Genomic DNA, 72,089 nt, shown 5'->3' with positions numbered 1-72,089 from the left:
GGACAGGGAGGCCTGTTGTGCTGCGATTCATGGGGTCGCAAAGAGTGGGACACAACTGAGTGACTGAAAAGAACTGATGTTTTCTAGAATTTCTTTTGGATTTATATCTATAGGATCATTTGCCCATTTATTAATAATATGAATTATTTAATAATTAAACTATTAACTTCATACTTTGTTATATTTTCCCCTTAAAAATCATTTCTCTAGGTTGCTCTTTTTATTTTGGCTACATCCTTTTTCATTGCTACAATGCAATAATAAAACAATTATAATTGATATTTTGCAATACTTACTCCATACCAGCCATACTAGATTTGCTGATAAGGAAACTAAGAATGTTATCAAATTAAATCTATAGGTCTGCTTTTTAGTGTTTCTTCTCTCTTCAAATCGGAGAAAGTTAATCTCTTTTTCATAGTTGTAACAAGTATCCAATTCTATTTCCCTTTACCTTTAGATACTTGTCTTTCTAAACTCTGGATTTATCTTGGCCTGTAACATCAAGCATTATGTTGATTTTTTTTTACCCAAAAATCAATAGCTTCTTTTCAAATTACCTATTACAACACTGTGCTAATAGGACCAGGATAAATGCAAAAGCAATGATGATAATAACAAGGAAGAAGAACATATAGCTGTACTCATAATAGAGCCAAAGAAGGGAACATAGCATGATAAAAAAAAATGTAAAACAATAGACTGTATAAATTTGCCTACAGATTTGATGATGTAAATTATGCTATTAATGTCTTCTATTACTGGGTATTAATGTTATTCTATTAATACTTGTGATTTTTGAAGGAATGCATGTGCTTAGAAAATCAATATACCTTTTTTTAAACTTTTTATTGTGTACTGGGGTATAGCTGATTAACTATGTTGTGGTAATTTCAGGTGAATAGCAAGGGAACTCAGCCGTACATATACAAGTATCCAATCTCCCCCAAATGCCCCTCTCATCCAGGCTGCCACATAAGATAGAAAATCAATATACTTTTAAAAATCACAAGATACCTCTCCTAATGGACTAGTTTTCCCAACCAATTATAAGCTCTTTGGGAACTTAATCCATGCTTCTGCTTCTTTTAAATTCTCTTCTTTAAAATTCCCTTTTAAATGGCCCAGAACTCAACACAGAGCTCACTGTCAAACATTCAGTGTGTGCGTGCTAAGTCACTTCAGCCATGTCCAACTCTGTACAACTTTATGGACTATATCCTGCCAGGCTCCTCTGTCCATGGGATTCTCCAGGCAAGAATAGTGGAGTGGGCTGCCATTCCCTTCTCCATAAGCATTAAGTAAATACTCGTTAATAAGTGCAATGCAGCATTTCATTTTCTCCTTCCATAAAAATTTCTGGAGTCTATCCTGTGGCAGACACTGCTGTAGATGCTGAGTTGTTGGTGGCCACAAAACAGGAGCAGTCTCTCTCTGCTCTCATGGAACTTGCATCTTTATGGGGGAGATTGTATTTCTCAAATAAATGGTATATACTAATCATAAGTACTCTGAAGGGAAAATATGAGGTGAAGTGGAAGAGGTGTCAAAGGAGGCTTCCCTAAAGAATTGATATTTGAAATGAGATCCGAAGCACGAGTAAGAGTTGACCAGTGAAGGGGAGAAGGGGTGAGCAGATTAGAGGGAAGAGTTTATACAAAAGCCTTGGTCACTCTAGAAGCACATCTTTCGGATGGTCATCATAGTGCCTCAAAAAAAGAAAAGGTCAGGAAAAAGCAATGGAGAAAGTGTGGGAGAGTTGGGGAATGAGAAGAATACAGCTTATAATATCAAAGAAATTAGCTAAAAAAAAAAAAAAAGCGTTTATAACTAGTTGTTTTATGCAAAAGATACCCAGCATTATCTGAATAACGAGTGGTGCCTCGTCTGTGTTCTTACTCTAAAGAGGCTGCCCCAGCCCCTGTTTCTGGTAGCTTAAGCCATTCTGGAATCACAGACTCCCTGCATGGCTTGCCAATGATTGGCATCCTCCTGTCCCCACGGTGCATGCTAGCAACATGGGTGTGGGCAAAGCAGTGTCTTAAGCTCAGCAGCATCAGATGCATTCTGACATACAGACAACAGAGTACATTCTGAGTTGTAGAAAGTTAAAACTCTTTCCCAAATTTTCTCAATCCCTTGCCTATTCGGCACATCTTACATCCGTCACCATGACAACACATACCCAAAACAAACAGGGAAAGTATGTTTGCTTCTTACACAGGAACAGGAGAGAATTTTTAAACAGTTACCTTCACCCCTTATAGAGGATTCTTATCTTTAGAGGTGATACTGATGTCCCTGTCATTGTCTCACAGGCTCTGGGCATGGTTTGACACAGGATACCTGCCAAGGAGTACCAAAAACAAGTCTCAGTGGATCAGAAGCTCCTGAGAAGCTGATGTCCTTAGATTCCATGTGTTCTTTCCCACATCTGATATCAATCAACAGAAGAATGTAAGTTATTTATTATTTATCACCAGGTGGCTCTCATTATAGATGAGAAAATAGGGGTTTTTAGGGAAAACTCACAGCACTGACCACGGAAGAAAATGGAAAAGGAAATACAGCCCAAGGAAGGCTGAAGCCATATCTCTGCTCCAGTCAGATGTCGTGCTTTTCAGACCTACCCTCAATAATGCTTGGGGCAAAGGGTAGATGTTTCCATTGTAATAAAATAGCAGTTGCTTTGGTTTGTTGAAGTCCCCAGTGAAACGATCTCTCAAAGTTTCTTTTGTACGTAACACTCAGGTTGCATCTCTTGTGAAAATCAAGGCAACTTCCCTGTGCCCTTTTTTCAGCTGTAATATAAGCCTTTTTTCAGTGGGAAGATGGATGGAAATTCCTTCTCACAGAGGCAGCATACCATCAGGCAGGCGCACTCTCATTGGAGTGGCATCTTTAGTTCCCGGCGGGGTGTTCAGTGTCAGAGGCTCCAGGCTTGATCCACACCCTACACATTTTCTTGACAGATGGATGTCTTTGGCACCTCAGCTAGTAAACAACAGCACCAATACCCATGATCACTTCCTTGTCTCTCCTGCCAAGCTATATGAAAGAGGCTTCTTGTGCCTTAAAAAAAAAAAGTAAACACTATTCCCTGTTTTTAATTTTTGTTGTTCTAAAATAGAGTCTAAAGATACCACATTCAAATTTTGATTCTTAATGCATTTGCTTTGATAAACACTGTATAGAGAACATCCATAAAAGACTTGAAATCCATTAAGAAGAAAACAGTGTTGTTTTGGGTTTGCAGGGTGTTCTAAAGATCACTGAGTAGAGTGGGTGCCTACTCCTGGCGAGGCTGGGAAGTGGAGCCAGCAAAGGGCCAGCATCTCTGTTTCCAAGGCAATCAAGGACCCTGCATCAAAGCTCTCATCTAAAGAAAGGCCTGTCATAAGTACTGGGGGCAGTTTTTCAAGCCACACCCATATGCTCCCCAAGATGATCCAGATGTATTCCTCTTCCCAATTAAGAACCACAGAGGCAGACTGGTGGTTTAATAGTAATAGCCAGCATAGTCTGAATAACAATTGAAGCCATTCATTTTCTGTGTAATTTCAGACAAGTTAACAGGCTTTCTTCACCTCAATCCCTCATCTGTAAAATGGGAACGCTGCTTATTTTGTGGGAGTTATTGTTAGATTAAATTAGATGTGCATCATTCCAGGTACATCATAAGTACTCCACAAATGTTCTTCTCTCTACTTATCCCGGTGTAGACTATAAGAAAATATCAGACAATAGTGACTAGTCGTTTTTGCTAGGATGCCAAGTTAATGTTATATTTCTTGTAAAATCTTTTGTCATTTGACACAAAAAAATCTCCATTTTCATATAATCAAGTCAGGCTTTTTTTTTTTAAGGAAAAAAATGAATAGTGAAAAAAAGTGAGAAAGGAAGAGGTCAGGGGAGGAAGAAAAGCAAGAAGACAGAGAACTAAATTATCTTGGGCTAAGCTCCTCCCAGGTGGCACTCGTGGTAAAGAACTTGCCTGCCAATGCAAGAGACTAAAGACTTGGGTTCTATGCCTGGGCGGGGAAAATCCCCTGGAAAAGGAAATGGCAACCCACTCCAGTGTTTTTGCCTGGAGAATCCCATGGATAGAGGGTCCTGGCGGGCTACAGTCCATAGGGTCTCAAAGAGTCAGCCATGGCTGCAGTGACTTAGCACGCATGCAAGCTGTGCTGGGTGCCTTCCACGAATCTGTATCACTTAATTGTTCCCATTCTCTTAAGAGCTAAGTCTTGTTATCCTTGGTTTAGAGATGAAGAAACTGATTCTCAGAGAGATTAAGTGACTGACCAGGTTCAGGACTGGAGAGTATCAGAACTCTTTCACCTTCCCTCTGTATCCTTTTAGGACCTTCAACGCCACCTTTTCCGTCTCCCTCATTTAACTTTTCCCTTCACTGTTGGTTGCTGTTGTTTGTTTCCCACCTGCATTCAACTGCTATCAACATTCTATTTCCAAAAATAATCTGAGAAACATTTGCATTACTTGAGAGAAAAAAATACATCTAAGCCAAAGCAAGGCTTTACCAGTGCCCAATAGATAATGAATATTACAAGTCTGTAATCATAAAATGTTGCTAAGGACTCAAGGGATCTAGGGTACAAAGAGTTAAAGGAAATAAATCAACAAAGAACGTAACAAATGTTGTTTTGCCTGTCAACTATTAATAAGGTATATGGAAATCCATCCTAATAAAGTTGCTTTCCTTGAGCAGATTATTGATGTGATCCAAATATTGAAAATCAATGTTACACATGTCCATACTTTCAAAATATTTGATTCGCTAGCTGATTAGCACATTTAGTACAAGATGTTTGGCAGGATGATTGATCACTTGCAATACACATGAATATATAAAATTATAGTGAAAAAATAAGCCTTGAGACTGAAAAATTTACTCTTTCAGGGAGTTCTTAAAATATTCTTGTCATAGTCTCTAAGAAAAAGCCTATAGCAAAAAACAATCTGATATTTGACTTGTATTAATTTCTTTCTGCTATACAAAGAACTTCAAGAAGTTTCTAGACTAAGGTTACAGCATCAGAGAAGGAGCAAAGAAAATCTCAGGGACAGGGAATATCACAGAGAAAGTCCACATGTCCCCAAGACACCCAGACAATACCTGGGAGCTCAGTCCCCACTCTCTCAACCCTGTTCCTTGGGAATATTATGTTGAAGATGCACCATCCCCAGGGAAAGAGTTCCCCCCACGGCCTCTTTAGAACATCAAATTAACTAGGATACAAACAAAAATGGAGAAATACTTAAAAGAAAAAAGACCAATCCCCAAACACTGTTGGATTCCCACATTAGGCAGCTCTGAGAATTATTCCCCTGTCAGCACTACAACATATGACATGAGTAATTTACAAGTGTTCCCCTTGCTTATTATTCATTTCTTAATCAAACAAGTGGATGGAGAAAAGACATTACAAAGGGGTATGCCCCACCTCTTCAGCATCATCTCCTTTGAGAAATGCAGGCTTATTCCTAAATGTTCTAATGTATTGGGATAGAATCACCCTGAAAAGCCTGAACACAGTGCGTTGAGCTGCAATATTTGAACCATATCAAACCATATTCAAACAAAGTTATGGTATAAAAATAAATTTTCATATTCCAAACCAGTCTATGTAGTTTCATCACAACCTCATTCAAATTGTTCCCCACCTAAAATGTCCTTCACAGGGCTCTCTACATATCGAAATCCCATTCACCCATCAAAGTCCAGCTAAAAATGTCACTTTCTCCACCCTTTCTTTACCACTTAATGAATGTATTCATTTATTAAACAAGTAAGTATTGAGTTTCTACTGTGTTTTGGGATGATCAATTACTCCTATAGGCTTCCATTTGCTATTGCTTTAGTCAACACACATTTAATTCAGAAGTATCATGTATAACCACTGCCATAAGCATAGGAGATACAATATATATAAATTATGTCATGACCTCAAGGTTTTTAATTTTAAGAGGTTCAAATAGATTCTTAATTCTTTATACCATAATGAGTTGAATGAATTTACAGAGAGATATATGCATTTCTACATCACACTATATAACTCATAGGTGGGGCACTAATTTGGCCTCAAGGTGTAGGGCCTAGAGAATCTCAGTTAATTGACAGGCTGCCTCACTTTGCATTTCCATGGTAATTTAAACTGCTAGTTCTATTTTCATACATGGTTGCATATTTCTCAACCAGCTGTATATTTAATGTGTTCAAAACATGCCATTAATTTTTACAGGTTCTCCTAAGTATCCTGAATAATATTTCATACACACAAACAAATTACCCCCAAAATTATTGCTGGTGCATTGATCAGCTTTTTATATCTTGTAACTAAAAGTAAATATCCAGAATTTTTGAAGCCAGAATTTTAAAACTAGCAGGACTTCTGGCAGTCTGCAAGAGTGTTTTGCTTGTTTAAATATTTACTGCACAAAGTTTCCAATTTTTAAAGCCATCACCATTAGTAAAGAGTTGATGCATTTCACATAAAAATCGAGCTTTTTGCACTGTCTTGAAGAATCAGACAACCCAGAATTCATAAAATTCTCTCGTGGCAACAAATGACTGGAGTTCAGAAAGAACTACCATGTCAGCTCTTATTCATTCATTGCCTATATCACCAGACTTTACTCATTTGCATTACATTCAAGGCCTGTGTACATATAAAGTTTGCAACTGGTTTTAACCATCAAGATCTTAGTAAAGATTTGTCATCTTCAAATTTCCATGTGCCCCTAGTTGGACAGATAATTTGCTTTCTGCAAGGCCTCCAACATTCACCCTGAATTTGAAGGCACAAGGATGAGCTTGCCAACTTAACAAAAATGCACAAGTTGAGAGGTGCAATTTAAGTTTTATTTGGAGCAAAATGAGGACTATAGCCGGGGAGACAGCATTTTAGATACCTCTGAGAAATTGCTCCAGAGAGGCAGGAGGGAAGGTCAGTATATGTATGATTTTGGTGAAGAGGGAGTACATGCAATCAAGTACTTATTTTTTGCAGATGGTTTCTGCTTGTCTCATGAGGGTTACTGCTAGTCATGAGGAGCAGACATCACCATGAAGGATTTTAGTGTTTTTCTAGATATGAGGAGATACAAGAACTGGGCTCGTAAAAATCAGCTCCCAAAAATATCTTACTATCTGAAGGTCTGTCATATCAGTTTTTCCCAGAGCACAGAGTGCCTCATTTCTGCTGTCCACCCTGAGCTCCTTTCAGGGGGTGTTGAAAGTCAGCAGCTACAGCAGTATATAATTTGATCCTTGTAGAGGAAGATTGCAAGTGCCCATGACAAGTGCCAATTTGTATTAACAGTTGACAGGCATTACATTTATTTATGCAAGAATAGGAAAAAGAAGGGATGCCATGTAAAGATAGAAGTATGTACTGAGGGTACCCATGACTTTCTTCCTAAAGAAGAAATTGTTTCTTAACTTATTCTCCAACTGAGAACTGATCAGTTGAACCTAGGCTCTCTTCTCAGGAAAGACAAATACATGCCTAATCTAGTTAGCATCTGCTGTTACATTAAATACATATAGCATATTAAAAAGCAAAGACATCACTTTACTGACAAAGGTCCGTATAGTCAAAGCTATGATTTTTCCAGTAGTCATGTATGGATGTGAGATTTGGACCACAAAGAAGGCTGAGCACCAAAGAATTGATGCTTTTAATTGTGTTGCTGGAGAAGACTCTTGAGAGTCCTTTGGACAGAAAAGAGATCAAACCAGTCAATACTAAACGAAGTCATTCTTGAATATTCATTGGAAGGACTGATGCTAAAGCTCCAATCCTTTGGCCACCTGATGTGAAGAGTTGACTCATTGGAAAAGACCCTGATGCTTGGAAGATTGAAGGCAAAGGCATAAGAGAGTGACAAAAGATGAGATGGTTGGATAGTATCACAGTCTCAATGGACATGAACTTGAGCAAACTCTGGGTGATAGTGTAGAACAGGGAAGCCTGGTGTGCTGCAGTCCATGGAGTTGCAAAGAGTCGGACACAACCTAGTGACTGAACAACAACAATTATATTGAATGCATGACCTCATCTTGGGGCTCAAATATTTTAAGGAATTCTGGTATTTCTCATGGACTGGGCTTTGGTTATTTGAAAAAAAAAAAGTGTATTAATAAACACCACTCATCCTTTCATCCTCAAAGAATGGTAGTAGTGGTTTAGTTGCTAAGTCATATCTGACTCTTGCAATGCCATGGACTGTAGCCTGCCAGGCTTCTCTGTCCCTAGGATTTTCCAGGCAAGAATACTGGAGTGGGTTGCCATTTCCTTTTCCTGAGGATCTTCCCAACCAGGGTTTGAACCAGGGTCTCCTGCACTGCAGGCAGATTCTTTACTGATTGAGCTACCAGGGAAGCAGAGAATCATCTCACCCATTAAGCTACAGTAACAGGAAGATGTTTCTCTAATAAAGCCATAACTATCTAATCCATCATCAGCAACCACAAAAATACTCATCATGTTGGATAACTGAAAGGATAATAAACTGGCAGTGAGAGACCTATGAAGGCACCCATCTCCCTGGACCTCAAGTTCTTCATCCACCAAATTAAAAGGATGGGATGGCCCCTGATGTGCCTTCCAGCTGAGACCATGATTTTTTCAAGGCACTGTCTTAGATGCTACAGATTTTAAGAAATATGGATATTTCTCTATCCTTTGAGAGTTTTGTAGGGAAAGAAGATTTAAAAGGAAAAGAAATAAATAGAATTATAGGCTGGATGTATTCTATGTCCAACGAGAGAATAGACAGGAAGTGTAGAAATCTAAAGGAAGATGAAATGTCTGGGAATGATGAAGAGAGGATCCACAAAGGAGGTGGGATTTGGGCTGGGCATTAAAACGTGGTTTTACATCAATTGGCACAAATGGGAGGAGGTTCACACACAAGCCTTCCATTGGAGAGAATCAGGTATGGAGCTCTTCCATGCTGTCACTAATGCCACAGAAGACATAATGCTTCTACTGAAAGTCCTGCTCTCTTTTCCATTTCTTCACATCCATTTCCCACATTGCTGATCCTTCTAAAAGATAAGAGCGTTTGATTTACCATTGTAAATCCTTGATGACTTTTGCCTACAGGATATAGGCCAAACTCCCAGAAATGGCACATGAGAGCTTCGGGGATCAGACCCCTGCCAAGCCCTCTAGCCCATGTCTTGCATCTCCCTGAATTGTTCTCACACTCCAGTGACATATAAACACCAAATTCCCCAAAGGGATCACACATATGTTTGCTGAATAAATTTTCAGCGTAAATTCACTTGCTAAAGCTACCTCCACCCCTTCAAATGCCTCCTCCACCCTCTCTCTGCATGGCTAATTTCCACTTCACCTAGCTAATTTCCATTCATTCATTAAGGCTCAACTCACCCCTTCTCGCTTCCCAACCTCTTCATTTACTGTACTTGTAATTGCTTGCTCAGCGTCTGTTACTCCCACTAGACGGTGAAGATAGGGAATAAATCTACCCTATTTGCCCCCATATCTCCAGCACCTATTAAAATGCCTAGCACACAGCTGCATCTCAAGAAATATTTTGGTGAATGAATAAATGAGCTAGGAAATAGCAAAGGAAATAAGGTTAAGAAAAAACAGTACAAAAAGCACAAATGTACTCAGCCTTGGAGGTCAGGATAAACATGAGATTCTTAAATTATTACCTAACTTTAAAGAGAACACTGGCATAAGGCAACTATACATACCTCCCTTGATGGACCAAGGCACAGAAGTCAGGCAGAATCAAATGCTGCATAATATCACACAGCATACTCACTCTTCCACCATATTAGAGTTACAGTGCTTGGGCAATGAACATGAATGCCTTTCAGTTCAGATTCCACTGTAAAGCCCAAGCATGTTGCTATGGAAAAGCAAGATTTGCTTTTGCTGCCACCATGTAAAACTTGAGTCTGTTATGATGTTTTTAGCAATAATGTAAAAATCAGGCTTAGACAAAAAACTCATAATTATGGCAGGGGCACTGACAGTGAGCTAACAATTCAGTATTTTAAATGCCAATGCATTCTTTATCCTATCATGAATCATTGTCAGTTCTCCTTTTAAAGGAGAATGAAAGCTCATTCCAGGTGATGGCTACATATAGCGAAGATGCAGATGGCCTTAAATATTTTAAGCTGGTTGGCTGAAAATGTTTTTGACTTTTGTTTGCTCCTTTCCTTGGTGGAATTGGAATATAGGCTTAAAATTCCCTTTAATGCCAAACAGCTGCTACTTTGCTTTGTTTCAATTAAAATTGAATGTAGCTGCCCCAGATGCCCTGCCTGTGTGGATCTGTATAAGATGTCACTGAACATCACCACCAAGCCCTGGAAAAATGTGTTGTGCATGTATATTAATGAGCCAGGGGGTATTTGGGGAAGACGAGGAGAAGAGAAAGGATTCTGACATTTATTATACCGCAGCACCAATGCAAAGCTATCTGCACATTAAATTCTTTCCTGTATGACTTGGAATCAAATATTTAGTTATTTTAGAAATCATCTACTCAGATCTCCTTTTATGACTAGAAAACTGAGGCCCAGAGAATCTTAGTGACTTGCCATACATCACACATCTGATCTGTATCGGGGCCTCATGCCTCTCCCCTGACAATGCGCACAGCCCTCCTTGTCATGAAAACCCTTTTTTAACACTATAATTTTTATTCGGTTGTCACTACCGTAGCATGTAGTCAATATCCAGCGAACTCCCCCTTGTTCTTTCTCTCTCTCTTTCTCTGCATTGCTTTTTACCCTCAGCCAGAGATTCTACTTTGATCTTGGTAACTGTCCTTTATGTCCTAAAAAAAAAAAAAAAAAAACAGGCAGAAGCAATCACAATCATGATTTTCACTCATATGAATAATTTGGTTAGTTTCATGCCAAGCACAAAGGGAACAATCTCCATGAACTTGAAAAGAAATTTTAACATTAATATTCACATTCATCTGAGGAAACGTGGCTATGAAATACATTAAATATACTTTCATTGCCTCTTTCTGCCTTTCCTCCATCTTGAAACCCAGTAGAAATCTTGTTACTGGCAAAGGCATAATATTTGGATGGATAAAACTTAGAGGCATTCCTATGAAAATTCCAGTCCATGGTAACAGAATATGTGTAATAATTAAAGTAGTCTAGCTGTTATAACAAATAGGCCCCAAAATATATAGCCTCTAATACAACAGACAGAAATGCATTTCTTACTCAATAGTACTGAGAAATTAAATAAATTAGTAAGATGGACTTCTAAATATTTATTCACAGAGCAGACTGTTGGAGGCAACAGAGGCTTTGCCATCTTCAACGTGTAGCTTCCGAGATGCCCCTAGAGTCACCTGTATTCCAGCCAGCTGGAAGGAGAAAAGGAGGCTGCAGGAACATGTGAGAGGTGTCAGTGAGCCTGGCAGGAAGATGGAGCCTGAGACTCTCATTCACAATCCATGGGCTAGAACTCTGTCCCATGGCCTCAGCTACTGCAAAGCAGGCTGGGAAATGAGTTTGGCTGAGTTTCCAAGAAAAAGAGAATGTGTCACTTGCACAATATAGAATCCCCTGTGATATCTCTTAACTGTGTAAACAATGAGTGCATGCACACTGTCTCTTCAGTCATGTCCCACTCTTTGTGATCCTATGGACCGTAGCCTGCCAGGCTCCTCTGTCCATGGGATTCTCCAGGCAAGAATACTGGAGTGGGTTGCCATGCCGTCCTTCAGGGGATCTTTCCAACCCAGGGATTGAACCTGGGTCTCCTATATCTCCTGCATTGGTAAGTGGCTTCTTTATCACTAGCGCCACCTGGGAAGCACCATATCCCAAGGTTAAATAAATAAATAACAATTCTGACTTAGTCTTATTCAAGCTCAAATTCTTACATGGTTACAAGAGTGGACAATCAGAGAGACAATTAAAGCCAACTCAAAACTTCTACAATTAAAAGTACAACTAATGCCATAAATTAATTAACCAGAAGTCCAGGCAACAAGCCAAGTATTTGTGGTACACCTTATAGCCCATGATGGCAAATTACTGTTTTGAGTGATATTTTTTCACTAAAACTGCATATCCATACCTATCCAATCAGGCTTTTAATCAGACCTTCCTAATTAGTTTAGCTTTAACACAAAACAGATTCAATTAGTCATAAAAACAATCCTATTTGGTTGGATTGACCACTTCCTTAGAAGCTTCCATTTACCAAATATCTGTTCATCAGAACTGACCCATGAGACATGATGTGTGTTTGTGTTAGTCTCTCAGTCATGTCCGACTCTTTGCGACCCCATGAACTGTAGCCCGCCAGGCTCGTCTGTCCATGGGATTATCCAGGCAAGAATACTGGAGTGGGTAGCCATTTTCTTCTCCAGGGGAATCTTCCCTACCCAAGGTTCGAACTCAGGTTTCCTGCACTGCAAGCAGATTCTTTACCATCTGAGCTACCAGGGAAGCCCATGGGACAAGATACTTCCTTCCTTATTATATCTCTCATTTTCAGATGGGAAAACAGAGGCTGAAAGAGAAAATTGTTCGAGGTAAGTTACAGGGGTGGGAGCAAACCCAGGTCCACCTGGGTCCGGTTTTCCACTGCGGTGCAGCGCTCCACGGGCAGTCCCTTCAAATGTTTAGATGAGCTGCAAGTATCTTCTGCCTGAATATGGAGAGATTCTAAAAATCAGCTTAAAAGTATTTGTCCAGACTTAGAGTATAAAGCATGTGTAAATCTGATGGGACACATGACCTCCTTTCGTACCCACCCATTACTTAGCAACTAAAAGAAGGACTAAGGCACAAAGGGAACTCTTTCTTGATGCCTTACTCCCAGCAGTCCACTTTTTCATCCAGTTTTAGTCCTCTCCAGCCTCTGCTTTGGGGAAATGCAGACGAGGAAGGCAGATCAAACCTACTCAGAAATAGAAGCTGAGATATTATCCTAGCAACTCCCTAAAGCAATTGTAAACATTGTTTGCCTAAGCCTTCAGTGCTGCTGCCTGGCAGTGTACAATGCAAAGTTCAAAGGTTTGCTTATTACCATAATGGGCTATAAGCCTTTGCTGTTGGCTGGGGAATAATGAAGATAGTTCTTGTGGATTGTTCCTTCAATCCGCGTGTATTTAGGTTAAAGAAGTTTATTGTGTAGCTGTTTTCTTTTTCTTTCTTTCTTTTGTAATTTCTCTGGAAAACCTCTTCTTTCTGTGATCAGTTCTAAGATCATATTCAACAAGATCCTTCGTAAAGGGCAGAAGATTATAAATTCAGTTGTTGTCCCCATGAAACACCTTATCCTTTAACTTTCCATGGTCAATAAATAACACATTACTTGAGTATTTCTGAAGTTGCCAATACTGAGAGACTTGTTAGCCTGACAAAGGCGGATTTAATTAACACACACACACAAATAAATGTGTTCACAATATTGCAAGAAAATTGGCAAGAAACAAATGAGAACATATTGAACAAAATAGAACATCTCTTTCTCCTACATGATAACTTTAGCTACAACCATGATATCAAACACACAAAGCAAAATAATAATAAATTTCTATCAGCATATTTTAGGGTTAATGTTTGAACATAAATTAGCTTCTTTGGCTTTACATGCCCCTATACATTCAGACTCAAAGCCAGACTCAAAACTTACACAGCATTTAATCTTTTTAATTATTCCTGCCACACACTCATCACAGAGACACACATTCCAAAAGTGGCAAGACCTCTGCTTTGGGAAAAATCATCTAAAGAGAAATTGAGGAATTACAGTGTTCCTGTGTTTTGGAATAGGTAGCCCACCAGGCTCCTCTGTTCATGGACTGTTTATCTAAGATATAAGCACGTGCCAAGGTAAGCACGGATTTTTTCCCTGAGGACAATCAAGTCAATCATTTGGGAAGAAAAGACATCCTTCCTACCAAAATGACTTGGGATGCTCCCTTTGTGAAGCAAGAACCCTGCTATTTCAGGACTAGATGTTTTTTACTCTTTCGGAGCCAAGCTTCCCTTACAGGAGCCACCACAGTAATTGGGACAAACTCCTTCTTTGCAATCCAGGAGGGGTGGTGTCAACTCCAGGAAGATCTTTTTTATTCCAAATCTTCCTCACCAGTACCATAGACCTGAGAGAGGGTTTATCTTTCTGCCCTGATATAAACAGCTTGCTTGATTATGCAGATGAAATACAAACAGGAAAGAGACTTGGTCTTCAAGAAATGTCCAGTCTAGCAGGACCACATTTGTTATAATGATGTATAATAAATTTCTCCAAAACACAGTAGCATGGAACAACAAATATTGATTGGATCACCATTTCCTTGGGTCGGGATCAGGATGCAGCTACCTGGCTACCTCTGCCTCAAAGTCTTTCATCAGGTTGCAGTCCGGCTGTCAGCTGGGGCTGCAGTCTCAACTGAAAGCTCAACTGAAGGGGATCCACTTGCATACACACTCACGTGGACTTGGATCCCCTGCCACATGGACTTCTCTACATGGCAGCTTGTTCTCTCCAGAGCAAGAGATCCACAAGGGACCGAGAGAGTGTTTAGCACAAAAGCCAAAATCCATTTTATCAGCTAGTATCAGAGTGACATCCCAGCACTTCTGCCATATTCTATTCACTGGAGTGCATTCTAAGCTAAATAAAGGCACGAACAAAGATAGAGAAGAGAGTGTGGGATGCTCAGTGGGACAGCCTGGTTTGACTAACACATACATCTAAGGAGATGAGTAATAGACTTGATTTGTTAATTCTATTTTTATGGGTATAAGAGTAGGTCCTTGCAACCAAAAAGCAGCATGATGTAAAAGATGGACTTTGAACCCATGAAATCTGAGTTCAACCCCAGCTCCTCCATTTAACTTCAGCACATTATACAGACTCTCTGAGTTTTCTCATCTGAGGATTTATGAGACTCTGGCCTTGCAAGGTTTATGTGGGAATTAAAGGCGTAGGATCCAACTAGCACAGCCCTGGCACAGAGCGGGCATTCTGTTCTCAGGTTCTCCTTAAAGGAAAGAGTGGTTTTTATTCTTTGTCTCCCTTCTAGCATCTTCTACACCAATAAGGCCTCAAAAACATTTATTAAAATAAGTAATTAATTAATGCAAGCACGCATTAATTGCTTAGTTGTGTCTGACTCTTTGCGACCCCATGGGCTGTAGCCCAGCCCACCAGGCTCCTCTGTCTATAGGATTCTCCACCAAGAATACTGGAGTGGGTTGCCATCCCTTCTCTAGTGGATCTTCTGACCTAGGCATCGAACCCAGCTCTCCTGCATTGCAGGCAAGTTCTTTACTGTCTGAGCTACCAGGGAAGCCCATATTGCAAGCATAAGCTTGCCTTAATGAATAAATCCACCTCTGAGGCAAACGGTGATTACCATCACTATAGTGTTATTCCTTGGACACCCATCTCCTACTGAAATAATGACATATTTTATCTACTTGACCAAAAAAAGAGTGGGGGTTCATTAGATAAATGATGATCTTCAAATAGTAATCTGTACATATCTGTATTATTATTTGCTAAGAATAGCTAATACTGATAAATGGCAAGTAGTAATTAACTAGGTTCCTAGGGCAACTTGATTTTGTTTCTATTTCAATATCCTCACTTCAGACTTCAGGTAGATTACAAAAGTAAAACTACTTCAAGACTGCACAAAAGATAAATAAATCAGAACTAAATACAAATGGGTGTCAATGAAGGCAAGGTGAAAGAGAGTGCAGAGCCACAGGACATATGATCCTATCATTAGGATGGTGTTCCATTACATTAAAATGTGTTGCACTTCTTTATCCTTTCTCATCTCTTGTCACCTTTTCTCTCCATCCATTTTCTGACTTTTCTCCCTCTTTTTCTCACCTACCATTAATTTCTTCTTTCTCAAAGCCCCTCCCCTTCCACATGAAAATCTATTGTGTTATTCTGCTTCTTAGCCTAATTGTATGCTTACCATCATCTTCTCAGGTCAATGCAAGACAGTCAGGATACCGGATAACCTGGATTGAAAGCTTACTGCTTGGCCAGTCTGAATCAGACCTGCTATGCCTACTGCCTCTCAATAAGAGAATAGATAGGCTGGAGTCAATACGTCTGGGACACCCTCCTAAAATGTCTTCCACTCTTCTGACTCCTGGAACCACTTTGGATGACAAAATGTGTGAGACCTAATCTTATCCCCAGAAAAAAGTCCACTTTGTCAAAGTAGACAGAAACCCTGTAAAAATAAGCAGATGCTAAGAGTCTGAAGCAGAGACACCACTATCCATGATTAGCAAGGTTTTAAAAAGTGTCTCCAGTCTCAGGGAAGAGAGTTAGCTCGTCATCATGAGAGCTTCACACCGGCACTACCCCTTGAGGAGCATCACTGCAAGTAGGCTTGGTTATAAACAGAAGACATGTGGCAGGGATTCTATTAATAGCAGCCCACTTAAAGCCTTTTTCTCTTCTACCTGAGTATGACTGGACTACACTTCCAAGCTTCTGTTGGAAACATTATCTTTAAGTTAATGAGCTTAACTGAATGTGAGAGAAGGTAGTATGCACCATTTTTATGTCCAATCCTCAAAAGCCTCTTTCATGCACAGGTACTCTTGCCTCCTGGCTGACTATGATGTCCACCATACAGGTGACACTGAAAGCTTTACAGTGAGGATGGCGGAGACACAGAAGTCCTGGTCCCTCAAAGACTGCCTCTGGCTAGGATTATCATTGCCTTGAATATTTATTTGAATAATAAAGTCTCTATTGTAGATGACATTTATTTGACCCAATATACCTTTTAAAGGTCCATTTGCTACAGCAACTGGTGCTATCCTAACAAAGGAAGTAGTTGTCTGGTGAGGGACCTGAAAATGTTTATGGAGTTTTTATTATAGCAATTGAAAAGCTTTAGCCAATGCTTTGGGGGCCAATTACTCTCTTTGAAACATCTGACAAAAGCAAAAAAAATCCCTCTTCCTTAGAAAATTCACATGAGCCCCTAACCCCACAACTCACTCAAAGACACACACAGACACAACTGGAATGTTTTCCATGGACAGTAAGACCCTTGATTGAAAGTGACTGAAACAGCTTTATCAATCACTTGTTATCCGTATCTGTCTAGTTACTAGGCAGCAGGGTCCCAACAGTGAACTAGGCCAGCAGCACTTGCCCTCATGGAACTCACAGTCTACTGGATTTTGACAACGATGCACTTTTGTCTACCGTCTGTCCAAGGCGGTAGGTCTTAATTTATTTAAGAACTATAAGGAATGTAACCACCTCCCCATCAAGCCCTGTACTGTGCTGTGCTTTGTCCCTCAGTCATGTCCAACTCTTTGCAGCCCCATGGACTGTGGCCCACCAGGCTCCTCTGCCAATGGGGATTCTTCAGGCAACAATACTGGAGTGGGTTGCCATGCCCTCCTCCAGGGGATCTTCCCAACCCAGGGATCAAACACAGGTCTCCCACATTGCAGGCAAATTCTTTACCAGCTGAGCCACAAGAGAAGCCCAAGTATACTGGAATAGGTAGCCTATCCCTTCTCCAGTGGATCTTCCCAACCCAGGAACCAAACTAGGTCTCCTACATTGCAGGCAAATTCTTTACCAATTGAACTACCAGGGAAGCCCCATCAAGCCCTACTGCCCTCTAAATTACCATGAGGATCCTACTTCTCCTCCAGGTCTCCTCTTTCTACCTTCAACACTGGCATACTCTTCCCACTATGACCACGGCCCTCCCTGTTCCCACTACCATTCCAGGCTTCTTTCCTGAATTACTCTCCCAGGAGGACCTTGAGGAGGAAGACACAGAGGCTAGTCTTCTACTTCCCTCTAGTGGTCATATTTGGTATCAGCCTGAAAAGCACACAGTCCTGGAAGCCCTACAACCTCCATACCTACATCACATGAACATTTCAGAGCCCTGTACTGCCCCAGAAGAAGACTGGGGGCATATGAGCAATGCTGCAGAGTAAATCAGTCCTGAATATTCATTGGAAGGACTGATGTTGAAGCTGAAACTCCAATACTTTGGCCACCTGATGAGAAGAATGGACTCATTTGAAAAGACCCTGATGCTGGGAAAGATTGAAGGCAAGAGGAGAAGGGGACAACAGAGGATGAGGTGGGTGGATGGCATCACCAACTCAATGTACATGAGTTTGAGTAAACTCCGGGAGTTGGTGATGGACAGAGAGGCTTGGCGTGCTGCAGTCCATGGGGTCACAAAGATTCGGACTGAGTGGCTGAACTGAACTGATGGACAGCCCAGGAAACACTGTAACATGTTCCTGCTCTGCACAGCTCTGCATCCTTTTCCCATACCCATTCCCACAAACTTTCCTCCCTCTTAACTCCTTCTTTGTCTTTAATTATTTCTGTTCCCTCTTGCCCCTGTCTGTGTCTTGGACCTACCCCTGAGGGTACCAGTATTATTTACAGACACAAATTCAGCTTAATTTGTAATTTAATCTTAATCTGTGTGGTTTTAGGGGTTCTGGGGAACAACACAGCCCTGTTCTGCATTCCTCCACCCCCAAAATTTCTTCCAAACTGTCTTTGCTGTCTGGACAGTGCTTTAATATATTCGGTAAAGATATACTGATTATCTACTATGAAACAGGCACAATTCTAGGCACTGGGAATAGAGCAATGAACAAAACATAAGAATATGAGACAAATAGTTTTATTTCACAATTAGAGCTCCCTTTAAATGCAAATAGTACTGAGAAGTAATGCATAGATTTACATAAACACTGAATTATTCATGCATGCCATCAATTTCTCTGTGAAGGGGCGAGAGTAACTATTTAAGGAGCAAAGGCCCCTTTCTGGTTCTCCTATGATCAAGTCACAAAAGCTATCATGAAAACATAATTTTATAGAAAGAATACATGCTTTAATTTTTTTATAGACATGGATTTAAAGCTTGGCTCCATTACTTAGAAACTGTGTGCTCTTTAGACAGATAATTAACCTCTCTGAATCTCTGTGCTTTTATCTACAGAAATAGAGAAATTGATCTTCATTTACCATGGTCATAGTGTAAGATCATACTGTAATCCCCAGAACAAACTCTGGCACAGAATGGACCTCATAAGCATTAGCTTCCTTGCCATTCCCAAAATAGCTTGCTATATAGTCAGAGACCAGGGAGCTAGAGTGACTCTAATGACAAGGACATATAATGACTGAAATTGCTTTAATGAGGGATCAAGATTTTGATTTCATGATTAGAGTTATTTCTGTAATTAGTAAAATTGCTACCCCTAGTTTGCAGCCTGACAGAACCTACTCCTTTTCTGGGCAGGGCCTGCCCTGACGATTCATGATGCCAAACCCAGGAGCTAAGGCTCTCCAGAAGCCCTACAACCTGTTCAAGGAGTTGGTCTCTTCTTGAATGGGCCAGAATGAAGGCCAACCACGGGGAGTGTGTGACAGGGAAGGGCTGTCAGACCTCGGGGGATGCAGGGATGGGGAGAAGAAAAGTACCCAACAAGAGCCATTTCCCCCTTTAATGTCACTTCATGTCATTTTATTTGCTGTCTCTAGGGAATCAATTAAAACAGTGCTAATTTATGGGTCTTAATGAACAAGGTATTATGCAAACTGTTAGTAAGCATGGAAGGTTTCATGAATGGAGGACATTCAAATGCACAATTGCCTGACATGACATTCCCTTGCAGCCATCCCTTCCAGATTCCAAAATGGCATAGGAATAAACAGAATGTGTGTGTGTGGGGGGGGGGGGGGGGGATGCATATCACATACAGTCTACATCTCCTATGCCCCTGCTTCTCTCCTAAAAACAGCAAGATGAGAATATTTACCCCCAAATATGAGATTATTTTTGTAATCCACGTGGTGATATGCTTTATATAATCACATCATGGACTAACTGATAAACCTACTCCTTAATAGTTAATTCACGTAATAAACATTTTGAAGTCCCTAAGTCCATCCTAAAGGAGATCAGCCCTGGGTGTTCTTTGGAAGGACTGATGCTGAAGCTGAAACTCCAGTACTTTGGCCACCTCATGCAAAGAGTTGACTCATTGGAAAAGACTCTGATGCTGGGAGGGATTGGGGGCAGGAGGAGAAGGGGACGACAGAGGATGAGATGGCTGGATGGCATTGCTGACTTGATAGACATGAGTCTGAGTGAACTCCAGGAGTTGGTGATGGACAGGGAGGCCTGGCGTGCTGCAATTCATGGGGTAGCAAAGAGTCAGACACAACTGAGTGACTGAACTGGACTGGATGCTATACAGACACCATCCCAGGCTCCAGAAATGTGAAAGTGAGTAAAACAGTTACCTGCTTTAGAATCCACAGGCTAGCCGAGGAGACAGACACCTAGATGAACAACTACAGGGTCGTCTTGGCCCACAGAGGACATACTGACTCCGGGGAGTTGGGAGGATGATGAGTCGGGATGAGCTTCCTGGATCCCTGGGAGAGCCTCTTCTGTGCTATCAGCTCGCGGTTTCCAGTTTCCTTAGAGCCCCGCTGGCATACAGTAGACACAGTCAGTCTCTGTGTACTTAATTAACCTAAAGGTAAGGACTTGGCTCTTAGAAGCCCTTGAATGGCCCCCAGGGACAGCTGAGGATGGGACTTTTGTTTCTGATGATGAATCAATGTGCGCTGTGACCCACAATACACACTGAGTATCCTAGAAAGTCATATCAGGCCAACCTTGCTGAAGAGGCAGCTGATAATGCTGGTGCTTATCGCCATCTATAGGGCTTCCCAGGTGGTGCTAGTAGCGAAGAACCCGCCTGCCAATGCAGGAGATGAGCCTGCAGCCTTTACAGGGTGAAGTAAGAAAGAGAAAGACCAGTACTGTGTATTAACACATATATATGGAATTTAGAAAGACAGTACCAACAGTCCTACATGCAGGGCAGCAAAGGAGACACAGATGTAAAGAACAGACTTTTGGACTCTGCAGGAGAAGGCGAGGGTGGGATGATTTGAGAGAATAGCCTTGAAACATGTATATTACCATATGTAAAAAAGATGGCCAATGCAAGTTTGATGCATGAAGCAGGGCACCCAAAAACAGTGCTCTGGGACAACCCAGAGGGATAGGGTGGGGAGGAGGGTGGGAGGGGGTTCAGGATGGGGGACACATGTATACCTGTGGCTGATTCATGCTGATGTACGGCAAAAGCCATCACAATATTGTCATTATCCTCCAATTAAAATAAATAAACATTTTACAAAATGAAGGAATTAGACCCAGGTTCAATTCCTGGGTTGGGAAGGTCCCCTGGTGACGGGAATGGCTACCCACTCCAGTATTCTTGCCTGGAGAATTCTATGGACAGAGGAGCCTAGGGGGCTATAGTACATGGCTCACAAAGAATCAGACACCACTGAAGCAACTTAGCACACACGCACGGACTCTATAGCAGCCAATCCATTTTGCCTCCCAAGACATATCACCTTGGAGAAACTGAGACAGCACAACATTTTAATACTTTCTTAAAGGTAAACTTTCCTCTCTGCTCAGAGAAAGTGAGCTCGCTGGAAATAGCATAGCAGGGTGTTGAGAGGCAGGGAGGAGAGCCACCCTGCCTGGATGAACGCTCAGCCTGGCGCTGCCAAGCACCAGGTCTGTGCCTTGGAGCGAGGTATTTAACCTCTCTTGTGTCACCATTTCCTGATCTGAAAAACAGGTTTGTAATAGTACCTCCATCAAAGGAGTGTTGGGAGATGAGTGAATGAAGTAGTATGGCACGGAGGATGTGTTACATGAGTGTTTGTTTGATAATGGTATTGTCCCGGTATGGTGCTGGATGGGAAAAACACCAGCTGTGAATACCACTCTTGCTGATGAAGAAAATTCTCTGTGCCTCTGGCCATTGTGGGTGAGGCCTGATGGAGAAGCAACGACTGTAGTTAAAAGCAGAGACTGCCGTGGAGCAGAACCACTTGTCAGTTTGTGTCTTGAGAGAAAGCAGTGCCGTTTTAGGCCATGAGACTGCTCTTCCTAAGTAGTCACATGCCTCCAAAGCCTTCCTGGTCCCGGCCACTGCTGGTCATTTGGGAGCCCTTTCACCAGCACCTCTCGGCAGCTGTACCTGTGCCAAGAACAGCTCAGGGGACTGAGAAAGGGATCTAAGTACCAGAGCATAGAACCAGGGCAGAAACGAGGGCAGGGGACAGGGGTGGAGAAGTGGGGGGTGAAGTCAGGGCAGAGCTGAGTGAGATGGAAGAAGGAAAGGCAAATCCGCCCAGGAGTGCACCGATCTTGTTTCAATATCCCTCTGACCCAGGGATAAGAAATAACAGTGGAGAGCTTGTTAATAGCAACAGGACACGAAGCCAGTCCTTTCTTCCCTCTACTTTCTGCAAGACCCAGGTGACACAGAAAGCTGATTTGTGTTCTCTGTGCTCTCTGGTATTTGGCCTACAGGTCTCAGCATTTTCTTTTCAACCTTTTAAAGCATAATAACTGTCCGTGCTCTCCTGCAGCATGTGTTGGAGACAAAGAACACAGGAATATGTCATTTCCTATAAAGGCCAGAAAGGGTGTTGTGACCAGCGAAGTGCTAAAATGACATTTGCACTTAGGTGACAAACAAGCCCATTCCATTCCAGGTAAAGGCCAGGACTTGTTCCAGTAAAGCATGGGAAAGTAAAGGCTGCCCTCTGCAGGCCACTGTGGGCATGACAACCTGTGCTTCAGAAGGCTGCGAGGCACAGTCAGGTTGGAGAAGGGTAAGAGCTGAAAAATCACACCGGCTTTCAGGTAGACACCACCTGAGAGCTTGTCCTTGACCAATATTCTCCCAGGCACCAGCACACTAGGAAATAGGTGGCCAAAGAAGAGGACATCCTTGTGTACCCTGGTCAACTCAGCTGCCTTCTCACATAAATAGGCTTTTTAAAAATAAGATTTGAAACAACTCGAGCTTGATTTGTTTGGCAAGCTTTTTAACACCTAAATGATTTTTTAAATAGATGCAGTAGGCCGATACACAAACTGTGGCTGCTTCCAATGCATTACAGGACTAGGGAGACAAGCAGCTCATCTTTATACTGCTAGAGAAGAAAAATATGAAAGAGATAGTCAAGAAGCATGAACACTCCTGACTCCATCACAGAATCACTGCCTGGAATTCCCCATTCTGGGACTCAGTTTCTTCATCCATAAAATGAGGTGCCTGGGCGAAAGGATGCCTGAGATTCTTCCAGCTGAGACATGTTATGATCCATGACCTTTATTTTGTACTCTCAGCCAGCACTGTAAGTGCTCCAAAAGAAATAAATGGAGCAAAGGAAAAAATAAAATATAATAAGAATGACACGCCAGCCCATCCATTTTCTACAGTCCATGGGCTCACCACACCTGAGGGCCCTGGGAGTTAGGGCAAAAGAGTTTGCAGTCCTGCCTCTCACATCTCCACACCACTGGTTTCAGTTGCTGGCATTATTATCTTTAATCCTTTACCAATACACTTAAGTAATGATACCATTTTGTATTTTCTTAATCAATAGATATCAGAAATGTGGCAGCAGGTAAAGGTTGAAGGGAAGTTTTGGTTTTTAAAAAGTCCTCAACTAAAAAAGTCTGGAATCTCTGTTCTATAGTTCAAGGACTAATCCCAAAATTCCCTACCCATAAAGGTCTCAGATGAAAGCATTACACACACATACCAACTCTTTCTGGAATTCAGTACAAAAGGCAATTAGCAAATAAATGTAGAGCAAAGGACCCCTACAATGGACTACAGTGGCAAGGCAGCTGAATCTTTGGGAGATTTCTAATTGCTGAGGAGGAAAAATCCATAACCATGATAAGCCACTATCCGCGGATAAGCTCCTGAGACAATGAAGTGAGATTTAGAAGCTGTTGTTGTAGAGTCTGCATCTTTGCCTGAACACCACACCAGGGCCTTCCCTCCCTCACACACTCCTCTAATGTGGATGAAGTATATACTTTTAAAAAAAGGAACGCTCTCCGACTTTAATCAGCCCATGGTACAGTTCAGTCAACTCCAAAGCTCGTTTCTTGGCTTCTGCTCTGAGAGTGGTGGGGGAAAGAATCATGGCTTCAGACTAATTCTTGTTTCATGAAAATGTTGGGGCAGCAGGCCTCATTCTGGGCAACTAAAATACCAGGTCAAAAAATCATTAGACGTGAGTTTTGCCAGTTGTGTAAAACTGACTGCAAGCAGGAAAGACCTGCCAAGCAGCTCCTGGGGCCCAGCTCTGCATCAGTCCCTTGGCTTCCCTGCCCACCTGTGCCATGGAGGGTGGGCAGGCACAACCCGCTACTCTGCTCTGGGAGGTGCAAGCAAAAAGAACCCAGAACTGTAGCCTGAAACCCCTCTGAAACCTCTGAAACTGTTGGTCATATGTCTTTGCCAATTCTTTCCTTCACCTTTCCCATGGAGACATGAAGCTATCTTGTCAGTGAGACAGGAACCCCTGCATGCATGCTAAATTGCTTCAGTCATGTCCGACCCTTATGGACTGTAGTCCGCCAGGCTCCTCTGTCCATGGGATTCTCCGGGCAAGAACACTGGAGAGGGTAGCCGTTCCCTTCTCCAGGAGATCTTCCCAACCCAGGGATCAAACCCAAATCTCATATCTCTTGAATTGGCTGGCAGGTTCCTTACCACTAGCGCCACCTGGGAAATCCACAATAACTCCTAAAAGTGTACTAATCTGAAATGTAGGAGTCAGTGTCCCTGTTCTAATCCCATCAGTTCTGGATCTACTCAAATAACTGGGGTGTGTTTGAAGAGTCCTATCTTCTCCCAAAGTCCAGTGTGCTCAGTCCCCAGTACTGAAAGTCATGCCAATATCTCCTTGGCTATACTAAAAAAATTCACAATAGAAGAAAAAGCTCCTGTACATGGATTAACAGAAAGCAATTAGAGCCTAAACCAATGCTCTTTCTGTCAGAATCAGTCAGAAGGGGAAGGGTTGAGAAAGAGAGAGAGGCAGAAAAAGAGAGAGAAGCCGGTGAGTATAAGGAAGAGGTGATGACTCGTACTGTCCACAAAAGTTCCTGTTGGAGGCACAGAGGTATTGTCCATCAAGGACCAGCACTACTGAGATGTGCGAGTTATTTATATATTCTAGATATGTCTTCTATTGGATACATACTTTGCAAATATTTTTTCCCTGTCTGTAGTTTGCCTTTTTATTTTTTGAGCAGAGTTCCTATTTTCTTAATAGTGTCTTTTAAAGAACTTAGAAGCTTTTGTTTGTGGAGTCTGACTTAGGAATTTTTTTTTCTTTTCCAGTCCATGCTTTTTGTGACCTATCTAAGAACATTTCATTTAACTCACAATCACAAACATATTCTCCCATAGTTTCTTCTTTCATAGTTCTTATAGTTTTGGCTTCACATTGAACCATGTTAATTTCTGTGTGTGGTGTTAGGTATGATTCTAAGTTCATTCCTTTGCATGTTGATATCCAATTGTCTCAGCACCACTTGTTGAAAAACCTATTCTTTCTGCATTGAATTACCTTGGCACCTTTGTAGAAAATCAATTGACCATATAATTATGGGCTATTTCTGGATGGGCTCTTTCATTCCACTGATTTATATGCCTATTCCTTCACCAATGCGAGTCACTTCTCCAAAGAAAAAGTATGGATGGAAAATAAGCACATGAAAATATTCTCAACATCATTGCTAACTAAGGAAACCCAAATCTACGATGTGCTACTACTACACGCCTATAAGAATGACTAAAACAAAAAGCATTGATGATAACAGTGCTGGTGAGAACGTGGAGCAGCTGCAACTCTCAAACATAGCAATGCAAAACAGGACTACCACTTTCAAAAAGAGTTTGGAAGTTTCTTTTAAAGTTTAACATACACTTTTCCATATGACCCAGCACTCCCATTTCATCAAGAGAAAGGGATGCACACATCCAGACAAAAAAAAAATCCTGTAGGTGAATTTTTAGAGCAACTTTCTTCATAACCCCCAGATACTGGAAACAACAAAAATATTCGTTAAATAGTAACTGAATAAACAAATTCAAGAACATCCATACAATGTGGAGAACTACTCAGCAATAAAAAGGAACAAAATGATACATTCAATAACATGGAAGAGTCTGGAAAGCAGACTGTGCTCAATGGAAGCTGTTACTCTCCAAAAACATTAAGGAAAAGGAAAAACTGTGGTAATAGGTATGAGTAGTTGCCAGAGGCTGGCGTGAGGGGAGGAGACTGGCTGTAAAAGGGGCACAGGAAATCTGGGGGCAGTGCAAATACTCTCCATCTTTACTGTGGTAATTACAGAACTGTATGCATTACTCAGAGCTCATAGAACAGCACCCCGAAAAGTGGAGATCTTATGCCACATAAATCATACCTCAACAAACACCACTTAAAAAAAAAAAAAAAAAAAACACCTCACTAGCTGGCAGACATCACAAGATTGGCAATTTGGTAGTAGGAGAAGAGGAAAAGCTCTTCAGCCTCAGGTGCCAGCCGTTGGATTAATGTTGTTTTATGTTAATTAAATTTATTAATATAACTCTATGATAAGAGTACCTATCTTCTAGTTTCAATATTCCCAAGAGTGATGAGAGCAAGGGCAATATGCCAACCTAGCGGTATTCTATGAAACTAATTACCTCAGAAATTTGAGTAAGAATGAACCAACACAGGTGTTACACTCCAATACCAAATTGAAAATACCAGCCTACAGAGAGATTTTACAATATACCCACAAGAGTTTGTTGCTTTGCTTGAGCCTCAGAGGTAAATTAAGGTTTGGGGTTATTCGAGGTTTTGCCACGTCTGTTCATTATCCACTATGGAAACTGGAGCTCCTGTTATTGGCTGCATTTCCTTTTTCACTGCACCTTCCCTTGTTTCTTTTGATCCTCTGGCCAACAACTGCCGCAGCCCGGTAGCCTCTGAGTGGAGACTTGGGTGTCGCCTCAGCAGAACTGACAATGTCCAAGAGAGTCAGTCAGTCTAATCCAGTGGAGCCCATCAAAACAGTCACTCGAGCAGTGCAGACCTCAAGAGCCTAGTTTGACATGGCAGGTGCCAGAGACTCACAAGCTCTGAGTCTTTTAATTCTGCCCCAGTCACAGAGACAACAACATCTACCAGATGTAGACAATGTCAGAGCAGGTAAGCTGTGCTGGCCTTTTTTTTAATTTTTTAGTAGAGCTTTCTTTTTTTTTAGTCATATATTTTATTTACTGATTTTGGGGGGCACAGTGTGTGGAATCTTAGCTTCCTGATCAGGAATCGAAACTGTGCCCGCAGCAGGGGAGAACAGGGAAGTTCTGGAGCTGGCCTTATTTTCAAATTTCCTTCACTCCCAGGCTCCAGCCTTATTTTCTAACATTATCTCCTACTGCCCCCATTCCATCTCACTCCCCCACCCCATGTCCATTCTTCTTCTTCCACTAGAGACCACCAGTAGCCTCTCTTTAGACACAGCAGACACCTACAATGGCCATAGACCCACTAGGCACTTCCTCATTTTTGCTCTTTTATCCACATTTCTTCAGCACAAATGTTTTCCCATGAAAAATCACCATTTATGGAAGTCTTTCTTCAAGACCCAGCACAAAGGCTGTCTCCTCTATGAAGCCCTCCTGGCTCCCCCAACCAAAACTATCCTCTGTGTCTATTTTCTCATAGAATCCCTCCTCCCTTGACATCCCTTCTCATCCTCAATACCTGTCACATGCCCTCCACAGAATAAGGGCACAGTCAATCTTTGCTGAATTGGATGGGGCTTACTGCTATCACAGCCTTTGCTTAAACATGGCCTCAAATATTTCCAGATAGAATAACACCTTAACTCAAGCTCTTTATAAGACAGTCAAAGTATCTGAGAGCAAATTTTCACTCTCATATTGAGATAGTGAACATAGTCCCCCAAAATAAAGGGCAAAAGAAATTCACTCAATCTGAATATTGTCTTATTGAGCAATAAAATACTTGCCTTGCCAAATTCAACTACTTTAAAAAAAAAAAAGCTATATTCAGTAGCCATGTGGACCTGTGTGTGTAGGCACAGCCTGTTGCCATTCAGCATTTCGAATGTTTTCCCATCTTAAATCCATCACGTCAATTTTGAGATTATTTCCTACAAAGGATTACTGTGCTTCCTATGAAATCAACACAATATGAAAATATTAAGAGACTTTTTATCAGAGAAAATGTAGTGCCTTTATTTTGTCTATAATCTTGTCTTCCTCCAAACTTCCACCTGCTGGTTAGAGAAAAATAAATTAACTATATGTCCAACCTGGTTTAAATTTAGTTTGATCCAATAATTTAAACAGCAGCTCTAGGGAATACCCAGTTTCTCCTGAATAAAATTGTTCCATCTTTCAAACAGCCTTCCCCTCCTGCTACTTCTCTCCCTATGGTGGTGACAAGTGGGGTGGGAGAGTAAGGCAGCTTAAATGTCCTGTACCTGCCACTTCAGCCCTTTTGTAGATTCAGCATGATCATTAATAGGAAACAAGAGACCCTCAAGAATGCCAACTAGATCCTCCTTGCCCTTAATTATAGCCATCCCATGTTGGTGCTGGCCCCTCCCAGGGTCTGAAAACAAAACCCCAGTATTCTTACAAAGTATCTTATATGACTTCCCATTTCCAGGCCACAGAGGGAGAGAGAGAGGAAACACCTGACTAAGCACCTCACTTTTTTGTCTCCTCTGTTCTACCTCTTCCCACTCTGTCTAGGAACAGAAAGCCTAAGTGAATGGCTATACCAGCTCCCATCTTTAACTTCTCACCCAGACTACTATGCCTTTATCAACTTTGATTCTTCGTCTACTGATATACAAGCCATGTCACAAACCCATGAACATCTGGAGCTTCATGACCCCAGTAAGCCTGTGGCCCACAATTCAGAGCTCTGCTTAGCTCTTTCTTGGGAGGGGGGAAGCTTCTGCCAGCCTTGTTTTATTTTGCCGTTGGTTCAGGCTGATGATAGGCAAACACCTCAGCCATGTCTACTGAATATGAATGAATCGTGCGGCGACAGAATTGCAATGCCTAGTGCCAAGCTGTCAGTTTTCCTAAGACAAGCAGCAGGGTTATATGGACACTTTGTGAAAATGCATTTGAATCAAAATGCACATCTGACCTTTCCACATTTGTCTATCACAAGTTCTATCAAAATTCTCCCCGTGTGGGGCTTTCTCACCACCACCTGGCTTCATCTGAGCATGATCCTTCTTGACCTTCACCTTTACCCTCTGCACTACAGAGGGTACAGCCCTTACAGTACTAGCTTTTTAAGACATTCCTCTCTTACAGTTCTGTTTTCTCCAAAAATGACAGTTCTCTTATACTACTTTGAGACTGGCTCTGACATTGACACACGTTCCAAACTCAGAAGTTCATGTCAGCCTTCCCTTCTCAAGTCCCCTGTGTCTCTTCCCAAATCAGCTGGAAGACCTGCTCCATGACCGTTTACTCTCCTAGAACCAGGAAGGCCCATTTTGATTGCACCTTGCAACTCCCTGTGACATTAATTCTTGCCTCCCAGAGAGGGAACTCTGAGCTGGCTTCCACTTCCTTAGGTCTCAGTGCAAGTCCTTCCATCTACTGCAACCTCGATTCAAATACAGTTCTTGAAATGGGAATTCATCCCTTTTCTTCCAACTTTTAAAATTTGTACCTTAGTCTTTCATCTCTGACACACTTATGGGACCACTCCCCAGCCAGCCAGGCAGGAATCTTCTTCTGCTTGAGCACAAACCAGCCACATGATCTTGAAGGGGTTTTATGACCTTGAACAGGTCTTTTCACCTTCAGGAGCCCCAGTAGATTCATCTATAAACTAGGAAGAGTTGGAGTGAGTGATTGTCAGGGCTCATTTCTACTCTGTGGTGCCATTAGTTTCTATCTATCTTCTTTAAGCATGATTCTTTGCATCCAGTTGCATCAAATAACCATGAAAACTTTCCTCTCTGCATACCTGCTGCATCGTTAAATTAGGATGAATAAAAAGCAAAGCTTCATACAATATAACTTTCTTTCCTTTCCAAATATTAATTGACTCTTTAATAGGTATGTTTTACCCTGCTTTCCACTCCAATATTTTAAAGTATAACATTTTTCATCACATTAGCCCGAGAATGCCAGCATTATTAAAAATGAAACAAAGCTAACAGAGATAAATGAATATAAGAAACTATTTTTATTCAATGTTAAATTATATTAGGACAGTGTATACACATCTGTATACTAGCCAAGAACACATATATGTTTCTTGAATCTCCTTTTTTTTTTCTTCCAGGCCAGTTTACCAAATTCAACACTGACCATTCTAACTCTCAGAACTACTTCCAAATTCCTAATTTGCTCACTAGTTGCACTGTGAAACTTCCTTCCATTTTTGTGAGAGTTTTATTGTTATTTGTTGTTGTTATTATTGTTGTCATTTTTCTCTCTCTTTCTTTGTTGTCATTCAGTCGTTTAGTTGTATCCAACTCTTTGCAACCCCGTGAACTGCAGCACACCAGGCTTCCCTATCTCTCACCATCTCCTGGAGCTTGCTCAAACTTGTGTCCATTGAGTTGGTGATACCGTCCAGCCATCTTGTCCTCTGTCATCCCTTTCTGTCTTTCCCAGGATCAGGGTCTTTTCCAATGAGTCAGTTCTTCGTATCAGGCGGCCAAAGTATTGGAGCTTCAGCATCAGTCATTCCAATGAACACTCAGGACTGATCTCCTTTAGGATGGACTGGTTGGATCTCCTTGCTGTCCAAGGGACTCTCAAGAGTCTTCTCCAACACCACAGTGCAAAAGCATCAATTCTTTGGTGCTCAGCCATCTTTATGGTCCAACTCTCACATCCATAAATGACTACTGGAAAAGCTATAGCTTTAACTAGATGGACCTTTGTCGGCAAAATAATGTCTCTGCTTTTTAATATGCTGTCTAGGTTTGTCATAGCTTTTCTTCCTAGGAGAAAGAGTCTTTTAATTTCATGGCTGCAGTCACCATCTGCAATGATTCTGGAGCCCAAGAAAATAAAGTCTTTGGCTGTGTCCATTCTTTCCCCATCTATTTGCCATGAACTGATGGGACCAGATGCCATGATCTTCATTTTCTGAATGTTGAGTTTTAAGCCAGCTTTTTCACTGGCTTAAAACTCAACATTCAAAAAAACATTCTCTCTTTCTTTATGACATGCATCCTCTATGGTTATCTTATTCTAGTTGACTTCAGATCCCTTTGTGTTTGTGAATTTTTGAAAAAATAAGAAAATTTTCTTTGCTTCTCATTATCTTAAAAGAACTATCTTTTTAACTACCTTAAAGAAAGTATTTCAACACAATTAAATATTTTGTTAAAGATAGTCAAAGTACGGAATAAATCTAATTTTCCTACACAGGCATTGTACATTGAAACCTTGCTTATATGCATTTTTAGGGATGGTAGAAAAGATGGATATAGACATGTTTTACAAACGTCACATAAGGAGTTGGTCCACACTCCAGTTGTATCAAATAACTGGTTAATTCAATGAAGTTGCCAAAAAACAGCAATCAATTCAGTGAAAAGAAAATCAATCACAGAGGTTGTTTGGTTGTTTTGTAGACAAAACAGTCAGTGGAGTGATTGAATTTTTCACTTTTCAATGAGTTGTTTTGGCCTTGTGTGGATGCAGCCATTAACTCATTAATCACCCAGAACCCCTGAGTGGCTGAGAGAGGAAATCATTACTTTCCAAGCATAGATCGCATATTAACAATATGCAAAAGGCCTGGCAGGGTGAATGTGCTCAGTGACCCCATTTGAGAAAAATGACTTTCACGAATATTTTATAGCATATGGAGGTAAACTGTACCTGATTTATCATTTCACTTTCCAATTGCAAAACTCTGTGTCCTTTAGCATAAGTTTACTGAGAATTTAATGCATTTGAAATATATTCATTTAATCCTTAAGTTAAAGTGAATTTTAATTCATAGAGCACTGAAAAATAATCCTTAAAACATATTGGGTTTCCTCACACTGGTTTTATGCAATATCAAAATGGAGGAATTCTGCACACATCACAGCTAGCTCTCATCTATGCAATATACATATATATGCCATTCTGATAAATATGTATATTTTCCCATATGGTGTTGAATGTTAGCTTCTAATTTACCTCTTAATTTTTAATTAATTTTAAATTACATTCTGAATGAAGCCGACAGGAGTCTAATTTGCATGCTTATTTGCATATCTGTAAACACACTGCTTGCATTGTTTATCTAGTCCCTGTCCCTGTGACATACAGCAGTTTTTCTCACCCCATGCAGTGAACTGGAGCCACCAAAACATCAAGGTGCCCTCTAAGACTTACACCAAAGATTCTGATTCAGAATGGAGGATACTGGCTCTCTTTTTTCCACAGTGGCAACAGAGGATTCTCAGAGGCCAAGGTCAGTGATCATAGGTAAGCCCTCTGCTTTCTCAGAGGGCTAGCAGTATGGGAAAAACATCTTGAGAAAATAAAACCATATACTTTTTGTACACTTTGGATTTTTAAAACATATACTGCCCAGATCTCCTGACTTATTAACACCAAGTCAGAAGGAAAAAAAGTCACATCCTATCTATTTCACTGGATGAATGGGTCCCTAACCCACCCTGACCAGAAGACGGCAGCATCGAGCACAAGCTGTTTGCTCTTTGACAAGCAATGGATCCTGATTTTCTTTGTCTGGAAAGGCTCTCCTCTGGCAGCATTTGGGGCAGCCGTGGTCTGTTGTGTTCACAAAACACCCCGTATGCAAGCTCAGTCCAATCAATATACAAGCCACCCTAAAGAGCCTTCAGAGCCTGACAAACAGTTTGGGATTCCAAGAGGTTTGTTGCCCTCCTACATACAAACTGTAACCACCAGACAGGACTGCAGAGGTACTTCTACCTCTTGGAAATACTGTGATTTCCCTCTTCATTAGTGGCTTCAGTAAGCTAATGATCACAGTTAGCAATCTTGTCCTGTGATTAGAAAAGCAAGCACCCTACTGCATGCTGAGTTTGGTGATCACATTTAGGATCAAACCTACCCAGTTCCTACTTCTGGCCTTTTTACAGTCCAGCTATGTGACCTTGGGTAAGGTCCTGAACTTCTCTAACGCTGTATTATCTCCACATGACAGATAAATGTATTAGAAATGATCATCTGTTAGGGTTGCTGTAAAGACTAAAGAAGATAGAAATCTCCTGGAACATTTTTCCTTATTTTCCTTTCCTCCCCAGCAGATTTAGACACCAAGTCCCATCCCTGACAGATGTTAAATGTGGTTCCTCATGGCTCATAAAAGGAACAGACTAGACATGTGGGAATTGTATGCAGTTCTCTTGATCTTTACTCCACTAAGACCACCTGCTTTCTTGTTTCTATAAACTTCCACGACTGCTCTATCAAGAGATAGACTTTTCCTTTCAGCTACATGTTTATCAAAATCAAGCCAGCCCTCAGTGGACCAAATGTAATATTAAAAGTGTCAAGATGATGGTCTTTACAGCTGGACTGTCATCATACAATCAATCAATCAGCCATAAAATCAGCAACACTTCTCCTGCAAAAGAGCAGAAAGAATATTCTTCCTTCTGAAATAGCCAGGAGTCATTCAGATCAAACATTGACTGGGGCTCAAGCTGTTGTACTTGGTCTTTCTGTGTAGTGAACAGGGACTGCAGATGGGGGCCTGCTTAGTGCCCCTTTAAGGAGGAATAACTCCACATTCACCGACTCTACCTCGTGACCAAGGATTGGAACAAGCCAGTAAGAATGATTGCAATTAGATATAGAAATGTAAATATTTAAAAGAAATAACTGCAATGACAAAAGAAAGGAGGTACATGAGATCAGATAGAAAACTAGCTCACCAGAATACACACCATAAAGTTCACACACAGTTATCAAAAGTGGAATCCCAGTCTAGTCCTAAGCTTCTAAATATGCAAAAGAAAAAAGATAACTTTATCTACTAAAGAGATACACTTTGCATAAAATAAAGCAATACTTATTTCCCTGGAAAGTAATGTGTCCAGATACTAAAGTCTTAGAGACATGTCTCCCATTGGTCTGCATGAAAGACAAACTATGATATCTCTATGCCTTTTAAATAGACAAAAGACTCAAAATTAATCTCAGTCCTCTTTGCTCCTTTGGCATTTTTTGCCCTCTACAATGGCACTTTGGTAGATTGCCTCGTTTCAGGGAAGGTATCACATCCAGGGTCACAGCGTGCAGCTGTCCAGGCTGTGCACTGCATTCACCTAGACTGCAGTAAATGGCACCCTCTGCAGCTGTACGATGCAGCTTGCAGCACCCAGCACAGTGCCGTGACTATAGAAAGCACTCAGTCAATGTTTTATTTGTTATCTGAACATACTCAGTACAAAGAAGCAACGTTTTGGTTAAGCACATGATCACTGCTCAGATGTGAGTTCTAACTCCCACTTGAGTTACCTCACCTCTTGGCAGTTCTGCTGCTTTTCTATAAAATGAAGATAGTAAACATATATACCTAATAAGATTAAATATGTTTGCACATATGAAGAACTTAGAATAGTCCCTGGTACAAACATTCAGCACTAATAGTTTATTTCAGTGCTCTTAATAGGATATTCAAATAGTTACACTCTGCAATGACACAGTGCCTTTGGTAGTCTAAGACAATACAGTAAGGGCAAGAGAGAAGATTAACCATGCTCATCACCTGCTATGCTCCAGGCATAGAGCAGGTATTTCACACATGTGGTCTCATTCAGTCCTCACAATTGTCCTGTAAGACAGGAGTATTCTTCTTGTCTTAGAACAAGCTAACCCAGGCTGTGAGTGAATTGTGTCACATCCTCAGTGACCATCAGGCCACCATCAGTTAATCAGAATACAGCTCCCAAGAAATTCCTCCATGTATCCCTCTCCATCTCCAAGGGTGTCAGACATGGTTCATGCACAAAACTTATTGGTCCAATACCTCTTGATGACTGTCAGATATCACTGACCCTTCTGCCTGGCATGGGTCCGTAAGGAATGGCTCCCACTGGTAGGTGCCCTTGGCATCTCCCCTGGCCACCAATTGCCCACCTGCTGGCACTGCTGCTTCCCCTGCACTCCTGCACTGTTGCAGCTCCAGCAGGGGGTTGTAGGAGGAACATCCCTCTCTGTTTGGGGTCATTACTGTCCTTCAGAAAAACAGCCAAACAGGAATGCTTGTGCCTTGACATCTCCCATATCTTAAGAAAACCCCCTTTTAGATTCTTTACATTCAGCCTTCTTTGTTCCCACAACCCAGATAAACAGGAGCTAGGTCAGGGATGGATGTAGGCTGTGGGCTGTCCAAAAAACTGCCCTTCCCTCTGGATGCTGCTGTTTACCACTGGTCTAGCCTTCAAAGTACTCTACAATTTAAAAGATCTTTGAGGGCACCATGGTTGCTTTATTGATTTAAAAGAATATCATCTCCCTAAAATATGTCTTTAGGAAGGATAGAAAATATCCAAGTACATGCTACATTTTCCTTTCTGACACTTTATCCCAAGTTGTAAAAAAATAAGACCATCTTCAGGGTCAGGGAAATGTAAAGACTGCATGATAAAGACAAAGCCTGGAATAATAGAATAAGTATCAACTCTGAAACCAAATATAGGTGGGTTTTATTTCAGCTCTGTGTGCCTTTGGGCGCATTACTTCGCCTCACCTTTATCACCTACAAAACTGAAATAATAATATCAACCTTGCAAAATCCAAGATATAGAACTATTGTGCCCAAAATGCCTGAAATACAGTAAGTGCTCAATAAACGGTCATTTTTTCCCCCATTATCACCCCTTTGTAATTTTCTTTGGTTGTGGAATTTGAGAACTCTAGATCATGAAAGTGGCAGACAGATAAAGAACAATGTTTACTATATAATTATTTATGGAGTGTCTCCTCTGTGTAACCCTGTGTTGGCTCATGGGGATAAAATGGAGAAGAAAAACAGTAAGATTCCTGGTTCATAGAACCTCCATTCTAGTTGGGAAGATAAAAATAAACATGTAAACAAATGAGTAAGTGGATATTATTACAAATTGTTATTAGTGCTCTGAAGACAACGAATAAAAATGTGAGTAATCGAGAATGGGAAGTCTATGAAGAGTTTTAAACACAGGCGTGAAATTGCCTAATTGATATTTCTAACAGATCATTATGACAGTTTGGGGTGATTGAATTGGAAGGCTGCACGTGTGAAAATGGGCAAATTAAAGTTACTCTGCTCTGCTACAAGAGGGCAACACATGATAGCTTTGACTTCAAAATGGTCTTCAAAATGATGAAATAACAATTTATTTGTGTAATGGCTGTGTTGTTCAGATTCTTTAGGGGTAAAAATAAAAGTTTATTATGGGAACTGGAAAGGAAATAACTGAGCACACACACCCACAAGTTAATGAAAGTTTCCACCTCCAGCCTGAATCATAGGGTAATACATCAGAAGACTCCAAAGTCGCAGATGAAGGAAGATTGTGCCAAATTTGTAACAGAGATTTAGAAAGCTGCCAGCAGGCTCAGGGCACAGATTTCAGATGGCACAGGAGGGGAAGAGAGAGAGTAATGCCAGCTAGGTCTTTCTGTAAGGAAGGAGCCAAGACCAGCTCTTACCAGAAAGCTGAGCCCGGCCATCCGATTTCCATTAGCACCATATAGTCTCTCCATCTCAGGAGCAATTTGATACCATCTGAGAAGTTCCCTAACTGTCTGTGAGTTGGGCCTTTGTAGGAGAGATGTGGAAGGGATCAAAACTATGTTATACCTGTGACTATGCATACACATTGGAGAAGGCAATGACACCCCACTCCAGTACTCTTGTCTGGAAAATCCCATGGATAGAGGAGCCTGGTGGGCTGTAGTCCATGGGGTTGCTAAGATTCAGACACGACTAAGCAACTTCACTTTCACTTTTCACTTTCATGCATTGGAGAAGGAAATGGCAACCTGCTCCAGTATTCTTGCCTGGAGAATCCCAGGGACGGGGAGCTTGGTGGGCTGCCGTCTATGGGGTCGCACAGAGTCGGACACGACTGAAGCAACTTAGCAGCAGCAGCATGCATACACATATACACACATGTGATATACATGTGAGATATATATAAGATCAACTTAGTTCATTAGTTTTATTCCTCCTCAGTTTTATTGAGATATAATTATCAACATTGCATAAGTTTCAAGCATACAACATAACGATTCAATATGCATATACTGCAAAACGATCACCACAGTAAACTTACTTAACATCCATCACCTCACATGGTTACAAATTTCTTTTTCTCGTGATGAGAACTTCCAAGATCTACTGTCTTAGCAATTTTCAAATAAGTTCATTAGTTCCATAAACAATTTTTCTAAAATACAAGGTTCTTGCAAAAATATCATACCCCATTAGGAAAAATTAACAGAGTCTGCACAGAGAGCCCCATTTCTCAATTTCTGGGACTATCAGCTTTGAATAAAAATTAAATGTGTTTCTTTATGAGGAAATTATCTCTGCACAATAATCCATTAGTAGACTAGATTTCAGTAAATCAGAAGGGCCAGAGTTAAGCTTTCATGAGGTAACAGTAGAAGCAGGGAAGGGTGGATAAGAACGAGGCACAAACATCAGGAATCCAGGGGAGCCTAAGGTCACAGACAATAGGTCGAGACAGAGTGGAAGGGGGCAGGGGGCAAAATTCACCTCCATAATACTGCGTTCAGAGGCAGTCCCTCCAGCACTCTACCTCCACCAGATAAACAGCCTCTTGTGTTCTGTGCTACTTGTTGTCTATTTTCCATAGTTGAGCTAGAGGTGCAGGAGAGAGAGACTCTGAACCACTTCTCACTCTATCACCATCCTTCAGATGTAAGGGGCCATAGACAAAACATGTTCTTGACAGGTCAAATTTAGACTGGAATAAAATACTGGGGGGGGGGGGGGAAGTTAAAAGCTAAAGTGGCTTTAGATTTTATGTGGTTCCTATGTAATCAAAAGCAAGAATTAGCAACATGTACTTGACAGAACATGGAGGTCTGAGTTCTGTGCTCTCTGCAGAGAGAGATGAAGTGATTCTTTGGATGCTGATCAAAATCCCCTGCCTGCCTTGGGGGTAGCTGAACATTGGAATGGCAGGAGTGCTGCGCCATCTTGTGGGAAGATACGCAGCATCAGCATTCATTTGAGGCTTCTTTTTTTTTTTCTTTACCATAGACCCATACACACATATTTGCTTTTTACAAGGAAGATTTGAGAACAAAGCCTGAAGCTGAGTTGACAACTACAAAAGTACCATCAGTTAAAGGTATTCTCTAGAAAGTTTCTCAATGAATTAATTTATAAATGAAAAGGATTAAAATGTAACACCTCATTAAATCCTTAGTTTTTCAGAAATAAGTATAATAATAATATCTGATAGCTATTGAATGTGTAGTGGGTGCTAGATAAACACAGGTCTAGGCAATTTACATGCATTAATATATATCATCCTCACAACCACCCTATGAGGTATGGCTAATATCCTCCCATTTTACAGGTGAGGAAACGGAAACAGAGAGAGTCAATAACCTGCCCAAAGCCACACAGTTGGCAGATGACAGAGCAGGAATATAACCATGATCTTGAACTCGTAAACACTGTTAGGCTGCTTCCCTGGATGTCATTAAGCCATTAAGCAAGGTCAGAGGACATAAGACTTTGAAAACCATGTGCCTAGAACATAAGACTCTGGTTTTAAATTACTTCCCTAAGTAGAATAATATCTCTCTGAGCCTTCTATGATTTGGAACCTTTACAAAAGACTTCCTTAAAATTGTTTTTTATGACATCCCTTTCCAGAATCATAGAATTTGGAAACTAAGGAACTAAGGCAGAAACATGGAAAATCCCTTTATATTCCTGATCATTACATCAACATCACCCTCACCATCACCATCATTGTTGCCATTGCTGAAATCATCATCCTCACCATCACCAGCATTAACTGAGTGTTTCGTCTGTGTTAAGCCCTGTGTTCAGTGCCCTGAGGCTATATGGATACAAACTCTTGTTCAGTTCAGTCAAATGAAGCCCAGTGACCTTGGGAGCCTTGCCTAAGACCCCAGAGTCATACAGCTGATTCTGTAATCATGCACAGCCTAGTGTACTTCCCTTTAAACCAAGTCACATCCCCCACTAGATAGAATAGTCATCAACAACCAACATTGGGAGAATAGAGGCATGTTTTTTCATCTCTAAACATCCTATTAACTAATTTTCTGCAAAAAAAAAAAAAGCTTTGTCATTCCTTTGAAAAACCATTATCTTCTTTCTTTTCCAGGATGACATGTTGTCATATCAGCTTGGTTACTTTTGATGCAATTTAATCTGATTTTGCTTAAAACCAGCTATTGTTTTTACATCTGTTTGATTATTCAACAACTAATAGGCATTTCCCACAACTGTTGTTATGAAAAAGACAACAAAAAGTACAGCTCGCCTTATATACCCTGATTTATTTGAGCTGGGCATGAGTCACATATCTTGAAATCTGGAAAACGTCTCCAGACTTCTCCCCTCTCTTTATGGGGGAGAGGCTGGAAACTTGGCCGCCAGTATGATAAGCCTATGCACAAAGCTCCTGGTAGCCAGACAGAACTGGTGGCATGGGAATAGGGAGGTGGGAACATGTTCCTTCCCCTCAGCTCCCAAGGAGTGAAACCAGACTCTAAAGCTCAGTAAGCCAGCTGTTTTATTAAGATACATGAAACACCTTAAACTGTGAAATTTAAGTCATGGTTTTCTTTGAATAGAGGTAAAAATCATTTTATCCAGACAGAAAATGAAAAACTTCCAAGATACATCTAGGTAATCTGTGTCCTTCCCATCCCTGAACCCCAACACGCTAATCAGACTTGCAGTTCCAGCATCAGGACCACTTGGTCTGTAGTGAGGTCACCTTGGACAGACTCCTTTCAAGAGATAAGCTATCTGGAATGAGAAGAGAACTTCCTGGAAATGGTCAAATAAATAAAAGTAGAGTGTAGCCTATTTGCCAGGAACCATGCTTTTTCCCGGCCATTTGCAGGAAGGGCTGGAGAAGCAGCATTACAGGTCATTTCTCTCCTGAGCTGCGCCAACCCAAGATCCTTTTTCATTCCAATTGCTGTGTTTCTAGAGGATCGTATTGCCATTTTTCTCCTCCCTGTCTAACACCAATTGCACTTCTGGGCTGTTGTTCTCACCGTTGATGGTGTTAATCTCCATAGGAACCAATGTGACTCGGAGGGTCAGTGTGTGCTTGGCAAGTCTTGTTACAATCACTGCCAGCATGATACCAGCAATGGCAACATAATCCACTGTGCTCACATTTTTATTTTGTGAATTTGCAGAGGAGTCATGCGGCTTAAAGGTGACAGGCTCAAAGGAAATCTTAGGTTAGCACTTTGGAGTAAAACCTATCATAGCATCCCTCATTTCAGAAGTCGTGGAGTCCACTACTTGCTAAGGGATGAGGCTTTCTTGGGTTTTTCTGTATATTGGCTATCCTGGTTTGGGGTCATGTGTGTTCTCTCTGGAGATAATAAGAGTTATTTAATGAGCATAGCAGTGGTGATGGAAATAACGCCTCTCCTTTTCATCAGAACAATCTCATTTTTCTGTTGTTGCTCCTATTGTTGTTCTCATTGGATAACACAAAATCTGCCCTGTGGTTTTCCTACAAGATCATTCCAATAAAAGAAAGCTGTTTGGTCTCACAACTACGAGGGGTCTCACAAAGTCTGAGTGCCTAAAGGCAAGGTAGAGATTACTAACCCAGCCCCCACCTGGTGCAGATGTCCAGTAGATGTGTCAAGAATCTTTTGTATTAGCACAAAGCAGAGTCTTGCTCTCCTCCCTGGGGTGCACCGTCTGCTGGTAAACTGCTTTAAATATTAGAAAGCCCCTCCTTACATTGAGCTGAATTGGCCCATGGTAACTTTCACCCACCTGTTATTGCTCTGCTCTCTGAGGAAACACTGAAACATACCATTCTCTTTGTACTTTCATTTTATCTCTACCAGGATCCTCTAAGATCCGGCCCTTCCTGCCTCTGCATTAGGACTTGTCACAAGTTTTTCATGTGTCTGTCTCCTCTACCAAGTGAGTTTCTGGAGGGAAAAAATAGGATGTTTTCTTTGTGTAGTGAGTACCAACACTTGATGACACCCATTTAAATACTTCACACTGGCTTTTATTTATCCCAAGGTTCTGCTGGTCCGGGCTAAATACTTCTGATTCCTTCAACTATCCCTCAAGTCAACAAGGAGACACTGGTTTCTTCTTCCTTCCTCCCTCCAACAGGAGCACTAATGGGGTGAAAGAAGGCAAATTGGATCATATAATGTTTCTGTGACAAAAACTATACTTTCAAATATCATGCTGTGTGGTGAGGGTAATGAAGTAGTTCAAAAATTCTATAAAGGAGGCTCTGGGTCCTTCAAACAGCCTTGAAATTCTACAATAAATGAAAATTTTACAACAGGAGGAGACTGCAGACATCACCTCATCCAATCAGTACCAAGGAGGTTATGGGGACCCAAGAATCAAACTGAATTGCCCAAGGTCACAGAGCTTTTTACTGGCAGAACTGAGACTAGAAACTCTCTTCTTTTTCTCTCAATTATGTTCTTTACAACACAGCATAGTAATTCAAAGGGAATATTATACCAAACACTTTGTATGCTCCTCAATAAGTTAACTGGTAATTCTAAACGTGGAGAGTGCCTTCTTAAATCTTGGGACCTAAAGTTTAGTACTCTCCCCCTGATAACATTTATATGAAGAGTGCTACCTCCTGTAGCATTGAAATATTCCAGCAGGGTTTTAAAGCTTACAACTACTGTTCCTGGCAATCTTAGTTTTGATCTCAGAAGACAGAGATCCTGCCAATACAGAATCTCCAGAACGTGATGGAGTCTTTCTTCTTCATACTTACCATATGTCAGCACTTAGCACAGTATCTGGCAAATGCTAGACATTTAAACAATATTTGCTAACTGATTAATAACTTAGTAATTATTCATTGATGAATTCATGACAAAAGTTCAAACTAAGGCTAAATTCCGCTACCATTCGACTTGCTTCCCATTTCTAGGCCGCATGCCCAATAATCAATCAATTTATGTTCAGGGAACTTAAATACTAATGTTTATACTAATACTAATGTTTATCCATACACGACTATTCCAGTAGTCATGTGTGGATGTGAGAGCTGGACTATAAAGAAAGCTGAGCACCGAAGAATTGATGCTTTTGAACTGTTGTGTTGGAGAAGACTCTTGGGAGTCCCTTGGACTGCAAGGAGATCAAATCAGTCAATCCTAAAGGAAATCAGTCCTGAATATTCATTGGAAGGACTGATGATATTCACTGAAAGACTGAAACTCGAATACTTTGGCCACCTGATGCAACGAACTGACTCATTGGAAAAGACCCTGATGCTAGGAAAGATTGAAGGCAGGAGGAGAAGGGAATGACAGAGGATGAGATGGTTGGATGGCATCACCAACTCGATGGACATGAGTTTGAGCAAGCTCCGGGAGTTGGTGATGGACAGGGAGGCCTGGCATGCTGCAGTCCACAGGGTCACAAAGAGTTGGACATGACTAAGCAACTGAACTGATCCAAACAAAATATAATTTGAAACTTAAATATGCTAAAAAGTACACATACAAGACTATTCCAACTTGCAAATGTGTGATGTTATGAAAGACCATATGTAAACTAGGGATTAAACTCTGAAACATATATTTTCAAGTAAAAGGAGAGAGAAAAGAAAAAGAAAATGCTGTTTCCACTACGTGACTGGCATAATATTTCCTTTGTGTTGGTGAGGCCTGTTATAAAGAATATGATATTGAGTAAAAGAAGAACTGTTTCCTTTTTTGGTTCTACCAGTAATGGCTCTGTGACCTTGGGTTAAATAGATTCCCAGAGCTGAGAAATAAAACACCATTTATGATACTGTTTATATAGGGAACATCAGTCCTACTTCAGAATGCAAGGAACTCCTGGGAACCCAAATCCAAGTTCCTAAAACAGTCACTTGCCAGGTGAGAAGGAAATGTGTGCCCCACTCTCTGTGATTGAAAGAAAGCTTTCATTAACCCTGAAACCAGCACCTTCTAACATTCCTACCCAGTCACTTCACCAAGTTACAACAGATACTTTCTCATTCAATGCAATCAGGAAAATTAAATGCAAAAGTTGGTTCAAGCAGAAAACTATAAAAAATTACACATTTTAATTCAACTTCGAACATGCAAGTATACATTAATGTGTCCAACTCTGGTATATAACCAAGCAGCCACCGCCTGCATTTCCTCAAAGTTCTTTTCATATAAACTACTCTCAGAATGCTTCCTTTCCAATTGGTAGTTTTGGTGTCTTTGATATCAAAACATTAAGACACTTGAAAAGAAATCTGACTACATAGCCTTCTTGATTTTTATAACATTTTAATCATACTCCATTCTTTCTAAAACATATATTTTTCAAAGAGACAATTCTCATAATCTATGCATAACATACATAATAATACTGCATACTTAAAAGCATAATAGTAATGGATTTGGTAAGCATATAGCTCAACTCTTGAGATCAAAAGGACTTGAGCAAACTGTAGATGAATCTACTAATCAGAAGTGTCCAGTCAAGCATCCTGTACAAAGGGCACAGAGAATTTGGGTTCATCTGATAAGCCAGTTTCTAAAGTTCCTACTGTATTTATATCAAGGATGCCTTCATAAGCCTCATAGGAGAGCACTATTGATTGCTAATCCCTTCTTCTCAACTCTCAATCGACTGAACTTTGGTAAGACCATCTGAGTTAGTTTCCTAGGGCTGCCATAACAAATTATCACAAGCTGAGCTAGTTAAGCCAATGGAAATTTATTCCCTCACAGTTCTGGAGGCCTGAATTCCAAAATCAAGGCGTTCAGGGGGCCATGATCTCTCTGAAGGCTCTAGAAAAGGATCCTTCCTTGCCTCTTCTTACTGCTAGTCTCCCAGTGACCCCTTGAGTTCCTTAGCTTCAGATCAGATCCAATCAGTCGCTCAGTCATGTCCGACTCTTTGCGATCCCATAAATTGCAGCACACCAGGCCTCCCTATCCATCACCAACTCCCGGAGTTCACTCAGACTCACGTCCATCAAGTCAGTGATGCCATCCAGCCATCTCATCCTCTGTCGTCCCCTTCTCTTCCTGCCCCCAATCCCTCCCAGCATCAAAGTCTTTTCCAATGAGTCAACTCTTCACATGAGGTGGCCAAAGTCCTGGAGTTTCAGCTTTAGCATCATTCCTTCCAAAGAAATCCCAGGGCTGATCTCCTTCAGAATGGACTGGTTGGATCTCCTTGCAGTCCAAGGGACTCTCAAGAGTCTTCTCCAACACCACAGTTCAAAAGCATCAATTCTTCGGCGCTCAGCCTTTTTCACAGTCCAACTCTCACATCCATACATGACCACAGGAAAAACCATAGCCTTGACTAGACGAACCTTTGTTGGCAAAGTAATGTCCCTGCTTTTTGAAGAGTAGAATGTTTTGAGCTTTTCAAGGTAAGGAACATACATTTGATTTTTAATATCCAGAGCCCAGCACACTATCAGATGTACTCAGTAAGCAAATCATCTGTCAAATGAATTAATGATTAAAAATTTCAGAGGGCAAAGCAAATACTAATGGGAAGGTTGGAAGGTTGGAAGATGCAAATACTAATGGGATGGAATGGTTGGAAGATACAAATTTTGGCCAGAATAAAAATTTTCAGGTAACTCAAGATACAATAAAGAAATGCACTGCCTCTTTTCTACTTTAAGCATTCAAGCAAAATTCCATTAGGAGGTTGGTCTACACGGTTACTAAGGTACCTTCCAACTCTAAGATTTCTTTCATTTTCTGACAGATTAAATTATGGGAAGATTATTTACTTCTTAATTTTTTCTTTTCTCAAAAACCTAAATGCTTATAATGTACTAGACATGACATTAAGCGCTTTAACTCTATTAAACATTAATTAAATCCTAACAACAATTCATTCAAAGCAAGTAAAATAGCAGAAGAAATGACTAGCTCTTTATCCAAGATCTGCTTCTCTTTTTTCTGGACATGTCGCTAGATTACATTTCTTAGTGTCCCTGTGGTTAGAAGTGACCATGTGACTGAGTTCTAGCCAATGGAATATAAATGGAAGCGAAGTGTGACATTTCCAGGCCTGATCCATAAACCTCTCCCAGATATGCTCTTGCATTCTCCTTTCCCTTCTAGCACACTAAAATGAGGGTACTTCTAACACACGCATTCTCAGTGGGAGTAATATTGCTCCCAAGAAGTGGAAATATTTGTTTGAGGGCACAAAAACCATCTTAGATATTACAATAGCTGATGGCTCTTCAAAACTCAACTCTGCCTGATAATATCTTATTTCTTAATATTTAATTTCTCTCATTAGAGAGATTTTAAATTTGATTTAGTTACTTAATTTTAGTTAACTGGGTTTAATTGATTTAATTTTTCTCCTTAAGAGGGAAAATGAAAAAAAAAAAAAATTGAGAAATATTTGCTCTAAAGTAACCTTGGAAGCTGCATACTGGAGATAGTAGAACTTCTGTCAGCCTGGATCTCTGAATGACTTACTGGAAGAGAGGCTCCTAGGTCACTACAAAATACCATTAGTTAACAGAAATCAGATTTCTATTGTATTTGAGCCATTATCAATTTGGGAGTCTGACATAGCAGTTAGCTTACCCTAAACATTATAACTACTATCTTATCCATTTTACACATGAGGAAAACTGAGCTCAAACAGCACAGGCTTAAGGTCAGGACTACTGGCAAATGTTAGAGCAGAGATTTGAAACAAGTCTGATTCCAAAGTCTGAGTCATTGATCCTTAGGCTCTGTTGTTTCCCCAGCTGTCAAAAGCTACATATTTCTACTGAATAAGATGATCTCCAGTCTGAGCTATTGAAGAACACTGAATGCATTTGAGGATTAAACTTATATTGTTTTTAGTTTATACTTAGTTTGGTTTTTATACACCCAAAGTTGATAAACACTTCAGAAATCATCACTTTCACTCAGGGTGATGAAGTTGTCCTGGGGCAAGTCCCTTGAAATCAAATATGCACAGTAATAAGACAGGAAAAGTAGCATATGGAAATAAATTAATATCTCTTTTGAAAGACACAAAACCAAGTTGCATCCGTTCTGGGTGGAACCCATAAGAAACTCAAGTACAGATGAGCAGCTGTCAAAGGGCTGTAGAATTTGGTTTCACATGCACTAGAAAAAACCAGAGTTTTCTCAGCTGAAGATGAAAAGTTCAGGATGAAGATTTCAAGACAAATCTCATCAGAAATTATTTCAGATATTTTGCTTTTCTAAGCATCTTTAAGTAGAAGATTATATTTCAGACAGTGACGGGCTTTGCTATAAATTTGTGACTCTATAGTTTTCCCAGAGAAACTACATATGATGTGTCCATGTGGAAACTATTTAATTTGCATTGTCTGCAAAAAAGTATTATCAGTTCATAGAGAGGGACTAAGGCGAGTTTCATTATCTATGTAAGTTCAGGCATCTTTAATGCAGTGTAAGTCTTAGAATTGCTGATTTTTTTCAAAAAGACAGTAAGAAAAAAAAATGTTGGTTAACAAAGTGTACTGTGGTGATGAATGGGAAGAACATTGCTCAAACCTTCTAAATTCCTTATATGACTTTTATTGTATGCCTGTTTCTGATGGTCTTTAGATACACAGTTGAACAGTGCTCTTCAGAGAATTTTCCTCTTTTTTGCTTCATTTTACTCCATTGCTTCTTAAATAAGTTAATTTACTGCTGAGACTTACATGCATTGCATTCCAACCTGAAATGCCATAAATTTTTAAAAAATGGAACTATTGAATAGTAGATGGAGATTACAGGCTCTTTTAGAAGAAGGTTAGAGAAGGAATTGTCTTTTATTCTTATATTTTTAAAAGGGTGCTACAGCTTTGGAACACATTTCCAGCTGCAAAATTAACATCATAGAGAAACACCAGGTTCACACTTTTTATATTTAATGCCAACTCTTCTGTATGCTCTGAGTAGCCCTACCTTTTAGCATTTAAAAGATAAAGCTCTGCTTTAAATTTTCCAATTATTACCTGTCTGGTACAGTTGCAACAGGACCATATCAAGTATTTGAGTTTTACTAGGGAAACGTAATTACAGTTTGAAAAATAGTAGAAAATGCATTCCTATCACATCCTTAGTGGCAGTTTATATGCTAAAAAGAAAAACGCTTAGGGCCTAATTCATAAGAGCTTTATGCTTCATTTACATTTTTCTGTGCAGTTTACTTGGAAAAGAGCATAATGCATGTTTTTCAAGTAAAATATGCCATTTTGGGATTCATTCAACTTGCTTTCCATTGTCCTCACTGAGGGCCAACTGTTCTTTTTTACAATCCTAAAGGGCACCAGTAAATGGAGTGGGTGGAAAGCCCTCAATATTAACTAGAAGAAATGCCTAAAACCGTTGTACAGATTATTTAGAAAATTTATAGCAGTCTCCAGCAGTCAAATCTTGGAAAGCCTATTGTGCTTTTACTATGCAGACTGTTTTCCAAGCCCTTTGTGTAGGATATTGAACAAGTTACATGATAATACAGATATTTTTGAGGGCTGCTTAGAATTCACAAAAAGACTGACCATTTCCTGGCTAATCTAGGTTCTTTTACTTAGTTCGGTGTTCCTCAAAACATGGCCTGTAAGCTAGCAAGTATGCAAATCAACTGAGAGCCCTTTGTTAAAAATATGATTTCTTAGTGATCTTAAATTTTTAAGGTGGATCCCTGGAATTTGAATTTTACAGGTTATTCAGATGATTCAGAGTTTCCTTTTAGGTAGGACCATACACTCTCATTTAGTGATCAACAATTTGCTAAACCAAATTTATTAGCAAGTGTAAGATCACTGAACATGCAGGAGGCTAAAATCATGCATTAAAAGACAGCAATTTGGTACCAAGCAGAAAATTATGACCCATGAGACTCTAACCTATGATCCTCAGTCTTTCCTACATCTACTGATTTCTAAGCTCTCCAAAACTGTACAAAGAAAAGTCCAAGCAAAAAGCATTTCTCACATTGTTCACTGACGCACTGGAAAATGAATATTGCAGACAACTAACCGGTTACTTATTCTATACATTATCAAAACCGCCAGGCCAACTTTATTCCCTCACTGAATTCACTGAATTTACTGGGTGGTTTTGGCATCATGTTGCAACCACCATAGCCCAATATCAGAGAAAATTTGAGATCCAACACAGCTGTTCTAAAAATGAGTTGTCTCTGCCATTTTAGAGTAACAGTTTTAACATATTTAGTGGAAGAAAGCCACAGATCTTGACAGATTTAGCTAAGTCTACTCCAAGCTAAAGCTGAACACTTACTTCACACTTCCTCACTGACTGATAAAAGAAAAACCTTACGTAGTAGGAATTCCTAAGTCCCACCACAACTGATTTTCCTCTCCTTCCTGGTACGTAGGAAGATGATACCTCCCTGCCCAAGTAAGCAGAAATGACGTGTCACTTCCTGAACAAAATATTTAACTGCCAGTATGAACCTCCCAGCTCAGTCCTTTCCTGCTGCAGCAACCATGCAGGGACACGCTCCCAAGCCTGCAGTCACAGGGTGATGGGCATTCGAAATCCTGGACCATTGAGTTACCCCAGAGAGTCACCTGGATTTGCCATCATCATTTTAAGAAAGAAGCAAACTTTTCTTCTGGTGAGCCATTGGGATATGTGGTTGTTTGCCACCACAGCATAACTTATCCTACCCTGGTTAAAATAACACAGTGAGATATATTAAGCTACATGGTAATAACAGCTACATGTTAGCATTAGCAAAAAGAACACTCTAGACTGATACCTGGCAGAAAAGTCATGGTGACCAAACAGCTCTTTCTCAAAGAACATTTCACGTTCACTGGAATAGATTCAGTCTCTGGGTGGCAATGAAATGCTCTGAAACATTTTCTAGCTCTGAGAAGGCTTTGGGGATTCAACTCAGAAGAGATTATTTTGAGGACCAAATGAGATAATGTATGCCGAAGTGTTCTGTTTACTGCACGGAGCTATACAAATAGGAATTGGCTTGACAAAGAGCCCATTTAGATTGTACTTAAGTTCACACATTCTAAAGTGAGTACTCCATCATTTTGCTTTCCACTGGAGAGTTTTTTGTTCTGATATTTAAAAGAGAATAAAATTTGTTGGATAAAAGGGGATTCACACGTTATGAATCCAAGTTACATTTTCTGTTTTGCCACTATTATCTACATTATAGTTATACCTTTTTTAAAAGATATGTCTATTAAGCACTTGCTGGGAGCACAATGGAAAATGCTGTGAGAGGTAGAAAAGTGGAGGAAGTATCCTTTAAGAGCCCCTAGTTTCATCATCGGTATAATACAATTAACAGCTTCTAATCTCCCTCATGTTTCCACCCCAAAATACTCTAAGTAAAAGTGCTCTCATTTCTAGCAAGTGCTATCTTTAGAAATCAGTCTCATAACATTGGAGTTTGGTCAGTATCTTTAAAATCCAATTTTTATCCATGCACATTTCTTTTGAATGATGTTTTTTTCTTTTGAAAAGTGGTTAGGATTAATTAAGCATAGATACCTGGATAAGAGCTGAGGGAGTTGGTAATGGACAGGGGAGCCCAGCATGCTGCAGTCCATGGGGTCACAAAGAGTCAGACATGACTGAGTGACTGAACTGAACTGAACGTGGATAAGAAAAGGTTAACAGAAATATGAAAATTCTTAATTCACTACTACAGCTCTCAAAAGAAAAAGAGAGAGAAGACTTTTTTTTTAGGCTATTCTAAGAGAGACAGTCCATTATGCCATTTTCTTCTGTGTCAGTTTGCCCTAAAGGGATGCTGTTTCCTGAGTTTAATAAGGACCCTATTTCTTCTGAGTCCTTATAGTCTATTAATTACTGTGGTGGGTGCTTTGAGACATCGCAGAAACCATTTGTAAGATGATAAGAGCTCTCCTCATTCTGAGATTTTAGCTATCTAAAATTACCCAGATGAAACAGATGTTGCAAATATGAGTCCTTGTTAGAATGTTTTCTTCTCATTACCCAGCAGAAAGCCGTGTTCTTCACAATCCAGCCACACAGAGAGGGGCTGCCGCAAATGCTTCGACTGGGCCTGCTGTCTGTGACTCCTGCTACAGGACTTCCAGGCACCCAAAGACATCTGGTTTGCATCAGATATTGCATCTGACACAATACAAAAAGCCAAACCAGAAGAAGCCAATGGAGACCCAAGAACAGTGTCACCCAGGTCCACTCCAAACTCAGTCCCCATTCCCACAAGGTTATGCAAAGTAAATCTGCAACCTTTGCAATCAGGAGGCTAGTGACACACAGAGCTGTTTAATGAAGAATTAGGGGAAACTGAAAAGGAGTATGTCAAGGCTATATACTGCCACCCTGCTTATGTAACTTATATGCAGAGTACATCATGATAAATGCTGGGCTGGAAGAAGCACAAGCTGGAATCAAGATTGCTGGGAGAAGTACCAATAACCTCAGATATGCAGATGACACCACCCTTATGGCAGAAAGTGAAGAGGAACTAAAAAGCCTCTTGATGAAAGTAAAAGAGGAGAGTGAAAAAGTTGGCTTAAAGCTCAACATTCAGAAAATGAAGATCATGGCATCCGGTCCCATCACTTCATGGCAAATAGATGGGGAAGCAGTGGAAACAGTGTCAGACTTTAATTTTTTAGGCTCCAAAATCACTGCAGATGGTGATTGCAGCCATGGAATTAAAAGACGCTTATTCCTTGGAAGGAAAGTTATGACCAACCTAGATAGCATATTCAAAAGCAGAGACATTACTTTGCCAACAAAGGTTCATCTAGTCAAGGCTATGGTTTTTCCAGTGGTCATGTGGGATGTGAGAGTTGGACTGTGAAGAAAGCTGAGCACCAAAGAATTGATGCTTTTGAACTGTGGTGTTGGAGAAGACTCTTGAGAGTCCCTTGGACTGCAAGGAGATCCAACCAGTCCATTCTGAAGATCAGCCCTGGGATTTCTTTGGAAGGAATGATGCTAAAGCTGAAACTCCAGTACTTTGGCCACCTCATGTGAAGAGTTGACTCATTGGAAAAGACTCTGATGCTGGGAGGGATTGGGGGCAGGAGGAGAAGGGGATGACAGGGGATGAGATGACTGGATGGCATCACCGACTTGATGGACATGAGTTTGAGTAAACTCCAGGAGTTGGTGATGGACAGGGAGGCCTGGCGTGCTGTGATACATGGGGTCGCAAAGAGTCGGACATGACTGAGCGACTGAACTGAACTGGACTGACCTGTTAAGCATGCTGTTAGCACTATATGATTGATGTCATACAGTGGAACTTTCTTCTGTCTGCGGTGTCTGTCTGTGGTAATGTTTTCATAATACAAAAAAAAAAAAAGAGGAAAATAAAAGGGAAAAAAAGCTATCTCTAGACATATCCCAATAAATAATCCATACTATTTCCCTTCCTCCTTTCTCTATCCCCCTGGCATGTCCATTGTCCACCAAAAGTTCAACAAAGACATCAATTCTTGAGCCAGAACTGACCAACAAAGGAGTCTTGCGTCTACCGAGATGGGATCTGTATTAGTGTCCCTGCCAAACTCTGGTGGGGAGCAGGGTGCAGCAAGCATTGACTCACTGCCAAGGCAGCATAGATTCCAGAGCTCAGCAGTTGGGATCCTCGGTCAAGAACACCCCCTTTTGTAGGACTTCTGCTGGCACGTTCTCAAGGCCACCAAAAAAGGTTCATGGAGAAAATGAGAGGGTCAAGGAAGAACTTATTTTTTAGGATGGCAGATGATACAGTAGAGAGGATCATAACAAAGCAGGAGAGAAGAGCAAATGGGAGAAGCAGATCATGGAAAAGAGGCCAGGGAGGTGGAGTCAGCTGCATGAGTGGGAGTGTGACATGAGTTGGGGCTATGCCTCAAGAAGGGAAACAATACCCAGTAGAGATTCAGCAGTTTGGTAAAGTGCTTGGTGAGAGACTGGGCGTGTCCTTTCCTGATTCCTAACGCTTTCTTGGGAAAGTAGGAAGCAAGGCCATCAGCCAAGGGTGCAGAGTAGAGAGGGAATAGACGGTAAAGCATCTGTCTATCACTGCGGGAGACCTGGGTTCAATCCCTGGGTTGGGAAGATTCCCTGGAGAAGGAAATGGCAACCCACTCCAGTACTCTTGCCTAGAGAATCCCATGGATGGAGGAGCCTGGTGCAGGCTACTGTCCATGGGGTCTCAAAGAGTCAGACACAACTGAGCGACTCCACTTCACTTAATAAAAGCATGAGGATAAAGGAAACATCGTGAAGTCTTCATCAGGAGCTGTGGAGAGTGACTCAACTAGGAGAATGGGGTAGAATTGCATGCTTCATTGCCTGTACATGAATAAGAAATCACAAAAGTGTTTATTGCAGTATAAAAAAAGATGTTACCAAACAGTAAAATGATTGTAGACTTATGAGTTACAATAGTTAGTGAACCACAGAACCACTGTAGCAACAGTTTTTTGACTAATCTGCATAGGTTCTGCAGCAGGACTGTTCAGGCTTGATTTTTCACACACAGGTCATATACAATCACCCATAGTCTCATGTACATCACAGTTCATGACATAAGCATGCTCACCTGGCTGGTGGAGCAGTGGCAGGTAGGGGCAGTTGCATCAAAGACTTCTCTCAATACCTCTATCCCCGCCCCCCCATCACCAGGCCCACAAGCCCTGTACCTGCCCAGCTCCAAGACCAAAGGGAGCCCAGAGTCAGAAACAGAGACTTGGTTTAATGCATGAGGGGGCTTAGAAGTCTGAAGCAAGGTCTTGGATCAACACCACACCTGTGCGGTAGACAGCAGGCAGGGCCTCGCAGCAATATTTGGTCCCAGGGGCAGGGGAAAGCTACCAGTTATTGGAGGGATTACATTAGGTTGATTCATCAGTTATCAGCAGAGGGGACCACCCCTCACTGTGCCCTGGATAAGAACAATCACTAGCTGGGGCATGGGGCCAGTATGTAGGAAGGTCAGTCCTGTGAGTAGTTTGTAGGCAAAGCAGGCACTGGTCAGCAGAGGATGTACACAAAGCAAGAAAATAGCTGCCTTGAGTGGCCTGAACATACAGTCACTTGACCCAAGGGAGTGAGCTGTGCCCACTCTCTCTTCCAAACTCACCTTGAGAGAATCAGCAGGCACCTTCATGTTGCCCTTGAAAGGCGATATTACCTACATGTATCTGGAAATGACTGGGTAAAGAGTAAAATGTCATTGGTGATCATTGTTCATATTTAAAGTGAGAATTTGGTGCACAGAACGCATCAGTATTTTTGTATAACTCTCCAGTGATTCTAACGTATAGTCAGGATCAAGAACCAGTGTGCTAAAAGAGTGAGGCAAAGAAACAAGTCATTCCAAGTACAGAAGTGAGTCACATTTTTTGTGATACACTTGAGTTGGTTCCTAAAATAGAATTTCAGCCTAGAACATGGAGCAAAAATAAGTTCTAAGTCTGAAGAGAAAACACGAAGATTTAAAAACAAAAAGCAAAAAAAAGAAAAAAAAAAATCACTCCAAGAGAGGGACAGGAATGGTAAGCTTAGCAAATGCTGAGTGTTCCTTGAGATTATGATGCCAAGCACAAGAAGAAATCTGCAGCAACATGGGTGGGCCTAGAGATTATCATACGAAGTGGGGTATGTCAAAGACAAATATCGTGATATCACTTATATGTGGAATCTTAAAAAACGATACAAATGAACTTATTTATAAAACAGACTCAAAACAGATTTCAAAAACAAACTTATGGTTACTAAAGGGGAAATGCTGAGGGGAGAGATAACAGGAGTTTGGAATTAACATATCCATACTACTATATACAAAATAGATATTCAACAGGGAACCCAATATACTATAATAATCTAGAAAAACAATGGATTTATGTATGTGTATAACTGAATCACTTTGCTGTATACCTAAAACTAACACAATACTACAAATCAACTATATTCCAATATAAAATCAAAATTAATTTTTATAAAAGGAGAATAATGCTAGGTAAGTGCAGAGAAATGTCAGATTGCCAATTTGACATTGGTAATCAAATGTCAAATCCAACCTATTTCAGGCAACAGGGAGCCTCTGCAAGAATTTGAGGATAGGGATGACAAAGTTATAAGGCCATGTGATCTTCTATAAAGTCATAACACTAAACACCAACTAGAATTCTGATCCTATAAAACCATGGGAAGTCTTCTCTAGATAATTTTTCATCTAATAAAAACACATCTTGTCTCGCTGTCCCATTAATTCAGCATGTGAAGAGATTTCTTAATAGCTCTTCATTTTGAATCATTTTCCTAAATATTCCTAATTGAAGTGAACTGGAGTAACACACTGGGAGTAAATGGGGCCAATAATCCTGTAGGGAAAGTGTCTGTAGGTACAGCAGGCCTAATTACCTACTGTTAAAAGGCGTGTATCTGTATTTGGCCTAGCTTCACTGACTGTCTTCAGGTCATCAAGGGAAAAACATGAAACAATCAATTTTAAAATATACACAGTTCTGTGTCCTCGTATGCTTTACAGATCCAACAAAGAGTAAATCATGTTCAGGTAATACCACCCTTGGAAAATCTGTAATTTCTATACATACTTTTAGAATGATTTTCAGTGTTTGCATAGAATATAGCTTCTTGCTTATAATTTTTTCTTCAATTACTATTAAAGGCAGTTTGCACTTTCCTTGAATATACATCATAAGTGGTGTGGAGAACGGAGACTGGCAATACCCCTAGAGCAAATGGAGGGCAGCTTTGCTATTCTCACTTCCCAGTGAATCTGCAAAGTGAGTATTTCACAGGTGGATAACATAGGAGCTGATCATATGTGATAGACCTGAGGACTGTGTTCTGTCTTCATGATCCACGATGAGAAGAAAAAGAAAGGGTTCAGATTTCTTTGCAAAAGATGTAGATTCAAGAGAATCAACAGAACTTCTTTTAACAGTTTAATATGCAGTACTGACTAGGGAAGGTACTCCACAATAGAGCTCTGGGTAGAATGAAAAAGAGTTTCACTCTGAGTTCAGTTATTTGTGGGTATTTTGAATGTAGGAGCTCAACTAATGAAGCCTACCTACTGTTAATATCCTGCTTTCATGATGTGTCTAAAAGCTTTGTTATTGTTTTTAATATTATTCATTAACCAAGAGCACATGAGGAGTAATGTAAGGACCTGTCTTAGAAATGGACTTGCTGTCTGGGAGGGAATGGAAATGTACTCAGAACAGATGCTGTTAGCCCAGGATTTGGTGGCAAGTAACAATGCCTGAAGAAAGAAAATCAGCTCCAGCTTTCAGGCTTTATTTTTGTCAAACAAGTTTTCAGGTTGATGCTCCTAGACACTGGAGGACCCTTCCTTTCTGCTGCTTCCCACCTCCAGGCCCAAGTACATTCTGCCTCCTTCCCCTGGGTCTAAATCTGGTCTACCTAGATGAGACCAGCGCCACTGGACAGGGAATGAACTAATTCTGCCTCAGTGTGCACCCAGGATAGTATTAACAACTCCACATGGGACAAAGCATCAGGATTCCCAGAGAAGGAAGGCCTAGGGAGAGCAGACCTATGCAAGCAACTCTGAGAAAACCATTTCTTTCTCTTTCCAGAAACTTTACACAACAGAAGCCATTTATTCTGCAATACTTGGAGCCATGTCTTATCTTTTCTGTTGCTTGTGTTTCTCAAAAGGTGAATTTAGTCCTTTGTCTCTGGTTCCTTTCTTCTCTCCTCTCCCAGATAAGATGAAGATCAAAGATTTTCCTTTCTCTCTCTCTTTCTTTTTTTCTTTTTTAAACACCAAAGGATGAAACCAACAGGGCTTAGAGGTCCATTATAAACACCAGTAGCCCATTGAGTTAATTAACATACAAAGCAACTTTAATTTATGTATGGCCCAAGATGTTTCATTGAGAAAACAATGTGTGTTTTCAAAATTAGCACATTTACAAAAATATATACTGACTGGTGCACCTTAACCATCTTCATTGAGGTCTGTAATCAACATACATGCCAAAGGAGAGAGACAGTTTGAAAAGGCCAGCCAGTTGGGAAGAGCTGCTTTGCAGCCTAGAATAGATAAAGGATGTAGCAACCAAACATTATAACTTAGGCTTTATCACCATTCCCTAGATTAGAACATTTTCATACTCAGATAAACAAATGCTTTGTCTCATATAAAACTTTTTATTAATTTGAAACCATGTTTCAAAAGCTTTGACTCCTATAAATTTCTCTTATAAATTATCAGCCCTTTCATTAACCCTGATCAAACTGTTTTTGTATATATTAGGCTATACAAGATGGCTTATTAGTTGTTCCAGGTCTCTTTGAACAAAAGAGGGTAAAAAATGACAGGGACACTGTTGGGGGGATGGGGGGCCATGCATAAAGTGCACTGGAGCATCAGCTCACAGCACCCAGAAGACCTTAAAGAATACACCTGCCTACCAGAGAGCCTACTGAATAACTCCCAATGAGTTGCTCACATGCCCCAGGATTTTTTTGAGAAGAATCCTACAGCCAAATTCCTTTTCTCACAGACACCTATGAATCCATGGATATGTTTTGGGGAAATCTTCATGTACTATGATTATGAAGTACATGTTTTCATTTCAATGATCTTTCAACAACAGTGTAAGCACATTCTGGATTATCTGGGTACCCCCTTACATTGAGTATTTCCAAGTGGGAATAACCAAAAGTGGCTGCAGTTAACTTTTAATACAGGGCTTCTCAAACCTGAGGTCATGTGTGGATGGAACAAAGTGAGCTCAGGTACGGGCGCTACTGCTGTGGTCAAAAGCTAAGGACTGAATGACAGCTTTTATCTTCTTATTCTTCACTTTTGGCATGCTCCATACTAACGGGTTCCTCTTTAAAACATTATTTCAAGGCCTGTGGGAATATTTCTTATTTTCCATAATCAAAAATCAAGGGAAATGTTCCTTAATGAATCTGCTTCCATATTGCAAATTAAGCTCAGAGCAAGATCCCTTGGCATTTCATTCCTGGTTTTTCATTTTATCCCGTTTCAGGTATCTCTATCACCTGTATTGACTAGATCAGAGCTCCCAAACTGATGTAACCATATCCTGTGGTTCAGGAGGTATTAAGAAATCCAGGCTAGCCCCTACAACAAACTCAGAAGAGCCTCAGGCTCTCAAATAACATCCCAGTAACACTCGCCTATTATCAGCATTCAGAGACTGTGGAATGAAATTCCAGGCAGAAAAAATTCATCCTGACTTATGAATTTTCTGGAGTTTATCACGATGAACCAGACTTGGAAGATGTGATTGAAAAAAAGCTCCTAATATCCCCCCACCAGAATAAAATGTGTAAGCCAGCTGAAAACAGGGAGTTGATTTCCCAGACGATTCCTTGGATTGATTTAGATGCAGCCATCTCAAATCTCATACAGTTCTGATTAATACCCACTTTATCCCCCTCTGTTGCTCACTTTCTTACAGATGAATTAAATAATGCCTACCTGTGCCACCCCAAGTCCTGCAGGAGCACAACCTGATTGCTCGGAAGTGGTCTATTACGGTGAGCATGAAAAGCAATCATAATAAATTACTACTTTTAACTCTCTCTCTCTCTCTCTCTCTCTCTCTCTCTCTCTCACACACACACACACACACACACACACACACACACACACACACACCACATCCTCCCCCTACTACTGCTGCCTCACAGCAGCCCTCATGCTTCAATAGGCCAATTAAGTAACGTGAAATAAACATGCAGGTTGAAAATGAGCCATCTCTCTTCAGAGTCGCCTGCAAATCGAACAGAGCTTCATTTCATTTGGTGTCAGGGGCAATTAACCCAGGTACTGTTGATATCTGACACTCCTTGTGACCTTCAAACGCTACAGGTAAAGCTGCTCTTTCCTGACCCTTCTTGTTCCCCATCTCCCCTCTACCACCTCTCCCTGTCTTAGCTGTTGCCCATTCCTGCTAAGTATTTCTCTTCAACCAAATCAGCTCTTTGACACGTCTCTCTCTGCTTTCTCTGTTTCTGACTTTCACGAAACATTCAGAGGAAGAAGAACTGAGGCAATGCTGTTTCTAAGAAAGGAAGAAAGAGAGAGAAAAGGAGGTGCTGCATTGTCTTCTAATCACCAGCTCAATCAGAAATTTGGCAGCCTGGAAATGTCATTCATACTATATGGAGCAAGTGCTTTTCAAACTGGATTATGGGGACTTTTTTCCTGATATAAAGCCAGGCAATTTTTTGCTGATGCAGCTAAATAAAATAATCCTTTCTTTGGTCCTTCCCTGAGGGACATTTTCATATCATTTTATGTTATGTGTCTTTTTTATCTTCTTCATGACTTTCTTTTCCCCATATTTATTAAAAGTTACAAAGTCTTCAAAACTCTTCTTGTAATTTTTGGTACATTTCCACCATGTTCATGAATACACTGAATATTCTTTCATTTTCTTCCACTGGCTTCTGTTTTGGTAGACTAATAATGTTGCTATTAAAAAATCACTCTGTACCAAAGAAGATATACTGAGCCTTAGATGTCAAAAGAATAAAGTTTAACTGCAGCTGATAAAATAGTTGAATGCTGTCTCAGGGAGCACGGAGTAAAATCACTGTTCTAGAGAAACAGACCTTAGATACCACTTAGTCCAACCCACGCCTTTGCACACAAATCTGCTAAGTTGTAAGATCTCTGTGTGATAGTCTAATAATCACCACATAGAAAATCTATCAACAAGGCCCCTCAGGCTACCTTCAAAATATAACCCAAATCCAAATAAATTCTGACCACCTCTCTCGCTCCCACCCTACCCAAGCCGTCATTGTGATAGCTTCATAATTAGTTTCTCTGTCTCCACATTTGCTCCCAAGTAAATATTCTATTACTGCAGCCATGTGAGGGCAGTGGGGGAGTGGGGCATGGGGGGCTTTAAAACATGAGTCAGATTGTGTTATTCTCCTACTCGAAACCCTCCAAAGTCTTCCCATCTCAAAATCCAAAGTCTTTCCATGAACCAAAAGACCCTACATGACCTGGCCCTGGGTGCCCCTCAGGTTCCTTCACCTTCCTCTCTGCACCTTTCTAATTCCCCTCCAATCAGGCTGTTCCTTACACATTCAGCAAATACTCCCGATTTGGCCCTTGATTCAGAGTTTTCACGTAGAATGTTCTTTCCACAGACAGTCTCGTGTCTCATTCCCTTATTTCATTCAAATCTCTGCTCAAATGCCACCTGCTCAAGAGAGGCCTTTTCTGATTCTCTTACATTAAGAGCCACCTCACCAACATCTTCTATCTCTCTTCCTTTTCCCAGCTCAGTTGTTGTCACAGAACTTATATCTCTAACCCACATTCAACTAAATATCATCACATTTACTTACTTACGTATTGACTGCAGCCCTCACTCTAAAGTAGATGACCAGAGTCTTTGCCTCTTCCACACAGTGCTGTATTTCCAGAAGAGCCAAATCAGGCAGGAAGTCCCAGTCCTCAGACCTGTGGTCCAGTTACAGGTCTCTCTGTATAAGAATCTAGGAAAGAAAAGCAAAGATTGCCTGTTCTTCCTTCTGTGGTTTATGAAATAACCAATTGGGAATGTTTGAGATTTGGTATGAGGCAACCAAGGGTCTAGTTTTGGCCCATCTGAAATATTAAAGGGAAAAACAATATGTGGGAATAAGGCCAAATATTCTTAGTAGCAAACCCTCTCTTTGTAAGATCTCTCTAGCTTGACATGTTGGTTGTAGGAAGAGGGTGGGTATTTGTGATTTTGAAAATTATAAAAGCTCTGTTAAAGTCTGAAAGGGTCATTATTTGACTTTCATGTTGAAAGGAGTTCTAAGACCTTAGAGAGAGGTAAGCTAAGTCACTTCAGTCATGTCCGACTCTGTGCGACCCCGTAGACAGCAGCCCACCAGGCTTCCCCGTCCCTGGGATTCTCCAGGAAAGAACACTGGAGTGGGTTGCCATTTCCTTCTCCAATGCATGAAAGTGAAAAGTGAAGTAAAGTCGCTCAGTCATGTCCGACCTCAGCAACCCCATGGACTGCAGCCCACGAGGCTCCACTGTCCCTGGGATTCTCCAGGCAATAACACTGGAGTGGGCTGCCATTTCCTTCTCCAAGAAAGAGGTAAGTAAAGGCTAAAAGTACATGTCTTGGAGCCAAGCTGCCTGGACCCAAATCCTAGCTCAGTCACTTACATGATACGACGGTTAATTTTATGTGTCAACCTAACTGGGTCATGGGATACCCAGATATTTGGTCAAATACTATACTGGGTGTGTCTGTGAAGGGGTATTTGTGTAAAACTGCCATTAGAATTAGTAGACCAAGTAAAGCGGACTGCTGTCCTTACTGTGGTGGGCCTCATTCAATCAGTTAAAGACCTGAATAGAAAAAAAAAGACTGGCTCTCCCAAGAGTAAGAGAATTTCTCCAGCCTGGCGTTCTTCAAACTGGGATATTGAACTTGATGATACCACTCTAGTGGCAGAAAGTGAAGAGGAACTAAAGAGCCTCTTGATACAGGTGAAAGAAGACAGTGAAAAAGCTGGCTTGAAACTCAACATTCAAAAAACTAAGATCATGGCATCTGGTCCCATCACTTCACGGCAAATAGAAAGGGAAAAGTAGAATCAGTGACAGATTTTATTTTCTTGGGCTCCAAAATCACTGCAGACAATGACTGCAACCATGAAGTTAAAAGATGCTTGCTCCTTGGAAGAAAAGCTATAACAAACCTAGACAGCATATTAAAAAGCCGAGACATCACTTTTATCAACAAAGGTCAGTATAATCAAAGCTATGGTTTTTCCTTTGGTCTTGTACAGAATTGTTGTGAGGCATAAATATGTTACTCTATGTCAATTGTTTAAGCAGTCTCTAGCACATAGCAAGCATTAATTATGATGTCAGTGTTAGCCATTACAGGGGCACCTAAGGTTGCACTAGTGGTAAAGAACCTGCCTGCCAATGCAGAAGACGTAAGAGATGTGGGTTCAGTCCCTGGGTCGGGAAAATCTCCTGGAGGAGGGTATGGCAACCCACTCCGGTATTCTTGCCTGAAGAATCCCATGGACAAGAGAAGCCTGGAATTCTACAGTCTATAGGGTCGCACAGAGTCGGACACAACTGGAGCCACTTAGCACTCAAGTATGCACAGCCATTACAATTATTCTGGCAGCTGGGATCCTTTTTTAACAATAGCAATTTTGTATGAGCAGTTTGCTCTAAGTAGAGTTTATGGAAGGGATATAGTAACTTCTGTTTTAATGCAGTTTACTCTAAGATCCCAGAAGTTATGATGAGAATATGGAATACTCATTAACAAAATAATCCCTTTCACTTTTTATTTATTTATTTTTGGCTGTGCTAGGTCTTCATTGCTGCATGGGCTTTTCTCTAGTTGTGGCAAGTGGGGGCTGCCCACTAATTGTAGTGCACAGGTTTCTCATTGCAGTGGCTTCTCTTGTTCTGGAGCACAGGACCTAGGGCATGCAGGCTTCAGTAGTTGAAGCTCATGGGCTTACTAGTTGTGGCTACTGGGCTCTAGAGCACAGGCTCAATAGTTGTGGTACATGGGCTTAGTTTCTCTGTGGCATGTAGGATCTCCCCAGATCAGGGATCAAATCCATGTCTCCTATACTGGCAGGCAGATTCTTTACCACTAAGCCACCAGGGAAACCCCTCCCATTCAACTTTATCTAATATTCCACAACAATACAAATGTCCCCAGCATAGTTATTTAGACTTTGTAAACCAAAGAGAAAAAAAAATTAGGTACGAACATTTAACAAGTTGTTTTCTAAGCACTAACAATGTTTAAGGTTGGTATTCAAAGTCCACTTTACAGATAAGGAAGCAGCAGAGGAGGACACTGCCATAGGCAAGGTCATACAAAAGGGAAGACTGCTAACTGTCCAGCCCACTGTTTAACTCACTAAATTCATACAACCAGTGACAAGCCAAATCTCCCTTTTAATGCACTTGGTCTCTGACACCTTGAAGCCACTGGAATCCCATGTTCACTCTGAACAAATATTCATCTTGTGCTACTTCAGCCTCCCCAGGCCAGTCTGGGACTTAAGGTTTAATTAAATCCTGTGGAACTGTATCTTTGAAGGAGCTATTATCTTTAAGTGATTCTGCTTTATGAGTGTCTAAGAAAAGAGGAAAGAGAGAGAAAGAAGAAGACAGAGAGCAAGAGGTGACAGAGATGAGAAAGAAACAGTACAAATCAAGTATCTTTGATCTAAGTTGATTAGTTATGCATTTTTGCCAGCGGTAATTGAAAGACTCAAGGAGAATGCGAATTACCCACGGAAAGCAATCGTGTGTGGTGGATAGCCTGTCTCCATTACCTATGTCAATGGCAGAACTGAAGTGCTGACACTGCATCATGGTTTTCAAAAGGCAATTTTGGACATCACATAAAACAGTTCTTCACTCTTACGATTTACATTTAGATGCTGCAGAAATAAGTTATGGAAGCAAATCTAAGTAGAGTTTACAGTTTCAATCAAAATTTCTCTTTTCTTGTGATGTTTATTATTCATCGTATACAATGCCATTACACAGCGAGGAGATTTTTCAAGAATAGTGTTTCTGCATTGTCCAGTTTGCCCTAGGCACAGCTAAAACAGGGGGACAGGTCCTTCTGCAAAGTAAAAATTAACTATTCTTTAGCTTTCAAAGAGTGATTTTGGATGAACAAATATTTAGGGGGTTCAGAAAATGGTCAGAGCAAGTCTTCTCCTTTCCAGACATTTTTATTTCTGAAGCATGGAAACAAGGAAACAGCGCTTTTCCATGCAAATAGAATGCCCCCAGGCCTTTCTTTGCAAAATTTATGATCAAATTATATTTTTTAATGTCTTTGGAACTCAGGAAACAATTGGAACTACATGATTAGCTGACAGTGCTATGTTTTTAGTACATGCAATAAATCTAGGTGTAAATCTCATTTCAAAATTGTATTCTCCGAGGTTGTTAGCCATTTGATCTTTAAATTTCCACATTTGGTGCAATCTAATTCAACAAATGGTAATTGCTTGCTATAGATTGGGTACTGTGTTGGGCACTGTGGTGCTTAAAAATGAGAGCACAGGTTCCTATGCCTAATGAACTCACAATTTAGTAAAGAGATGGGGCTTCTAAAAGAGACAGAAAAAAAGGCACGGACTAAAGCAAAATGTAGAATAAGACAGTATCATGAAGGTATATTCAAGGTGCTACGCAAGGTTCAAATGTTTCTCCCTCAACGCTACGTATCTCAACTCCTTCAAAGTCATGCTACCAATCTTCTATCATCTTGTTCATCCTACATGTTGTGTTTACCTTGAGATTCACAGGTTAATTTCTTCATCTCTTAAAGACACAGCACCTGACTCACAGTGACTCTCCACCTCTGTTCTTGGTGATTTCAGTGTCTTCTTGGAATTCCTTCCAGTATCTTGGATTTTTAATTTCACTGCCTTCTCAGCTACTATGACCTGATCTTTCAGCCCACTTCAGCTTCCTTCTTTTCTATACGTAGTCATTACAAATGACTACACTGCTTCCATCGGCTCAGTTTCAAGTATTCCATTCTCTGAGCTCCATATAGTATCCCTCTGGTTTAGTCTCTCTGGTACTCCAACTCCAGCAAGCTATTTGAACCCATCTATGTTTTCACTTTCCCGCCCCACTCTGACCTCGATTCCACAATCCATCATTATTATTACTATTTTGTGCAAGCCCTAACCTCCCTGATCATTGCAAACCCACTCTGAATCTGCACTGGAATCACAGGCATCAAAGCCACCGGGGAGGTGAACACATGCTGATTCATCTTGCTTCAAATTCATGATTACAAACTCTACTACTTCTTTACAGGCATATTATTATATTTTCCCCAATCCATTCTCAGTCTCCCACTCTTCAGAGGAATATTCCATATCTTCCTTTCCCTCTTAAACATCCAACACCCCTTCTGTTATCCTTTCTCTGAGCTATGACCTGACTAGTTATTCACTGAGAAAATGGAGGTAGTCAGAAGACCCGCATCTTCCTACAGCCATAAACCCACCTGCATCTGTACCCATATACTCCTCCTTCCCTCCTGGTATTAATAAAACAGAGGAACCATTGACATCCCTTTCAAAGGCCAGTCCCTTGACGTGTGCTTGGACTTCTGCTCTTGCCTAATTGAGAATTTTGTACCCCCTCTCTCCTATATCATTGAATTTTCCCTCTGGATTAGTCCTATCAGTAAACAAACTTAGAAAATTCCTCCCATATTTCAAATTCTCCTCCAACCACCATCTCTTTATCCTCCTTTATAGCAAATCTCAATCTTTTTTTTAAAGTTATTTATACCTGCAGTGTCACATTCCTCTCTGCCAATGCTCTCTTGACACAGGCTTTTGTCTCCATCATCTCATGGTACCTGCTCTTAATAGCCATCCCAACAATGATCATATCTCAACTCTCATCTAACCTCGCATAGTGGCAGCATAAGACAAAGCCTATTATTCCTTATTTATTGAAATACTTTCTTTACCTAGCCTCCAGGATGAGGATCCAACTATAAACTGACAATTTCATAGTCGATATTTCCAGCCATAACCTCTCCCCAAGTTCTAACTTTGTGTCTTCAACTGCCAAGTAGACACTGCCACTTGGATAGCTAACAGTGTGTGCATGGCTAAGTCATTTCAGTTGTGTCCAATTCTTTAGGACCCTAAGGACTATACCCCACCAGGCTCCTCTGTCCATGGGATTCTCAAGACAAGAATACTGGAGCGGGTTGTCATGCCCTTCTCCAGGGGATCTTCCTGACCCAGGGATCGAACTTGCGGCTCCTGAGGCTCCTGCATTGCAGGCTGGTTCTTTACCGCTGAGCCACCTAGGAAGTAGATAGCTAACAGGCATCTCAAATTTAACATATACAGGAGTTACACTACATTTTCCCCCTCTTAACCGTTTTTTCCTACAGTTAAGTCCCTCTCCAAAAAAAAAAAAAATCCATTCCATAGTCCAATTGCTCACGCCAAAAACTTTGAAATTATCTTTGACCCTATTGTTCTTTCCTCCTACATCCAACTAAGAGCAAATTTATTGGTACCACCTTCAAAATATAGCCAAATCCACCACTTCCTATCACCTCCACTGTTACCCTACTCTAAGCCATCACCTATATTTTTACAATCATCTTCTAATCAGACTGCCTATTTTTTACTGTTCAGTTCAGTTCAGTCACTCAGTCGTCTCCAACTCTTTGCAACCCCATGAATCGCTGCATGCCAGGCCTCCCTGTCCATCACCAACTCCCAGAGTTCACTCAGACTCGTGTCCATCGAGTCAGTGATGCCATCCAGCCATCTCATCCTCTGTCATCCCCTTCTCCTCCTCCCCCCAATCCCTCCCAGCATCAGAGTCTTTTCTAATGAGTCAACTCTTCACATGAGGTGGCCAAAGTACTGGAGTTTCAGCTTTAGCATCATTCCCTCCAAAGAAATCCCAGGGCTGATCTCTTTCAGAATGGACTGGTTGGATCTCCTTGCAGTCCAAGGGACTCTCAAGAGTCTTCTCCAACACCACAGTTCAAAAGCATCAATTCTCCGGTGCTCAGCTTTCTTCACAGTCCAACTCTCACATCCATACATGACCACAGGAAAAACCATAGCCTTGACTAGACAGACCTTTGTTGGCAAAGTAATGTCTCTGCTTTTCAATATGCTATCTAGGTTGGTCATAATAACCCCTACATTTCTCTCCTTACAGATCCACCACAGTGATTTTTTTTAATGTTAGTCATTTGAGGTCATTACTCTACTCAAAATAGTCTAAGAGATCCATATTTCATTCAGAATAAAAGCTACAGCTTTTCCAAGACCCACCAGACCTACATGAACTGGTCCTCAGAGTCTCTCTGAGACTACCTCCTACCACCCTTCCCTGACTCGCTTTGTTCCAGCCACTCTGTCTTCCTTGCTCTACCCCATACATCTTGGCAAAGCACAAGATTGCTTCAGGGCCTTTGCCCCTGTGGCTTCCTTGGCTGGGAACAGTCTTTCCCCAGGTTCACTCTCTCCCTCACCTGATGTCTCTGCTCACATAGTTACTGTGTCAGATTTCCTTGAATACCTGTTGTTACCTCTTGTCTTATCCTACTCTGTCACTTGATGGTGTCTCACTTCCCAAGTTAGCATTACCATCACCCAAAATGTTGCATATGTATTTTTTCTGTCTGCAACAATGAGGAGTACCTAGAGAACAAGGATTTTATTTAGCTCCTTGCTCTATGCCCCATGTCTAGAGGAATGCTTGATACATTATAGGTACTGAATAAATATATATAAAGGGAATCAAACTTCTTCATTCTTCACGGAAAATTTCTGCAGTACTTCCTTCATAGTGTCTCCTGCACTTACCAGCAGCAGCAAGAGAAGTGAGAGTGAGAGATAAGTCCTTCCCCATGGTTTTCATCAATTCCCTCAACTTTGATTGACATACAAGGTCAATAAAAACACTATTTTCTCTGCATACACAATCAAGGTAAGACTTCCAGGCTCCCTTCCAACCATATTGTGGCCCCGAAGCCTTGTTTACTAAGGAACTTGCAAACATCCACTACTTGTACTGTCCCTCCCTTTCCTGCTCTCTGAACCCATACCACTGTCTCTAATATTCCTGTTTGTCTTGGGCGACTCATTTTTTTTTTTTTTTTTGTGGGTTTCTCTTTCTCATCTCTTCCCCTTAAATTTTATTTTTCCTGAGATTTTGTCCTTAGCCTTCATTGCTCACTCATCTGTTTCATCTCATTCATTCCCATTAGCTACTATATATTTGTGAATGGCTTATAATCCATTCCAGCCCTTCACTATACTCCAGCCCTATATATCTTCCTATTGAGCACCTCCACCTGGTGATCCCACAGGCACGTTAAACTCAAGATGTTTGTATTAGCCAGAATAAGCTAGTTTATATTGCAGTAAGAAGCCACCCCCAAACCTCAGTGATTTAACATGTAGAATTTTACTTTTTGCTCATACAAGGTCCCCTCAGACCTAGGTGTCTCTCCAGGGTAACTATTTCTATAGCCAGAGACCCAGCCAGGGTGCTTGAATCTCTTAGTCCAGCCATCTTAACACAAAGCCTATGGTTCACACAACAAGGTTAAAGACTGAGGGAAAGACCTCACAACAATAACTATGAGCCTTAGCCAAAAGCTGTGTGTCACTTCCGCTCACAGCCCATTGGCTAGAACTATTTCATAACTCCATGCAACTGCATACAAAATTCAATCTTCCAAGTTACTGTAAAGCGAGGTGAACCATCCATAAGCACTGCCATGCCTTCCAATATGTCCAAGACTAACAAGCCAGCATGGGATCATGCAGTATGTAACCAAGGGCCAGGAGGCAAAGCTTGGTCAGAAGCAGCTGCTGCTAATATCACCATCATCACCTCCTTAACTTTCACTGCTCACATCACATCCAATCATTCTTCAAGCCTTACAGGTTCTACCTCCTTAAATATTGGTGTACTGGGGAATATTGGGCCTCTTTTCTCCATTACTGCTACCACTACCTTACTCTAGCCTCTCATGGCCTTCGTTTGCAAATCTGTAGTCTTCCACTCTTAGTCTCCTAATATGAAAGTGAAAAGTGAAGTCACTCAGTCGTGTCCGACTCTTGGTGACCCCATGGACTATAGCCTGCCAAACTCCTCCACCCATGGGATTTTCCAGGCAAGAATACTGGAGTGGGTTGCCATTTCCTTCTCCAGGGGATCTTCCCGACCCAGGGATTGAACCCTTGTCTCCTGCACTGCAGGCAGACTCTTTACTGTCTGAGCCACCAGGGAAGCCCTCAGTCTCCTAATATATGTCCCATCTAAAGAGTGCCATCCATCATGTTCATCCAACTTCAAAACTGCCTTTACCCCAGCCACTTTCTACTACCCTGTTCTGTTTTCTTTTTTCAGACCCCTTGTCACTATCTGAAATTATATCTGTCTACTTTTCCCCACCTCTACTGCTGCCACCATACACATAAACATGCATTGGAATGTAAGTTCCCTGAGATTAGGAAATTGACTAATCAGAGCTTTATCACAGGGCAGATCTTCAGTGTGTATTTGTGGAATGAATAGACTTTCCATCATGAAGCCCAACTGATGTTTATAAAACAAAGCTGACCATGTCATTTCTCAACTTAAATGTTCCAGGGATTCTTTATTGCATCTCCAGATAAAATTTCTGCTCCTTAGCAAATTTATGAGACCCTTCATGAAATATCTCTTCTTATTTCTCTGGAGTCACAGACCATGATCACCTCCTTCTCAAGGGGTTTTCTCTCCCAATGGAGTCTGAAACTCATTTTCCATCTGAGTATAGTACTTTTCAAAGATAATCCCTCCCTTCACTTGGTTAACTCTGATTAGCTCTTCAGGATTCAAGTTAGACAGTGCCTCCTCTAACGGTCAGAGCCTCCCCTATGTACTGTGATATGCAGGGCACTGTGATAGTCACTAGGTTAGAACTAGAAACTCTGATAGACAGCAGGTTAAAACCAGGCCCTGGGCTAGATACGAGGTTACCACTGTAAACATGACGTATCTATGTTGTGACTGCACAACTAGTTGTAAAATCTAACTATCAAACCTTGCTTAAAGCATTGTTCATGTAGAATATCATTGTTACCTTTATTGTTACTCCTACTATCAGATCAGATCAGATCAGTCGCTCATTCATGTCCGACTCTTTGTGACCCCATGAATCACAGCACTCCAGGCCTCCCTGTCCATCACCAACTCCTGGAGTTCACTCAGACTCATGTCTATCAAGTCAGTGATGCCATCCAGCCATCTCATCCTCTGTCATCCCCTTCTCCTCTTGCCCCCAATCCCTCCCAGCATCAGGGTCTTTTCCAATGAGTCAACTCTTCGCATGAGGTGGCCAAAGTACTGGAGTTTCAGCTTTAGCATCATTCCTTCCAAAGAAATCCCAGGGCTGATCTCCTTCAGAATGGACTGGTTGGATCTCCTTGCAGTCCAAGGGACTCTCAAGAATCTTCTGCAACACCACAGTTCAAAAGCATCAATTCTTCGGCACTCAGCCTTCTTCACAGTCCAACTCTCACATCCATACATGACCACAGGAAAAACCATAGCCTTGACTAGACGGATCTTTGTTGACAAAGTAATGTCTCTGCTTTTGAATATGCTCTCGAGGTTGGTCATAACTTTCCTTCCAAGGAGTAAGTGTCTTTTAATTTCATGGCTGCAGTCACCATCTGCAGTGATTTTGGAGCCCAGAAAAATAAAGTCTGACACTGTTTCCACTGTTTCCCCATCTATTTCCCATGAAGTGACAGGACAGGATGCCATGATCTTCGTTTTCTGAATGTTGAGCTTTAAGCCAACTTTTTCACTCTCCACTTTCACCTTCATCAAGAGGCTTTTTAGTTCCTCTTCACTTTCTGCCATAAGGGTGGTGTCATCTGCATATCTGAGGTTATATTGATATTTCTCCCCGCAATCTTGATTCCAGCTTGTGTTTCTTCCAGTCCAGCGTTTCTCATGATGTACTCTGCATAGAAGTTAAATAAACAGGGTGACAATATACAGCCTTGACGAACTCCTTTTCCTACTTGGAACCAGTCTGTTGTTCCATGTCCAGTTCTAACTGTTGCTTCCTGACCTGCATATAGGTTTGTCAAGAGGCAGGTCAGGTGGTCTAGTATTCCCATCTCTTTCAGAATTTTCCACAGGTGATTGTGATCCACACAGTCAAAGGCTTTGGCATAGTCAATAAAGCAGAAATAGATGCTTTTCTGCAACCCTCTTGCTTTTTCCATGATCCAGTGGATGTTGGCAACTTGATTTCTGGTTCCTCTGCCTTTTCTAAAACCAGCTTGCACATCCAGAAGTTCATGGTTCACATATTGCTGAAGCCTGGCTTGGAGAATTTTGAGCATTACTTTACTATCATGTGAGATGAGTGCAATTGTGCGGTAGTTTGAGCATTCTTTGGCATTGCCTTTCTTTGGGATTGGAATGAAAACTGACCTTTTCCAGTCCTGTGGCCACTGCTGAGTTTTCCAAATTTGCTGGCATATTGAGTGCAGCATTTTCACAGCATCATCTTTCAGGATTTGAAATAGCTCAACTGGAATTCCATCACCTCCACTAGCTTTGTTCGTAGTGATGCTTTCTAAGGCCCACTTGACTTCACATTCCAGGATGTCTGGCTCTAGGTGAGTGATCACACCATCGTGATTATCTTGGTCATGAAGATCTTTTTTGTACAGTTCTTCTGAGTATTCTTGCCACCTCTTCTTAATATCTTCTGCTTCTTTTAGGTCCATACCATTTCTGTCCTTTATCGAGCCCATCTTTGCATGAAATGTTCCTTTGGTATCTCTGATTTTCTTGAAGTGATCCCTAGTCTTTCCCATTCTGTTGTTTTCCTCTATTTCTTTGCATTGATCGCTGAAGAAGGCTTTCTTATCTCTCCTTGCTCTTCTTTGGAACTCTGCATTCAGATATTATATCTTTCCTTTCCTCCTTTGCTTTTCACTCCTCTTCTTTTCACAGCTATTTGTAAGGCCTCCCCAGGCAGCCATTTTGCTTTTTTGCATTTCTTTTCCATGGGGATGGTCTTGATCCCTGTCTCCTGTACAATGTCATGAACCGCATTCCATAGCTCATCAGGCACTCTATCTATCAGATCTAGGGCCTTAAATCTATTTCTCACTTCTACTGTATAATCATAAGGGATTTGATTTAGGTCATATCTAAATGTCTTTCTTCAATTTAAGTCTGAATTTGGCAATAAGGAGTTCATGGTCTGAGCCACAGTCAGCTCCTGGTCTTGTTTTTGCTGACTGTATAGAGCTTCTCCATCTTTGGCTGCAAAGAATATAATCAATCTGATTTTGGTGTTGACCATCTGGTGATGTCCATGTATAGAGTCTTCTCTTGTGTTGTTGGAAGAGGGTGTTTGTTATGACCACTGCATTTTCTTGGCAAAACTCTATTAGTCTTTGCCCTGCTTCATTCCGTATTCCAAGGCCAAATTTGCCTGTTACTCCAGGTGTTTCTTGATTTCCTACTTTGCATTCCAGTATAACTCCTACTATAGTTATACTTTTTTTTATCCAATGGCATTACCCATCCAGAATGACGTGAAACTCAGAAGTAAGCAAGCAAATGTCTTTGAGTAGCCAAATTGATATAAAAAAGCTGATAGACTTTATAATCTGATCCCTGGGTCCTCCCTCAGAACTTCATTATGGTAGAGTGTACTCATTTAAAATACATTTCAAACAACCTTCACTATTTGGTTCACCAGCCCACAAGATGATAGAATCCACCAAACAACTATTTTATTAATTGCTTACTACACACAAAACACTGTGCTAAGTTGTGGGAATTAGAAGAAAGTATTTAAAAATGTCTTCATTCCAGGCGTTCATTGGCATACTCTATACTTTCTACTCAATCTTCCTGTGAACCTAAAACTGTTTTAAAAAGTAAAGTTTATTGGTTAAAAAATTTAAGTCCCCATTCCCATTCATTATAACCACTCACTTCATTGAAGAGTTAACAGAAATAAGAGGACAGGATAGAGGTAAATACATCATAAAAGCAAGAAATTAAATCTGACTTTTTCAACTAGAGAGGGTACGGGAGTAGCAGGGGAGAGAATGGAAAAATCAGGAACAGCAACTTAATGAGCATAGTAGTTTAGAGCTACTTATTAAAGAGATGAAAAATCCTACATACCTAAAGAACCTCTGATCCAGGACAATGAGAAGGGCACTCAGCTAAGCTTTGGGCTGAATTTTCATCTAGGTCTCTATTTGCCCTCCTGCACAGTCTTCATAAAGTCACACTGGCTTTCTGGACCTTACT

This window comes from Bos indicus x Bos taurus, chromosome 6, assembly GCF_003369695.1.
Source record: "Bos indicus x Bos taurus breed Angus x Brahman F1 hybrid chromosome 6, Bos_hybrid_MaternalHap_v2.0, whole genome shotgun sequence".
In the NCBI taxonomy this organism is placed as follows: domain Eukaryota; kingdom Metazoa; phylum Chordata; class Mammalia; order Artiodactyla; family Bovidae; genus Bos; species Bos indicus x Bos taurus.
The sequence above is the reverse complement of the archived record's forward strand: the minus strand, read 5'-3'. Positions refer to the sequence as shown.